This window comes from Papaver somniferum, chromosome 4 (genome assembly GCF_003573695.1).
Source record: "Papaver somniferum cultivar HN1 chromosome 4, ASM357369v1, whole genome shotgun sequence".
Classification (NCBI taxonomy): Eukaryota; Viridiplantae; Streptophyta; class Magnoliopsida; order Ranunculales; family Papaveraceae; genus Papaver; species Papaver somniferum.
The window spans coordinates 67,811,660-67,883,416 of record NC_039361.1 but is presented as its reverse complement, the minus strand read 5'-3'; the positions used below and the strand labels follow the sequence as shown (position 1 = coordinate 67,883,416).

The 71,757-nt window shown below is 37.9% G+C and overlaps 5 protein-coding genes and 2 long non-coding RNA genes across 7 annotated transcripts; 3 read left to right on the top strand and 4 right to left on the bottom strand.

The window, feature by feature from the left end:
• Positions 1-34,569: 34,569 nt before the first annotated feature.
• On the top strand, positions 34,570-36,691 carry LOC113273966. The gene is made up of 5 exons (XR_003322691.1): positions 34,570-34,837; positions 34,920-34,981; positions 35,510-35,860; positions 35,975-36,090; positions 36,348-36,691. It is a non-coding gene; the product is annotated as an uncharacterized LOC113273966 (long non-coding RNA).
• Positions 36,692-48,000: 11,309 nt separating this feature from the next.
• Positions 48,001-48,929, bottom strand: LOC113273965 (protein CHLORORESPIRATORY REDUCTION 7, chloroplastic-like). Its single transcript, XM_026523522.1, has 3 exons — positions 48,831-48,929; positions 48,559-48,692; positions 48,001-48,469 (listed from the first exon to the last, which is right to left on the bottom strand). Exons 1-3 carry the CDS (start codon positions 48,889-48,891, stop codon positions 48,197-48,199), a joined length of 468 nt encoding a protein of 155 aa, XP_026379307.1. The 5' UTR covers positions 48,892-48,929; the 3' UTR covers positions 48,001-48,196.
• A 1,538-nt stretch (positions 48,930-50,467) lies between these two features.
• LOC113275795 (probable serine/threonine-protein kinase DDB_G0278665) lies at positions 50,468-53,252 on the top strand. The gene is made up of 4 exons (XM_026525362.1): positions 50,468-50,559; positions 50,680-50,757; positions 51,588-52,440; positions 52,575-53,252. The coding sequence occupies exons 3-4, from the start codon at positions 51,632-51,634 to the stop codon at positions 52,786-52,788; spliced, it is 1,023 nt and encodes a 340-aa protein (XP_026381147.1). The 5' UTR covers positions 50,468-50,559; positions 50,680-50,757; positions 51,588-51,631; the 3' UTR covers positions 52,789-53,252.
• Positions 53,253-53,585: 333 nt separating this feature from the next.
• LOC113275794 (ninja-family protein AFP3-like) lies at positions 53,586-55,950 on the bottom strand. The gene is made up of 3 exons (XM_026525361.1): positions 55,838-55,950; positions 55,040-55,732; positions 53,586-54,324 (listed from the first exon to the last, which is right to left on the bottom strand). Exons 1-3 carry the CDS (start codon positions 55,875-55,877, stop codon positions 53,903-53,905), a joined length of 1,155 nt encoding a protein of 384 aa, XP_026381146.1. The 5' UTR covers positions 55,878-55,950; the 3' UTR covers positions 53,586-53,902.
• A 2,644-nt stretch (positions 55,951-58,594) lies between these two features.
• LOC113272656 lies at positions 58,595-60,121 on the bottom strand. Its single transcript, XM_026522464.1, has 4 exons — positions 59,403-60,121; positions 59,204-59,294; positions 58,926-59,121; positions 58,595-58,794 (listed from the first exon to the last, which is right to left on the bottom strand). The coding sequence occupies exons 1-4, from the start codon at positions 59,975-59,977 to the stop codon at positions 58,595-58,597; spliced, it is 1,062 nt and encodes a 353-aa protein (XP_026378249.1). The 5' UTR covers positions 59,978-60,121.
• LOC113272655 lies at positions 59,987-61,001 on the bottom strand. Its single transcript, XM_026522463.1, has 3 exons — positions 60,647-61,001; positions 60,069-60,387; positions 59,987-60,010 (listed from the first exon to the last, which is right to left on the bottom strand). The coding sequence occupies exons 1-3, from the start codon at positions 60,682-60,684 to the stop codon at positions 59,987-59,989; spliced, it is 381 nt and encodes a 126-aa protein (XP_026378248.1). The 5' UTR covers positions 60,685-61,001.
• Positions 61,002-65,025: 4,024 nt separating this feature from the next.
• On the top strand, positions 65,026-66,359 carry LOC113273963. The gene is made up of 3 exons (XR_003322690.1): positions 65,026-65,059; positions 65,806-65,902; positions 66,300-66,359. It is a non-coding gene; the product is annotated as an uncharacterized LOC113273963 (long non-coding RNA).
• The last annotated feature ends 5,398 nt before the right edge of the window (positions 66,360-71,757 follow it).

Below are 71,757 nucleotides of genomic sequence, written 5' to 3'. Positions count from 1 at the left end.
TGTTATTCTACATAGAATTCATGATGAAATGCGTGGCACCGAACGCTCAGCTAGTGGAGGCCTTTCAGGAAACATATTCATCATGGCTTCGTAAAATATGAATCATCACATGCCTGAAGCCATATCATAAACATGCAGTATCATGATTTTACGATTTCACCTATTTCCACCAAAGGACAAGTTTTGGTCAGGAGAATACAACACTCAAAAATCACTTGTTAGCTTTCCCATCTGTTAGCTTTCCACTTTATGATACAAGTCGTCAAACAACTACTCTTCCCGAATCAACTATTCTGGTCTCAACACTCTCTCTGCTTCCTTCCCTAGACCAACCCTTCTCCTTCACTTTGTGACCGAAGCAATTATGGAACAACCATTTCTTGGTTTAGGCCGGATTTGTACAGATTGATCTCTCGAATCAAAGTACTCCCTTGAGTACATTGTTTAGGGTTTAGACTCGTTTCTCACCCATACACTCGAAATTACCAAAATCAGCAGAAACTGTTTTCACCCTCAAACAATTTGCGACCACAGTGGGAGATTAATCTATCAGTCACAATATCAATTCCCGATTTCTGATTCCATCTTTTCAACCCATATATCGAGATGATGAAATCAGACTAGCCGTCGCCTCGTTACCAGACGACTCTGGAACGAGTTGGGACTTAGGAATGATTTGGTATTTTTCACAGTCACGCCGTCGCCGCCCACAAAAACTCAGATTTACATCGGGGAGATCCATTTTGTTGGGAGACTCTAAAAATCAAGTAAGTCTCGTGAGAGGAGTTGCATGTCCTACTACCTAGGATTTTCACATAGATAGTAGAAACCGACAGCCATGCTATCCCCATGTTTCATCCCATACTTTCTAATGACAACACAACATGCATAACTCAATGACTCTCTTGGGGTATTTATGCCACATATAGTCATAACCAAAAACAGCATTATTCTAAAAAAAAAAAACAATTCATTCAAAAAGAATAATCTAAAACCCTCATAGGTAACAATTATCTATCAACCTAAGAATCCAGAAAACCATACTATAAACTAGGTGCTCTGATCGCCTTTCAAAATAAAACGTAAATAAAGAAGTTCAAAAGACAGGAGTACAATCAAGAAAAAGCATCTAGTAATGGCTTGCTCTTCTTGGAGAAAACCTCCTTCGTGCTTTCGAGAGCCTCCCATTTCAGCTTCAGCTCCGTGGACAACCATTCGATTTCCGCCTCCTGCTGTGCGACCTCATCCGTGGAAGTTCCTTCAGCCGTCGTGGTCTGCAACTTTTCGATCTCATAGAAACTTTGAACAAACCAGGGAATGTTGAACTCGTGGTCTAAGCATACATCACGATGGAACTTCCATCTTGAGACCATGTCCTCAGAAACGGTATGGCCAGTCACTTTGCACATGTCGTCAATCGAAGATAAAGCTTCCTCCACACGCTTGACCAGCGCAAACCGACTAGTAACCTTTTTGGTTGTGGCGATGTGTTCATACCTTTCCCATATCTTGGTATATAACGTCTCGTATTTGGCTGGCACGCTGAAGCCGCCGATCAACACATGATCTAGATAAGGAACTAAGTATGGAGGAGCGAAAACGGCACCCGCAACCGAACCGGCAACTGGCAAGGGATTCCTAACTACAATGGCGCCAGCGGTCTCTTGAGCACTCTCCGCTATTTGATCCGCAACAGCATCTTCATCTTGATCGACCTCCATTTCCGGGACGTCAGGCGCAGCTGCCACGGTTGGAGACAAAGTTGTATCTCCACAGTTTTCCGCCTCGAGGCTATCTTCAGGAGCGGGTTCTCCCTGCGATATCGTGGTTTATACATTTTTCAAAAAAAAAACAAAAAGAGAAAGGAAGAAGAAAAACGCGTGGAAGACTCACTGATTCACTTTCAGACTGACTAGAAGAAGACTCAGCGCTGCTGTTGGAAGAGTTATTTTCATCATTACTAGATTCCGAGATTCCCTCCTTTTCGAGCTCTTCTTCACCGCAAGAAGGCTAGGCATTGTCACCCTCTGCCGCGAGAGTCGCCGTTCTATGAGGTTGAGCATTGCCACCCTCTGCTGCGAGAGCCACCATTTTCTGACTACATGCAAGCTGGGCAAAGGCGTTCACGCCCTGGTTAAGGAATAAGGAAAGATTTTCAGTAACGAAAGAACTGTGCAATCCGACTGAGCGGGCAAGAAAAAAATACATACCCGAACGTTGGAAGAACTGAAAGTCACAAGGGCCGTTGAATCTGATCGAAAACCACCTGCGCGATCTTTCGGCCTTCGCTCCTTGTTTTAGGGACTGTCCCTGTTAGGAGACTTCCGTTTGGGTGAGGAAGGATCCCTTAACAATGGATGTCTTGCTAAAGTTGCAGCAGAAGGCTTACCACGGGTATTCTTCACTATGCCACTCACGAATCCATGAATGGCAAGGAACTCGTCCTGCCATAATATGTTATACTTGGAAGTTGTTGTCGGATTTCGTGTCGAGAGCAAGAAGGGAAGACTTATACCCGGCGCAAGAGCACTAACATCAAGAGCAGATGGCAACAAGTTATCTGGAACGACCGACTGACGAGGAAGAGGGACCCCTTGGTCAAATCCCATATGTCGAGATGCCCTGTCAATGTTGTAAGAGACTTCCTGACAAGATCCTCGAAAGAAAGATGGTACATAACCAGGCATGCAACTTCGCATGAACACAACCTCGCCAATGCTCGTATTCTTTTCAGAAAGCATAGATGTATTCGGAACAGAGGAAAAAGTGTCTATTATAACTATGGATCCGTGCACCGGAGCCCATGGACGAAAGTTGATTGTGTAGGAGTTGTCAAGGAAGTCAACCAGGTTCAAGCCAGATCTTGGGCGCCTGTTCACCCAGCGAAGTATCCTAGAACCACCTCAAGACTCAGGAAGTAAAGCCAGCGGTTTGGGAGCGCACTTCTCGAAATGATCCTACAACCATGCTTGAAGAAAAGCAACATAGACGTACGATTCCACTTTCATGTAGCCGTTTGAAGCACGCATGTCCGCAACCAGATGATCCAAATGTGTGTACAGAGAACCGAGAAACAAGCCGCCAATGGGGAGAACAACAACTTTCGCTAATCTGATGGCAAATTAAATGAGACCCTGTCTTATTTCCTTCTTACCATAGCCGTCGTCAAAAATGTCCCTGGATAACCAAAGAACCAAGAATGTCGTGACATGAAACGTACTATTCTTTTGATCCGGCTCTGACTCATATGTGAACCATTGAGACACCCACCGGCTGTAGAAACTCCTCGTCTCGTTTTTATTCCGCAACGAGAGCAGCGTGCATTTTTTCTTCATCTTCAGATAAGGTGATATCAAGATTCCCTGTTATGGGAACGTTCAGCAAGACAGACACACTTTCCAAAGAGACAGTCATTTCACCCCACCTGCATATGGATGTGTGACTGTCTGGACACCATCGAGAGACGAAAGCAACTAAGCTCGGGATATCTTTCCTGATTTGAAGCGCCGCATAAGATGTGATAACGCCAATGATTTGCGCTTTGATCAAATTTTCTTTTACACAGTCCTGACTTATCATGAATTGCATCCACTTTTCGAAAGAACGCAACGGACTCTGACAGATTCTGAAGTCAATGGAAGAAGCAGGATACTCTTTCCTCTGAAGGAAAAATCGTATTACACAACTTGGTCGAACCGACTGGGTGTCTCCTTCACCCTCTGAACCGGTCAGAAGGACGGGCACAAACTTAGGATGATTTCTCCTATCTTTGGCGGAAATTGTGAAAAATTCATCATCCATGTTTGGCCTAGAGCTTCCAATATTTTTCAAAGCCGCGGCAGGGATTTTCTCAGGCGGCATCCTAACGAAACCTTCTTAAGATACTTATGCTTTCAACTACAACAAAGAAAGGGGTACGAAGAGAAGTTACTACAAAGTGCATGAAAACTACTTTATCAACAACGGAAAATGCATTTTGGACGCGAACCAATATGTTTTAAATTGCAAGTCATAAGCTCATAACCGAACAAATGGGGGACTGGCAAACCCTACGTTGCCGCGGAAAGCACGCCCTTTGCCAAAGTCGTACCTTGCAGCGGAAAGTACGCACCCGACCAAGAAATCACGCCCCCACCACGGAAACTATGCACACGGTCACCCCAAGGAAAATGAGGAAACCCTAAAAACTAGGTTTTCGTGGGAAATGAATTGGTGGCAGTCACCTGCCCGTGCATTCCTATTTTGCATAATAATTGAGGTGGCTAACATTACTGCGGTGTTCACGCTTGAAATATTTCTACAAGTTCATGGAAGATACACCTATGGCTAGGGTTTGTACCAGTACAAAAAAAAAGATTGAAAGAGAAACGATGGAATACATACCTGCAATATGCTTTCCCGCTTTATTGCTACCACTCTACAGCTAGCACAAGGACGTGAGAACAAATATACAAGATAAAAAGGAGAGAAAACCCCTTTTATAGGCGTGACACTTTTGGAATTTGAATAAGGAAAGGATTTCCTATTTGAGCTATGTATGGAAAAAGGCAATTGGGACCGTAAGAACAAGCTCCACGATGCCAACAATCTGCGCCACACCAAGCCAACGTCGCGCCATGCCAGCGCCCACACCATGCAGTGCCAGCACCCATGACACACCAAGCCAGTGCCCAAGCCCATGCCAACGCTCACGCCATGCCAAGCCCACGCCAACGCTCACGCCATGCCAAGATCCTGCCAACGCTCACGCCATGCCAGCGCCCACGCCGAGTTTACATTAACGGCCCTGTTCCAATCCAATACTACGCTGGCGGATCCATTCCGAGCCAATACAATGCCTGTGGCTCCATTCCAAGCCGCACAATACCTGCGGCTCCCATTCGAAGCCGACTAACGCTAGCGGCTTCGTTTTAAGCCACACCATGTCAACGGATTGCCAAGCCAATTCAGCAACGCCAACCACTCCCCGGCCTAGCTAGCAGCACCACGAGCAAAATCTACGCAAAGCCACCAACATAAGAATCACAAATTCTCCTTATCTCCCGAAAAAGGTTAGACGGATCTTCCTAACCATCTCTTCATGACTTGCCGTTTCGATTTTGTCCTTGTCTGTCACCATCTTATGCTTACCTTCCAACAAAGCCCTTGTTCCAAGCTAAGCAGGGGACATAATGTTGATGGTGGTTTTTAGCTTAGGGTTAAAATCGTAAAAACTTAGTCAAACAGTGACGTCACACTTGAGTAATAATGTCGCCACTAGCACATTTATTGAACCATTCAACATGTATGCGTAAAATTACTTAGGTACCTTTTTTATATATATGTCATGCTCCATGGCAGAGCCCTCGGTACTGACTGGCGTCATCTTTACACATGTCAGCAAGGCATGCTAGCCAAACATTCCAATGGCATGGCATTCCAGCCACATCTTCGCGCCAAAGGCAAACCGACCATGCCAGCCGCACCACCGTGCCAATGGCATGCTATGCCAGCCACATCTCCATGCCAAAGGCATGCCAACCGCATCATTGTGCCAATGGCATGCCATGCCATTCACATCTCCACGCCAAAGGCATGCCGACCATGCCAGCCGCACCACCGTGCCAATGGCATGCCATGTCATCCACATCTCCGCGCCAAAGGCATGCCAACCATGCCAGCCGCACCACCGTGCCAATGGCATGTCGTGTCAGCCACATCTTCGCGCCAAAGGCATGCCAACCATGCCAGCCGCACCATCGTGCCAATGGCATGCCATGCCATCCACACCTCCGCACCAAATCCATGTCGGCCATGCCTCCATGTTGTTGGTTGCCAAACGAAGGGTTGCAACAATCAACGGCCACCCTTCCTTCTGAGATGCAAATCTCAGCCGTCCAAGTTCGCCACCAAACGCGTGGCAACTTTTGGCCCAATGCCAATCCCTAATTTTGGACGCGCCTAAACTATGCCAAAACCCTAATTTTGGACGCGCCTAAAACTATGCCAAAATCCTAGCTTGGTCGCGCCTAAACCATGCCAAAGCCATGTCAGCCATGCCTCCATACCGCTGGCTGCCAAACGAAGGGTTGCAACAATCAACGACCACCCTTCCCTCTGAGATACAAATCTCAGACGTCCAATTTCGCAACCAAACGCTTGGAAACTTTTGGCCCAATGCCAAGCCCTAATTTTGGTCGCGCCTAAACTATACCAAAATCCTAATTTTTTCCGCGCCTAAAACTATGCCAAAAACTAGCTTGGTCGCGCCTAAACCGTGCCAAAGCCATGCCGGCCATGCCTTCATGCCGCTGGGTGCCAAAAGGAAGGTTGCAACAATCAACGGCTGTCCTTCCTCATGTGATGCAGATCTCAGCCATACAAACTTGCCACCAAACGACATGTGGCAATCTCTTGGATACGGTGCCAACTCTTGGCCATGGTGCCAAAGCTCTAATTTGTCCACGCCAAAGCCATGCCGGCCATGCCTTCATGCTGCTGGCTACCAAACGGAAAGTGACAACAATCAACGGTTATCCTTCTTCTTAAGATGCAGATCTCAATCGTACAAACTTTCCACCAAACGACTTGTGGAAATCTCTTGGCTACGGTGCAAACTCTTGGCCACGGTTCCAAAGCCCTAATTTTGCCACGCCAAAGCCATGCCGGCCATGCCTCCATTCCGCTGGCTTCCAAACGGAAGGTGGAAACAATCAACGGTTGTCCTTCCTCCTGAGATGCAGATCTTAGCCTAAAAACTTGCCACCAAACGATTTGTGGCAATCTCTTGGATACGGTGACAACTCTTGGCCACGGTGCCAAAGCCCTGATTTGGCCACTCCAAAGCCATGCCGTCCGTGCCTCCATGCCACTTGCTGCCAAACGGAAGGTTGCAACAATCAACGGCTATCCTTCCTCCTGAGGTGCAGATCTTAGCCGTACAAACTTGCCACCAAACGACTTGTGTCAACCTTTGGCTACGCTGCCAACTCTTTGGCCACGGCACATACTTAGCTATGTCAATTCTTTGGTCACAGCACCAAACCATAATTAGCCACGCCAAGAGCATGCGCAAGCCGTGATAGCACCGTGGCCACGCCACCGGCTACCAACGGAAGGTTACCACAATCAACGGCTAACCTTTCTTTCAAGATGCGAAATCTCGGCCGTCGAAAGTCACCACCGAACCAGCAAGAATCCCAATATTAACTTGCCAAACAATAGAAACATGCTACACGTTTTTCACGAAAACACTCGAGACATCAAAACATGTCACAAACTGGGGGATGCTCATCAGGGTATTGGTCTGGCGGTTTACAGCGTGCGGCGTACACGACGCCCGTTACAAGAAAGTGTCATAAGAATGAGGCGGTTAGTAAATACAGGAAGTAATGGTGAAACGTTTCCTTCATCATGGAAACATAAATTCCAGGTGTTACATGTTACCGCGTTCTTCCATTTACTCAACCGTTTCCACTTCTTACGAGATCAGGGTACGTTTTGTTGCGACTTGTATAAATAGGTTTCACCTATTTCCACCAAAGGACAAGTTTTGGTCAGGAGAATACAACACTCATAAATCACTTGTTAGCTTTCCCATCTGTTAGATTTCCACTTTCTGATACAAGTCGTCAAACAACTACTCTTCATGAATCAACTATTCTGGTCTCAACACTCTCTCTGCTTCCCTACCTAGACCAACCCTTCTCCTTCACTTTGTGACCGAAGCAAGTCTGGAACGGACATTTCTTGGTTTAGGCCGGATTTGTACAGATTGATCTCTCGAATCAAAGTATTCCCTTGCAGTACATTATTTAGGGTTTATACTCGTTTCTCACCCACACACTCGAAATTACCAAAATCAGCAGAAACTGTTTTCATCCTCAAACAAATACGAACCAAAGGAATTGTTCCAAGTGCGTTACTTATTACAAGTTGGAGGCGCAGGTATACAGACGAAACTAGGTGAACTATAGGTTTAGTTGCTTGGTCTCAACTATACGAAGTTGGTTTAGATTTTGTATAACAGCTTAATCCTGAGAGTATTCAATTCTGGACAAGTTCCCGAGGTTTTTCTGCATTTGAGGTTTCCTCGTTAACAAAATCTTGTTGTGTCTTTTACTTTTCTATTTCCGTAATAATAATTGTTTTATTATAATTAGAAGTAAAATACACAAACGTTAATTCATATTTACTTGATAGCAATCCTATTGTGTTTGGCTAAGTCCGGACCTTTTATCAAGTAAACATACTTCATTGTTGTATTGTCTCGATCTTGTATCCATACTCAATCACACAACTTATCTTGTTGTCGTATTGTCTCGATCTCGTATCCATAGACGATGACACGAAGTGTGAACCGATTAATTGTATTGTATCGACTTAGTCCACAGACAATCACTTTCAGAGAAAGGACTTATAGGTGTAAAAGTTTTAGATTGAGGTATATTTGGATACCCTCGTCTTTTCAATTGGTATCAGAGCAGGAAAATACGAAAAGATCTAACAATTTGTGTTTGGTGCGATTGATGGTATTTTTCAAAGATGTTGTAGTAGTAATAGGTTTGTTGAGACTTGTGAAAGCAAAATATTCTAGATTTAATTTTAAGACTAAAAATATAGCAAACTTAAATAAAAGTGATATGAAAAATATGGAGAAGACTGGGGCTATGGAATCCACTATTTACCAATATCAAAGTGATTTATATTCTCTAATTATAATCATGCAAATCATGCATTCAAATTGATTCTTAATATTGCAATAGTTGATTTTTTAGAAATAACAACTGTAGATCGAAAGTATGGGACATCAAAACCCTAGGTTATCATGCTCCATCAATTGAAATGACAGTTGTTTAACAAAAACCATTTTATAAATTTATTTATCTAGGCAAATAATCATATAATAATTGCATAAATTAGAGATTACCACTTTTCATTGGTGAAATAGATTCCTCCTTCGCCCCAGGGGATGGGTTTAGCTCATCATTGTGTAAACACGCTCAAAATATTTGTTCATTGCTTCAAAAATTGTTTACAAAGATGAAATGGAGAGAAAATGATGAAAATCGGGTGTTTGCAACGTTTTAATTATTGCAAAACGTTGTTACAGAGAACGGTAAAAGGAAACTGTCGTTGTTGTTGTAGCTTCTAAGACCCACGCCTCTGTGTCGTTAACACTGTTGATAAACGACTGTCTTGGTTAGTCTGTTCTTCGTGTTCTTCAGCTATGCAGAAGCAGAAATGGTAGCTCTTCAACTCGATTTTTCTCTGGACTGTGGTGCTCTAAACTCTCCCAAACTCTCCGTACCCGCCTCTACTCTACTGACCCTCAACGAATTATATAACCTCACTGCGCCCAAATCTCCCATCATAACTGCATATAATCTTCCATTACTCGGCTTTGAAGAAAAATATCTCGGGAATATTTTCTTCCCAGATTTGACTCCACATGTTGTTTTCTCGTGACATAAGACACCGAACACGTTGATTCATCATCCATAAGTGGTATAACATGGATCAGGCACAATAAAATCTCTCGATCACACACATAGAACTCAGAATGGACTAACTATAACCCGTTGCACTCTGTTTCCTTCTCTCGGTTTATCTAACCAAATTCAACTGAAGCAAAGGCCTTTACCAAGCCTGATAATCCCAATCAAGTCTTCCCATGCAGACCCAACCATTGAGTCTCTCTAAATCATCCCAAATCTCGAACCAGAAATTTGTTCTTCTGCTGGCCATTATTTCCTGCCAAAAATGTTCAAACCGTGGGGAAGAAAGGGTTTCCCCTATCCATAGTGGGGGTGCCGATAGCAGCTGCCTTTGGGGGTGTCTTGGGGTGTCCCTTATCCAAAATGAGGGTGCCTTATTTTTCTCCGGGGGTCCAAATAGCACTTTTTGAGCAACTTTTTCCACACAAGTGTATTTCTCCAAAAATGCCTACACAAACATAAAAACACCATAATAAGTACAAAATCAAGCACTAGCAATAGAGATACTTAGGATAATTCAGACACAAAAATGTGTCTATCAAATACCCCCAAACTTATTATTTGCTAGTCCTCAAGCAAAACTAATCTAGAAAATAAAATGACTACACTTAGCACGTGCAGCAAGCCGTTAAACCGCTAGGTGGCCCTGGCGGCGGAGTGTTGTCTCCGGAGGGTTTACCAGAGGTGTACCCAAAAAACCTTTACTCCAGACCCTAGCTATCTACGCAGAACCTTGGAAGGCACTAAAGAATCTCCTTGGTTGGCATACTCTCATTGACTACAGGAGGAAGTACCCTGATGCGAAATTCCAATTGTTGTACACGAGTTTGCACTCAGCATACTAAAATTCATATATAAGTGACAGAGCTCTACTCAGATAGTTTATGGACATCATAACCGGAGTCAACCAATCACATGGAAAGATTAAGAAGATGGATAAAGAGAAAAAATAGATGGTTTAAAGTGAATGGTGTTTCCCATATCTGTCTAAAGGCCTCTGCCAAGATGAACCTATCCTAATGGACTGAGATACCGGTCTGACTAATATCAACACAACTGGCATATACAAGGGGACCAGTGGTCGATAAACCTAACTCTAGGTCAACACAACTGGCATATACAAGGCACCAGTGGTCGACTTTATTGAATTTATTCTGGTTGGTCTGATGGTCTGGTCTCAATTTTTTTTTTTTTTTTGTATCTCAGTCACACTATATCACCTAGCAACGGTAACAACTTGAATCGTGTGCCCCACCAAATCACTTAAGAAATAAAAACAGAAGGGATTAGGATTCAACGATATACAGCGAAACTACCATGTTTTTTTTTAATTCTAACACATGAGCTCTGTGCTTTTATAAGTAGACTCTTTAGATGTTTCCATCTAATCAGATTGGTTCCTCAACTCCTACAACCAAGATGTTCCCATCCACTTAGATTGGTTAGTGCCAACCTTAATAAGCATAAATTTGTAGGCTCTGGAGTTTATTTATTGCAACGAAAATCTAACAAAAAGTTTCTTCCCCACCCCCAAACTTAAATCTAACATTGTCCTCAATGTTTCTAATGAAAGAGCAATACCAAAAAGTAAAGTAACATGAGGAATCAGTAAAGAGAGAAGTCGGAAAGATAGTATCTGTGTGAAGAGAGAAATCAAAAACTAATATACAACATACAATCGCCTCGATGGTCAATCAAGGGTAAACAGGGTCCTCCAGAGGGACCTCCTCAACATCACCTGTAGGAAAGGGCTCTAAAAAGGGTTTCAATATCTGACCGTTAACCTTCGAAGAACTACTACCATCCGGTGTCTCGATCTCAACAGCTCCATGAGGAAAGACAGTGCGAACAATAAAAAGGACTCGTCCACCGAGAACGTAACTTCCCAGGGAAAAGATGCAAGCGGGTATCATACAGAAGAACTTTTTGACCTGGAGAAAATGACTTTCTTAAAGTATTCTTATCATGCACAAGTTTAATTTTGTTTTTATACTCCTTAGCACTATCGTATGCATCTCTAAGAATTTCTTCCAACTCATTGAGCTAGAGTTTCATATGGGCTCCTGCCTTGTCGAGTGAAAAATTTAGTTGTTTAACATCCCAATATGCTCTATGTTCTAACTCAACAGGTAAGTGACATGCCTTGCCATACACAAGTCGATAAGGTGACATTCCAATGGGGATCTTAAACGCAGTACGGTAAGCACATAAGGCATCAGTAAGCCTAGACGACCAGTATTTCCGATTAGGATTAACTGTTTTCTCTAATATACGTTTCATCTCCCTATTGGAAACCTCTACTTTACCACTAGTATGTGGATGATATGGGGTAGATACCTTATGTGTAATGCCATATTTCTTCATCAAAAGCCTAAAAGTTCCATTACAAAAGTGCGACCCTCCATCACTAATTATAGCACGCGGTGTACCAAAATGTGTAAGTATATTATCTTTCAATAACTCAACCACAAACCTATGGTCATTGGTTTTACACGCAACCGCCTCAATCCACTTAGAGACATAGTATACAACGACAAGGATGTATAGGTTACCAAAAGAATTAGGAAACGGACCCATAAAGTCAGTACCCCACACATCAAAGACCTCAACAACTAAAATAGGGTTCAAGGGCATCATGTTCCTACAGGAAATGGTTCCTGATTTATGGCAACGCTCACAAGTAACACAGTGACTATGGGAGTCTTTAAACAACGAAGGCCAATAGAATCCACACTACAATATCTTAGCAGCAGTCTTCTTAGCACTAAAGTGACCCCCACAAGCATGATCATGACAAAAGGAAATAATATTGGACTGGTCATTCTCAGGTATACATCTCCTAATAATCTGGTATGGACAATACTTAAACAAATAAGGATCATCCCAAAAGAAGTGTTTCACCTCGGCTAAAAACCTAGACGATCTTGTTTACCCCAATGTTCGGGCATTCGACCAGTAACAAGATAGTTCACTATATTTGCATACCAAAGTAATTGGGTAACACAGAACAGTTGTTCATCAGGAAAACCATCCCTTATAGGAAGGGAATCATCAGGGAAATCAACAACTAGCCTAGAAAAGTGGTCTGCTACTACATTTTCGGCACCCTTTTTGTCTCTAATGTCTGGAGAAAACTCTTGCAACCAAAGGATCCACCTAATCAATCTAGGTTTCGTATCCTTTTTAGACAGAAGATATTTCAAAGAAGCATGATCAGTATATATCATGATATTAGAACCTAAGAGATAGGGTCTAAACTTGTCTAAGGCAAACACAATGGCTAACAGTTCCTTCCCGGTAGTGGTATAGTTCAACTGGGCATCATTCAGAGTTTTTCTAGCATAGTAAATCACATGAAGTAATTTGTTTTCTCGCTGACGTAGCACAACATTAATAGCATAATCTGAAGCATCACACATGATCTCAAAGGGTAGGTTCCAGTTGGGTGCCTGGACTATGGGGGCCGTAGTGAGTGAAGTCTTAAGCTTCTCAAAAGCCTCTAAACAAGCATCATCAAAGACAAACTTAACATATTTTGCAAGCAAATTGCAAAGAGGTCTAGAAATCAAGCTAAACTCCTTAATGAATCGACGTTAAAAACCTGCATGCCCTAAGAATGACCTAATATCTCTCACGGTTTTTGGGACCTGTAAAGTTTTAATAAGGTCAAATTTGGCTTTATCTACCTCTATACCCTTCGAAGATACGATATGCCCTAGAACAATTCTTGAACGAACCATGAAGTGACATTTCTCCCAATTAAGCACTAAATTATTTTCCTTACACCTAGTCAAAACTAATGACAAATGATGCAAGCACTCATCGAAAGACGAACCAAACACTGAAAAATCATCCATAAAGACCTCTAAGAATCGTTCTACCATGTCAAAAAATATGCTCAGCATACAACGCTGAAAGGTCGCAGGGGAATTACATAGCCCGAAAGGTATGCGTCTATACGCAAAGGTACCAAAGGGACGGGTAAAATTGGTTTTCTCTGGGTCTTCTGGGGCTATGACAACCTGATTATAACCGCAGTATCCATCTAAAAAGCAATAATGGATACGTCCAGCTAATCTCTCTAGCATTTGGTCGATGAAGGGAAGGGGAAAAAGGTCCTTCCTAGTGACCTTGTTCAATTTCCTATAGTCAATACAGACACGCCAACCCGTGGTCACCCGGGTTGGGATTAACTCATTGTTATCATTCTGGACTACAGTAATACCGGATTTATTGGGAACAACCTGAACGGGGATGACTCACTTACTGTCTGAAATGGGGTAGATAATTACTGCATCTAACAGCTTAAGAACCTCGGTTCGAACTACTTCTTTCATATTAGGGTTTAGTCGACGTTTCATCTCCCTAGAAGGTTTGGTGTCACTCTCTAAATAGATCCGATGCATACAAACAGTGGGACATATACGCTTAATGTCTGCTATGGTCCACCCTAAAGCTTCCTTGTTGTTCTGAAGGACGGTTACTAGCCTGCTTTCCTGATTACTATCCAAGTCGGATGCTACAATCACAGGTCGGGCGGTCCTAAAAACACACATTGCAGGGTATCTGGCAATGGTTTTAGGTCCAACTTAGGAGGCTCTTCTAACGAAGGAACTAGGGTAGACTTAGAAACTGGTAGTGTTTTGAACTTAGGTTTACATCCATTATTAGTGTCTAACAAAGGGGTTGAGTCTAACAAAGCATTCACCTCATTAATCACATTATCATCATCAAAATCAATCCCAAAGTGATCTAGGCATTTATCTAATGGATCTTCTAACAAAGTGTTTGGTAATGACTCTTCGACTAATGTTCCTATCATGTTCACCTCTTCTATGTTCGAGTCATCTAGTTCAGAGGGTACCTTACTAATATTAAAAATTTCCAGCTCAATAATCATATTACCAAAATACAAATTCATAATACCATTTCGACAGTTAATGATCACATTGGATGTAGCTAAAAATGGGCGACCTAAAATCACTGGTATTTGGTTCTCTGGGTCGGGGACAGGTTGGGTATCTAGAATAACAAAATCCACTGGATATATAAACTTGTCGACCTCTATAAGAACATCCTCGATTACACCACGAAGAATTTTAACGGACCTATCAGCTAACTGAAGTGTTATCTGGGTAGGTTTCATCTCACCAAGTCCTAGCTTAAGGTACACATGGTATGGAAGTAAGTTCACACTGGATCCTAAGTCAAGCAAAGATTTCTCAACACGATATTTACCTATTGTGCAAGAAATGGTAGGGGACCCTGGGTCTTTATAATTAGGAGTAGTGGTATTCTGAATAATGGAACTCACTTGACTACCTAGAAAGGATTTCTTCTGGGCACTAAGTTTTCGCTTTCGCTTACACATATCCTTAAGAAACTTGGCATAAGCGGGAATCTGCTTTATCGCATCTAACAATGGGAGGTTGATAGTAACCTTCTTAAAAACCTCCAATATATCATTAAAGGTGTACTCCCTCTTAGTTGGAACTAGGAGTTGTGGGAATGGGGCTCTAGGAACAAAGGCGGGCTCAATATGACCCTCATTTTTCTCTTTAGAGACTGTATCAGTCTCCTCAGTTTCTGGTTCAGAAGGGTGAACTACAGCATGTTCACTATCAGGCATGGAAACCTTGTTTTCTATCACTCTACCACTCCTAAGGGTTTTAATAACATTTACATGATCAGATGGTCTTTCACCTATTTCATTAATTCCTCTAGGATTGGGTTGAGTTTGACTAGGAAACTCACCTCTTTCTCTTAAAGACTTATTTATCTGACTAACCTGGGTTTTCAACTGGGAAATAGCCTGAGAGTTAACCTGACCTATTCTCTTATTTTCTTCAAAACCTTGAGCAACAGATTGCTGATACTGCACAGTGTTACGAGTTAACAAAGCAAGAGACTCTTCTAAACTCATAATCTTATTATCCGAAGGGTTCTGAAACTGTGCCTGAGCTGAAGGATTCTTAGTATAGCCAAAACCTGGGGGAACTTGAGAGTTACTAGACTGACCTTGATTCTGGCCCTTAGACCAAGAAAGGTTGGGATGGTTTCTCCACCCAGGGTTATAGGTTTCTGAATATGGGTCAAGCTTCTGACGGTTATCAAATCTAGTGTTGTTATAAAGAGCATTGGCTTGCTCCTCAACAGTATGGCTTTACCAAAACGGCCCTATTCTACCACTATTACCACTAGAATGACCTAATTCTAAGGCTTCTAACCTTTTGGCTATGGATGATATTTTAGCATCTGACTCATAAGATCCTTCTACCCTATTGACATTTCCTCTACTTAGAAGAATTGTTTTATGGGGTTCCCTACTATTTTCCCATTGTTGGGTCTTATCGGCGATTTCATTCAAAAATGTCATCGCCTCATCAACAGTTTTATTCTCAAACCCACCTGTGCATAAGGACTCAACCATGGTTGTTGTTGAATAATCTAAACCCTCGTAGAGGATCTGAACTAACCTAACCTTCGCTAAACCATGATGAGGACATTGAGATATTAAGTCACTGAACCTTTATAAATACCTATATAAAGATTCTCCCTCTTGTTGAGTAAAAGTTCAGATTTGTGTCCTAATAGACGATGTTTTGTGCCTTGGGAAAAACTTCTGTATAAAGGTAGATGTAAGTTGGTCATAGGTTTCAATTGACTCAGAATCCAAACTATACAGCCAATATTTGGCTTTATCTTTTAAGGAAAATGGGAATAACCTAAGTTTCAACGCATCATCACTAAGGTTTTTAATTTTCAGAGTACTACAAACTTCCTCAAATTCCCTAACATGAAAATAGGGGTTCTCATTCTCTTTTCCTAAAAAGATTGGGAGCATCTGTAAAGTCCCAGGTTTGAGTTCATAATTTGCCTCGGTTTCAGCTAACTCGATACAAGACGGACGAGAGGTCCTAGTTGGGTTTAATAAAGCTTTCAAAGTTGCCATTTCTAGCACTAACAAAGGACTAGGAGTACTTTCTTCACTAATTTTCAAGTTTTTAAAGCTGAAATTTCCAAAGACAGGGCTCTCAAAATAAGAGTCTTCGAGCTCCCCGCCTTCACAAGAAGAACTACAAGGTTTGTCGCTAATCAAACGACCTAGAATGTTTCTTTTCCAAGCCCGCTCTCAAATGACCTCGGGCATACACTAGAAAAAACAAAAAGAAAAAGAAAAGTCCTAAAAGGAAGGGAATTTCTATGCAAACACAAACAAGGATGACTCCACCACAGCAGACCTACTGATTTCTAGCAAACAAAAAGCATGATGGATCCACTTAGATTGTTTCTAGACCAGCTTCTAATCCTTCGAAAGGGAATTCGTTACAATTTAAGCAAACCCCTATGGAATCAGTCTGATTTAAAGTAAGTTGAATAGAGACGAGGGAATCTCAGTGGAGCTTTGATACCCAAGGCCTCACCGGCGTTACAAGGCGGCGTATTCAACTCACAGAAACCATCATGAACTTCAAAGTATGCTCAAAAGAGTAACCAATATTTTTCGAACGACTTTCCTATTAAGCTCGTTACCTTATAGGTTTCGTTCTAGTCAAAATTTTAGGCTTAGGTTCGCGTTTGGTTTTGTTTTCCTAAGGCGGGAAAGAAGAGAACAGTGATGAAATCCGAACCCTTATCTTGTATGGCCAATCCTTTCCCTTTATTAGGAAACTAAAGCAGCCGTTTTCAATTCCTCAGCATATATGCAAACGAAGGAATATAGTAAACCCGCTGATAGGGGATTCACGGGTGTTTAGATAAACTTACCTCCCGTTCCAGACGGGGGATGAACCGCTGAAGTCGACTCGTACCACGACTCCTATGTCATGTACGAACCCGAGAAGCCGAGGCGATATCGTAATCGCCGTCCTTCTCTGCAAACAGTTTATATTTAAACTACCCTTCCGTAGGGTTTTTAAAAAAAAAAGTCTCAAAGTCTACAGTCCATAGTCCAAACATATAGTGCAAAAGAAAATGAAAGTCTAAAAAAAAAAAAAACTCTAAAGAATAAAAACAAAATAAAATGTCTCTCTCTCTTTTCTTTTTTTTAATTAATTTTTCTTCTTCTTTTCTTTCGCTCCTTTCGCTTTGCTTTTACTCCAAATCTTTAAGTATTCACCAAAATCTTTGGCAAATTTTTCCTTCACTCCAAATTCCAAAATCTGTAAGGAAAAGACAAAAACGCAAAAACGTAAAGAAGAACAAATAAAAACCTAAAAAAAAAAAATCTAAAAACTCTAGCCTAAAGAAAAGTCTGCATCGGCGGCGCCAAAATTTGATGCTATTTTTCAATGATGTTGTAGTAGTAATAGGTTCGTTGAGACTTGTGAAAGCAAAAGATTCTAGATTTAATAATTTTAAGACTAAAAATATAGCAAACTTAAATAAAAGCGATATGAAAAATATGGAGAAGACTGGGGCTATGGAATCCACTATTTACCAATATCAAAGTGATTTATATTCTCTAATTATAATCATGCAAATCATGCATTCAAATTGATTCTTAATATTGCAATAGTTGATTTTTTAGAAATAACAACTGTAGATCGAAAGTATGGGACATCAAAACCCTAGGCTAGCATGCTCCATCAATTGAAATGACAATTGTTTAACAAAAACCATTTTATCAATTTATTTATCTAGGAAACTAATCATATAATAATTGCATAAATTAGATATTACCACTTTTCATTGCTGAAATAGATTCCTCCTTCGTCCCAGAGGATGGGTTTAGCTCATCATTGTGTAAACACGCTCAAAATATTTGTTCATTGCTTCAAAAATTGTTTACAAAGATGAAATGGAGAGAAAATGATGAAAATCGGGTGTTTGCAACGTTTATAATTATTGCAAAACGTTGTTACAGAGAATGATAAAAGGAAACTGTCGTTGTTGCTGTATCTTCTAAGACCCACGCCTCTGTGTCGTTAACACTGTTGATAAACGACTGTCTTGGTTTGTTCTTCGTGTTCTTCAGTTATGCAGAAGCAGAAATGGTAGCTCTGCAACTCGATTTTTCTCTGCACTGTGGTGTTTTAAACTCTCCCAAACTCTCCGTACCCGCCTCTACTGACCCTCAACGACTTATATAACCTCACTGCGCCCAAATCTCCCATCATAACTGCATATAATCTTCCATTACTCGGCTTTGAAGAAAAATATCTTGGGAATATTTTCTTCCCAGATTTAACTCCATATGCTGTTTTCTCGTGACATAAGACACCGAACACGTTGAGTCATCATCCAGAAGTGGTATAACATGGAGCGGGCACAATAAAATCTCTCGATCACACACATAGAAATCGGAATGGACTAACTATAACCCGTGGCACTCTGTTTCCTTCTCTCGGTTTATCTAACCAAATTCAACCGAACCAAAGGCCTTTACCAAGCCTGATAAGCCCAATCAAGTCTTCCCCTGCAGACCCAGCCATTGAGTCTCGCTAAATCATCCCAAATCTCGAACCAGAAATTTGTTCTTCTGATGGCCATTATTTCCCGCCAAAAATGTTCAAACCGTGGGGAAGAAATGGTTTCCCCCTATCCAGAGTAGGGGTGCCGATAGCAGCTTCCTTTGGGGGTGTCCTGGGGTACCCCTTATCCAAAATGAGGATGCCTTTAGTACTTTTCTCCGGGGGTCCAAATAGCACTTTTTGAGCTACTTTTTCCACACACGTGTATTTCTCCAAAAACACCTACACAAACATAAAAACACCATAATAAGTACAAAATCAAGCACTAGCAATAGAGATATTGAAGACAATTCAGACACAAAAATGTGTCTATCAGCGATCCAACCTATAAGAAATTGAATCTATGAATGATTCAGTTAACGTTATGCAAGAGTATGAATACTCAAAAGTTGAAGATGTTACGACTTCGTTAACTCATGATCCAGGAGTTGCGAAAACATCTGTGTCGTTCTCTGATGGAAAAGAAGATGCTGATAAAGAGTTGGTAAAACTCTTAAAGCCTATAAAATCTTTGTATACAAAAGTACTGATATTAAAGACAGAGTCAAATCTTCTTAAGAATGAGATTAGAGATAAAGATATTCAATTGAATCTTCTAGCCAAAGAGAATATGGATCTCATTGTCCAATTAGAAGCTCTTGGTAAATCTCTTACTCAAGATAAAGAGACACATCTTATGACTATGAATAATGATGATGTTGTGATTTCTTCTGATTTTGAGGAAACTAAAATTCCTTGCTTGACTTTTACAGACTGTGATAAAACTGGTTTAGTCACATCTGAAACAGATCAAGATGATGTTAGTTTGCCTAACTATATCAAGTCAGAAGAGGATGAGAAACCATCTTCTACATCTACTGATGATCAGACGAAATCTTATCCAAAGGAAACTTTGAACCGATTCTTAAGGAATACAACTTTCAGTCACTTGACAGGAAACTTATACTTCTTCAAAATACGGTGGTAAAGATATTGAAAGAAGTTTCTTGTCTTAAAAAACTGAAAGACCATTCCTCAGTAGAAAGACAGAATATACCACTACCCGATAAGATCAACTCAAAAGAATCAGAGGAAAGAGTTGATAATCGCTTCTGGAAAAAGGTTCCTCCTCGCCCGTATCGAAGCAGTTCTTATTTTGATGAAGAACGATTCCAGAAGAAAGGGAAAGAGAGAATCTCTGCCAAAGAAAACAATCAGGAATTCCCCATAATTGTTTCAGATAATCATGCTGATGTGCATCATAAGGAAATCCTTAGAATGAGAAAATCTTATGAAAATCTCATTGATAGAATTAAGAGAGATTTATCTATCCCTGGAAATTCTCACATCAATACATCTTCTCCACATGATCATATCTCGAGAGTTAGAAAAGATCATTATTCTGGGAGAAAATATTTTGGGCAGAAATTCCCAAGGAGAAACATGAACTATGGTTCTGATACTCGATGTAAGCTAGAAAAAGCTTACTCCAATACAACTTAGTTGTATCGAAATTGTGCACTCTCATCCTCTTCCGTGCTCTTAATTATGGATGAGAAAAGCACAATAAAATGAAGAGCACATCTTTTTTTTGTTTGTTTATCAAAAAAATAAAATCTATGACATTGTATGGATGACTGCGAATCCATGTCTATCTAAAAAGTGTTCATGTTTATCATGATCTTCCAAAAATAGGTTTTATTAACAATTTTCGAATTTTAATAAACCTTCCAGCGTGAGAAGTTCGGACAAAGGAAACAAAATATATTTTGTAATATTTTCGGAATTTCCTGATATTTTCGGTCCAAAAGTTGTCTCTTCTTAAAGAGAAACTATCTCTTGCTTGTATTCTGAAACCCTGATCAATCCCTATTTAAATAACCGACCATGCCTCCAGTAACTCGCATTGTCACAAAGGCTAATAAGGAAGAAGCTCAAAAGGTTAAGGATTGTTAAGGAATCAATACCAAAAGGAAGAAGAAAAACATATCAAAAATCATGTCTGATTATGATTCTGATAGTTCAGTTGGATCACAAGATGAGTCATGTCTGTTGGCTTATAATTTACAAGATCCAACCAAAACCAAGTGGGTTCGTTCTGATATTATGATTGACTATATCCAAGGTTTTGAAGAACTAATAACCAACCTCGTAATGAAGGTTCAAAATCAAGATTGGCTCAAAAATAAAATTGAGGAGACAAAAGATGATCTTGCTGATATGAAGGGTCAGGTTGAAAAACTTGAGAAACAAGAAGTGGTTGCAGACAAGTCTCTTGAGACATGCTTCAAAATTTTGAACACTGATGAAACCTCAGTGAACAACAAGAGCACCACTAGAGATTAAGTTATATGTTGTAATACTTAATCCCAGAAAAATAGACATCAGTTTTTGATTTCTTTCAATAATTATATAAGGTCTATTATGAATAAAACTATCTTATTTATGAATAAAATTAAAAATGCGCGGGTCTAACAACCACGCCTAACAATTCGTTTGGCAATCTTAGAGGACTTACTCCAATACACTTTCTAGAGAATTAACTAGACAGTCAGACTCAATCTAGAATAAAGTATATCAAAGAGTTTAATATCTCTAACTCTTTATTCAATCCGCAATCAGCAAAGAGAAATCTGCGAGCCCGATTGAATATAAGAGGAATTACTTGAACGGTACCAAAGACCAATGTTCAAGTGTCAATCAATGTAAATCAACAACCCAAGGTTGGATATTCAAATTGATTGATCTTAATGCACAACCTGTGATATTTCAATTATATAACAAAATATAATGCGGAAAAGAAATAACACAGACACCAGAATTTTGTTAACGAGGAAACTGCAAATGCAGAAAAACCCCGGGACCTAGTCCTGATTGAACACCACACTGTATTAAGCTGTTACAGACACTAGCCTACTACCAATTAACTTCGGACTGGACTGTAGTAGAACCCTAATCAATCTCACACTGATTCAAAGTACAGTTGCGCTCCTTACGTATCTGATCCCAGCAGGATACTACGCACTTGATTCCCTTAGCTGATCTCACCCACAACTAAGAGTTTCTACGACCCAAAATCGAGGACTTGATAAACAAATCTGTCTCACACAAAAAAGTCTATAGGATTGAATAAATCTGTCTCCCACAGAAATACCCAAGAGTTTTTGTTCCATCTTTTGATAAATCAAGGTGAACGGGAACCAATTGATAAATCGGACTTATATTCCCGAAGAACAACCTAGTATTATCAATTTCCTCATAATAAACTTAATCGACTAGCGAAATAAGTTATTGTGGAATCACAAACGATGAGATGAAGGTGTTTGTGATTACTTTTCTATCTTGCCTATCGGAGATATAAATCTCAATCCAATTTTACATTTGCACTCAGTCACGATTAAAATAACAAGATCAAATCACGCAACGACAAAGAGAATAGTTGGGTCTCGCTTCACAATCCCAATGAAGTCTTCAAGTTGTTAACCTACAGGGTCTCGAGAAGAAACCTAAGGTTAAAGGAGAATCAACTCTAGTTACGCAAAGAGTAGCACACAAGAGGTGTGGGGATTAGGTTTCCCATTTGTTAGAGTTCTCCTTTATATAGTTTTCAAATCTGGGTTTGCAATCCAAGTTACCTGGGTAACAAAGCATTTAATAATCACTGTTAGATGAAAAACCTGATTCAACCAAGCTAATATCTTTCAACCGTTAGATCGAACTTAGATTGTTACACACAAATGAAATGTACCCTCATTTAGGTTTATGTAACCGTACCCAAACGTGTACACCATGTTGGTTCACAAATAGTTAACCGAGGTTAGACATATGATTACTCTCATATCAACCTTATTCATTTTAACCATAACTAGTTCAAATGACTCAAATGAAAATAGTTAAAGAGTTGTTCAATTGCAATATTCTCATGGATTTATACAAGAACACAATTGAAGCAAAATCGGTTTAATTCACTCGAATCAATACATGAACATTATAGCCATGGTTTGCAAAGAATGCATTCATTATTGATAAATTTTTTAGGTTCATGTACAACCGATTTTAGAAAGTAACCACTTAAGTATGCGTACTTAAGTAACCGGATTTGGGTTTGGTTTAGTTTTCAAACTCGGCAGAAATTCACGGACGTGAACTTTCTAGCGGTATGCGTACGGATGTGTGTACTTTATGTAACCAGATGAGTTTGGTTTTGGTTTTCAAAATCAGAAGAAATTCACGGATGTGAAGTTCCGCTAGTATGCGTACGGGTACGAATACTTACCCAGTATCCTACAACCTTTTTGTGTACACACAAGTATGCATACTTTAGGCTCCCGGTTTTGGACTTATACACTAATGTGCGAACACACTATGCTTATATCCAAAGATGGTTACAAGATTCTAAACTATTTATTTCAATCATTAAAACATTCTTCTATAATGATAATAGCCGTTTTCACACGCTATTAGCATCAAAGCAATTTTCAAGATATTGAAATAATCATTATCGAAATATTCCAAGTCTTACACCAAATGATTGTATCACACAAACCATGTAAGATGTTACTCGGAAATTTTCTCATGATATAAGATGAACTTGGTCGAAGCGAAAGCTTACCAACACATATTTCGAGAAATATGTAAGCGAGATATACTCAGCTCGAAATCTCAAATGTGTATATAGAAAACTATATCGTAACATGACTTATGTCTCAATATAGGAGATAGAGTAGAAATAGACTTTCCAAGTGATAGATGAGTTTAAGTCTCCACATACCTTTTTTCGATGAAGTTCCACAAGCTCTCTTTAGTAGTTATTCGTCTTCAAGTGATAAGCGTCGTGAAGTCTAAGCTCAACTACACAAACTATGTCCTAGTCCGAGACATCTATAAATAGGCTAGAAATTAAGACTTATAGTTTTGATCACTAACATTGACAAACATGCTTGAGATAGAAACGCATGCGAGTTCCACCGAGCAGTGCTCTAACAAAAATTATTAGTTTATAATTTTTCTTGTGATAGTTTTCGTTTACATAGCCTGTGCTTGAATGCTTTATCTTATTCCTATGTATGTTTATGAGATGTTTTGATTTCGGTTTTCATGACCTTAATATTCGGTCTCATATGTGTGAACCCTTATGGTTTGGGTGACTTTTTGATTTTGTGGGATTGAGTTCTAGGCCATGTTGGTAGGCTTTATTAAAGGATCATGAGGGGTTCTGATTGAAACAATATGTGAAAAAGTCACAATATGTTAAATCGTTTGGCTTAGCATAAAAGCATATGTGTTTCTAGGTTTCAACTTTTGCATTGCATTAGTTAAAACCGGTTTTCAACCTTTCTCTGGTAAAGGTTGGTTGTTGTTGTTATTTTGTTCTTGCAAGAGGATGACAACATGATGATATCCGCCCTGGAAAGATATGAAGAAAAAGGTGAAGAGGATGCGGAACTTGAGGTGACGAATTTGTTAGTTAATCGTTTTCCTGTTTAAGAAAAGCCTGAATTTTATTGCATATATTTATTGCTTTTGATTAACAAAATTTCGGTACAATTGATGTTTATTCCATTATTTTTGTATGGATGTGTGTGTGATTCAATTGTTTCCGGTTAAGAAAAACTATTGTTATCTTTCTTTATTGTTTGGTATCAATTGTTTAGGCTTACGAAATTTCGGTGCAATTGCTGTACTTTGATGTCTATGTTGTTTAAATTGCTTCAGGTTGAGGTAAATAATTATGTAATTTTATTTATTTGGTTTGTATGAATTGTTTATGGATTAATAAAAGAAAATGTTTTCGGGATGAATTGTTTAGTCCAATTCGATTCCGGATGAGAGAAACTAAGTTAATTCTGATCTTAGGTAGACTTATCAAAGCGGGGGTTTCGGTTATTCAAGTCTAATCGAATGCCTTAACAAGAAATGCTAGTTAACTAATCTAGTACTTGTCTTGTTTAAAAGTGAAAGGTCTAAGTTATTGATAAGAATAACTAGATCCTGACGAGAAAAATAAAGTTAATTCTGATCTTTATTTTGGTCTTATCAAACAAGCGATTGTATTTGTGAAATCGTTTTACCAAAGGAACTAAGGTGATTAGTCGATTTTTGGTTTACTAAACTATTAGGGAAAATTTCTTCGGGAAATTGTTTCCTTGGTAACATATCAAAACAAAATTACTTTGTAGTTTCGGTTTTGATATTGGTTATCAAAAATGGTGTGTGGAACCCTCGTGCTTAACTCTTATAAGTTGCAAGTCTCTTTGTAATATTTGTAAGATCATTTCGGTTTGTTCTTTGTTTGCTCGTACCTTTGTCATTTTGTGACAAAAAGGGGGAGAAATATATGGAGTAAACAAGTGATATTGATATTGATTTGTATTTATTTGGTATCACTAAGGAAAAGACAGTGGTGCTTAAACGTTATATCTAACGAAAAGAGTAAAGCATAGACTAAAGGGGAGTAACATATCATATGATGATGAGAATAACAAAGACGTTTGGATTGAAAATCTACCTATCTTACCTTTAGGGGGAGTATTAGCATTGTTATTATAATGTCAACAGCTGCATTTATGAATTGAATGTATACAGGTTGTTGTGTTGTTGAATTTGGGAATCAAGCGTATGTGTAATAAATTCTTATAATTGTTTATCCATATGATGTAAGAGTTTTGTCACTAAAATTGACAAAGGGGAAGATTGTTAGACATAGCTCGGCTGAACCCACTAAGCGTTGGTATGTCAAGTTTGGTTGTCATATTTTAGTGAACTAAAACTCATTTAAAGAGTCGCTTGATTATTTACTAGAGTCAACTTCGTATAGGTTAGATTGAAAGTATTAGGATATGAGACATTACAAGTATTACGCGAAGACTTGAAGAATGTGAAGAAGTAAGGAGCTACAACGACGACATCATCCTTCCATTTGAGGTTAGTAATATTTGACTTGAATTGTTGCATTCCCTAACGTATCTTTCAAGTCGTGCATATAACTGCGAAGCTGTGAATGATTGTACTCTAGTTAGACGTAGTATTAAGGAATACAATACGAAGTATAACGCTTATCTTTTGAACTTCGTATACAAGACATCTACATAATCGTATGAACGCTATGTGATTATGTATAGGTATGGGTGAAGATTTCGTCCTAGGAAACAATATTTCACATTCGTTTAAAGGAAGTAAATTCATGAACTTGTTTTGTGAATCGAAAGGGAAATCGCTAGGCTTATTAATATTTTGAATTACCAATATGTGTGTTTAGTATAACCTCCCATGACTTGCTTATGTTCTTGGTAAAACTATTCACAAGGCCTCACTTTTGTATTGGTATGACTTTTATTAGTGAAATCGATCTTAAGTAATCACCTGAGATGGTATGATCGATTGTTGTAATTGGTATGACCAACTCTAGGCATTGGGGGACCGATCCTAGTAAGAGGTGCAACCGATCACAAAAGGGGAATTGATCCTTGTAAGAGGTGCAACAAGTTTTTAGTTATTGGGAACCATCCTATGAACATGTGCAACACATTTTTAGTTATTGGGAACCGATCCTATGGACATGTGCACCAAATACAAGTTAGATACCATATATATGTGGGAGCCGATCCTAGTACCTAGTCAACCAAGTTTTGGTAACTAGCGTGACTAATTCTAGTACCCACATGGAGGTAGAACCGAAACTTGTTTTGGTAGAACCGTGAAACCCATGATTTGTGATTTGATAATATAATCAATTACATAGTTCTTGGAAGTTAGATGAACCAATTCTAAACTTGTTTGGAAGTGTGGAAAATCGGTTCCAAGATTGTAAATATGAAAAAGGGTTTACAAAGTAAAGATGTCGACATACTTTGAACATGTACAGTAACTCTTATCTTTTATTGTTCAAAGATATTCCTTACTTATTAAAGGAGAATCCCGGATCGAAATAAATTGAGAATCTTTTAATTAAGGTTTTTAGTTTTATAAGCTTTTAATTTCCAGTAATTAAAATGCATATCTTTCGAAAGTAAAAATTGGTAATGTGCATTTACTAATTGGAGATTTTCTACTAAGATTTCGGTCATTAATTGGACAGGGCATTTCCAGGAATTATGAAAACCGATTTGGTGTTTATTGCATATCTTTGAGAATATTCGGTTTTGGAAATTCCTAGGTGTCCAAACTTCCTTGGTCTATAAATATTGAAGTTTGCATTTCGAACAAACTAATCCTTAGAGCCAGCAAAACTACCTAGTTGTGTTGTTACTGGTGGAGCCGCCTATTCGGAGAGGAAGGTAACCTAATTAGGCGAGATCCCTTACGGCCGCTCAGTTTAAAGACTTCTTTGGGATTGAGAAGCTCTATTAGTACTGTTGGTGGGAAACTAGATAATTTCAATTTACTATTAGTTTTCGATTGATTTGATTGACTAACGGTTGTTGAACTTTGATTGCACCTAGTTTGTTTATGCTTGAGAATCTTCTCTTTTGATATAAGATTCACTCAAACTAGATCGAAGTTTCGACGGGGATCTTTAGACTGTTTGTAGTTCTAAAAACGTGTTGTGATAATCCTTTGTTAACAGCCTCCGTTTTGTGTGTGATTGATCACAAGAGATTCAAGTTGATTGTGTGCAGATATTTATTGAAGATCTAAGAAGATTTGAAGACGAAGAAGATTTCTGATTTGGGTTCATAATCTTTGGTGTGCACAATACTTGTTTCGGATGGAAAAGGATCCAACTATAATCAGTTTATCTTTGTGATAGATTCGATTGATTAGTTGAGTATATCAGCATCAATAAAATTCTTTGTAATTAAAAGTATTGATCGCAAAATCTTGACAATTACTTTGGTAATTGTAATTGGATAGATCTAAGGACATGACAAAGGTTATTGGGATAAACGGAAGAGCCTTTTGTCAACTCATATCACTTGGTTGAAATGAGTTGTTACCGAACAGATTTTTTGTTCCTTTACTGTTTGGAATACGAACCAAAAGAATTGTTCCAAGTGCATGACTTATTACAAGTTGGAGGCACAGGGTTACAGATGGAAATATGTGAACTATAGGTTTAGTTGCTTGGTCTCAACTATACAAAGTTGGTTTAGATTTTCTATAACGGCTTAATCCTGAGAGTATTCAATTCTGGACAAGGTCCCGGAGTTTTTCTGCATTTGCGGTTTCCTCGTTAACAAAATCTTGATGTGTCTTTTACTTTTCTATTTCCGCAATTATAATTGTTTTATTATAATTAAAAGTAAAATACACAAACGTTAATTCATATTTACTTGATAGAAATCCTATTGTGTTTGGTTAAGTCCGAACCTGTTATAAAGTAAACATACTTCGTTGTTGTATTGTCTCGATCTTGTATCCATATTTAATCACACAAGTTATCTTGTTGTCGTATAGTATCGATCTCGTATCCATAGACGATCACACGAAGTGTGAACCGATTATTTGTATTGTCTCGACTCAGTTCATAGACAATCACTTTCGGAGAAAGGACTTATAGGTGGAAAATTTTTAGATTGAGGTATATTTGGGTACCCTCGTCTTTTCATTATTGATAAAAGATTAAATTTAAAACTTGGTATATGATAAACATTATCAAGTATTAAGTTAGGAGAAAAAGTTATTGTCCCAATATGAAGAATAAGAACTACCATCGGGTAGTTGAACGATAAAATTGGCAAGTGCATTGACGTACTTAGTAAAACAATTTAATAAATAATATATATGGTCTGTTGCACCGCTGTCATCAATCCAAGAAGAGATACGAGAAACATTACCAGTGAAGTTAGTGGTTTCTACATGATTTGAAGGACCATCCAAAAGTGAAAGGAGAGAGCATACGATTTTATTGCTCATGAGTGATTATTGGTGCGCAAACGTAAGTGGTACTTGGCGACTCATCCAAAGCCGAGCCACCGTCTTGAGAAACTACGAAGGTTGATTGATTATTCCTTGGACGTCGTCGTTTCTTATTAGGAGGGTGTTTGTGGGTGAAAACCGTTTATGCTGATTTTGGTAATTTTGGGTGTGTGGATGAGAAACAAGTCTAGACTCTAAACAATGCACTGCACGAGAGTACTTTTGATTCGAGAGATCAATCTATACAATCCTAGCCTAAACCAATAAATGGTCGTTCCAGGCTTGCTTCGGTCACAAAGTGAAGGAGAAGGTTGGTCTTAGGGAGGGAAGCGAAGAGATTGTTGAGACCAGAATCGTTGATTCTGAAGGTGTGGTTTTTTGTGACTTGTATCTGAAAGTAGAACTGGCTAGCAGAATGGAAAGCTACCAGGTGATTTCTAGATATTGTATTGTTGCCGACCCAAAAACCTCTTCTTTGGTGAAAATAGGTGAAGCCTATTTATACAAGTCATATTGAAACGTACCCTGGTCTCGTAGGAAGTGGAAACGATTGAGTGGTGGAAGAATAGAGTAACGTGTAACCGTCGGTCATTATGCTTCCATGATGAAGGAAGTGAATTCGTGTAACCGTCAGACATTATGCTTCCATGATTAAGGAAGTGAATTTGTTTACACCGTTACTTTTCACCATCACTAATTGTCCCGCTTCATGACACTTTCTTGTAACGGGCGCATTGCACGCTGCACGCTGTAAACCGCCAGACCAATACCCTGATGAGTATCCCGTGTTTAATGTCTCGAGTGTTTTCGTGGAAAACATGTAGCACTTTGATACGTGTGGCAAGTCAAAGTCAAGGGACTTACCGCAGGAAAATAGCATGTAATGCTATTAGGCTCGTTTTGGCTAGTCGCCTAAAACTTTCCACGGGTTTGTCAGTTCGGTGGCGAACTTCGATGGCTGAGATGGCATCTCATGAAGGAGGGTAGTCGTTGATTATGGCTACCTTGTGTTGTCGCCTGATAATGGCGTGGTGGCATTTTGGTGTACTCCAGTGACAATGTGGCATGGCCCGTGCATGCCAGTGGCACGGTGGTGCAAGTGGCTCTTGGCGTAGCCATGGCCACTAGATTTAGGAAGCTGGTCACCTGAAACTTTCCACAAGTCTGTCAGTTCGGTAGCGAACTTGGATGGATGAGATTGTAATTTAGGAGAGAGGGTGGCCGTTGATTATGGCCACATTCTGTTGGCACCTGTTAATGGCATAATGGAGTGGCCACGCCTGTGGAGTTGTGGCATGGACAAAGCTAGAATTTGGCTCCGTGGCAAAAATTAGGGCTTGGCGGCGTGGCCAAGGCTAGGATTTGGCGTCGTGGCCAAAATTAGGGCCTGGCGGCGTGGCCTAGGCTAGGATTTGGCGACGTGGCCAAAGTTAGGGCTTGGCGGCGTGACCAAGGCTAGCATTTGGCGCCGTGGCCAAAGTTATGGCTTGGCGGCGTGGTCAAGGCTAGGATTTGGCGTTGTGGCCAAAGTTTGGGCTTGGCGGCGTGGCCAAGTCTAGGATTTGGCGTCGTGGCCAAAGTTAGGGCTTGGCGGCGTGGCCGAAGCTAGGATTTGGCGTCGTGGCCAAAGTTAGGGCTTGGCGGCGTGGCCAAGGCTAGGATTTGGCGTCGTGGCCAAAGTTAGGGATTGGCGGCGTGACCAAGGCTAGGATTTGGCGTTGTGACCAAAATTAGAGCTTGGCGGCGTGGACAAGGCTAGGATTTGGCGTCGTGGCCAAAGTTATGTCTTGGCGGAGTGGCCAAGGCTAGGATTTGGCGGCATGGCCAAGGCTAGGATTTGGCGTTGTGGCGAAAGTTAAGGCTTGGCGGCGTTGCCAAGGCTTGGATTTTGCGTCGTGGCCAAGATTAGGGATTGGCGGCGTGGCCAAGGCTAGGATTTGGCGTCGTGGCCAAAATTAGGGCTTGGCAGCATGGCCAAGGCTAAAGTGTCTCGTGGCATGTTACTGCGGCAGAGTGGCATGTTGGCATGCCGATTAATATGTTGTTGTAGTTGGGCGCGTTTGGCTTTCCAGTTAGTATGGTGGTGCGGCAGGGCGCGTTTGGCCTTTAATGTATGGTGGCGAGTTTAGAGCGACTTGATTGGTTAAGAAAGGGGTCGGCCAAATATAATGCGTGGCCACATCTCTAGTGCTTGTGGCGCATTTTAAAGTGACCTGATTGGTCGGTAGGAAGGAGAGGGGTCGGCCAAGCATGGGCGTGGCTACACTTCTGGTGTGAGTGTGGCGGCTTCAGAGCGACCTAATTGGTCGATGGGAAATGGGGCCGGCAAGTATGGGCCCAGCCACAACTTATGTGCGTGTGGCGAGTTTAAAGCGACCTGATTGGTCGAGGGAAATAGGGCCAGTTTAGGATGGGGTGTGGCCAATGGCAAGTGGCGCCAGCTGGCCTAAGGCATGGCCACGCCTCCCTTTGTTGCTGCGGCTCCCTGTTTTCTGATTCTGGGCAAGGTTTTGCACCTACTGCGCAAGGTGCAAAAGTAAGGTCTGGTATTCTGCGCAAGGTCTGGTATACTGCGCAAGGTGCAAAAGTAATTGATTGAATTCTATGTGTTGACACAGAGTTCTTTAAGTTCATTGAAAGAGAGCAACATGCTTTCTGATTGAATACCTTATGCAAAGACCTTATCCTTGATATTTGGAAATTCGTGCTACTCTGCTGCGAGTGAACACAAATTTTCATGCCATATCAACATTAAGGGTTCATCCTGGGAACATAGCATAGAAAGCATTCAAAGAAACTTATATTAAGCGAATATAGGCAAGGCGCCGAAATTTACAGAACATCTGGGATGGTTGCTATATGCGCCAGTCTGGATAAATTTCATGTAAATATATTGAATGGATCAATAAATATTCCAGTGGAGAGGTTAACACTCATGGCTCTATTTCCTTACAAAGTGACGTCACATTAGATGCAAGGTTTTACAATTTTAACCCTAAGCTAAAAACCAACATCAACAGAGGGTGACAAACTTTTTTTTTGGGCGTTAGGACTATAATCTTGCTTCCCAACCTACAAGGCTACTGATTCAACTATAGTTATTGAAGATATATTAAGTTCCTATTTATTTTCCTCCTGGAAAACCAGGGAATAAATATTGCTAGTTAATGAGAATAGAACCATCAAGAGGCTCTGATTGCGGATAGCAGAGAAACGATCGTGAAGACCCTGTAGAAATTCCATCACACAATCTTGAAGCAACTTATTCACCAAAAAATTTCTATTGCCTCGACACATGGTTCAATGGGGGTTAGAGAACTAAGCTTATCCCATAATACTTTGAACTGAGTATAGTACTCGAAAACAGTAATACCATCTTGTTTTAAAGATATGATAACCTTTTTGAGATGAAATATGTTCGGAGCATTCTAATGAAAAAAAATTTCAAGCATCATCATTGTATAAAATACTAGCTTTAATCTCAGGTCTCACATAATTAAGCATCCAACTGCCAACTAAACCATTGCATCTTTCCCAAGAATATAAGTCATTAGATGATATTGACTTTTTAAATGAACCATCGATAAAACCAAACTTACCTTTTGCCCTTAAAGCCATGGTCAACCTTCGTATACAACTGGAGTAGTTATCACCGGAAAGCAAGGGTGTGATGAAACATTGGTAAAGAGTCTAACGGATAAATAACATAAGGTCCAGCCGAAAGATTGGGAGCAACAACATCATTTGTGTTGGTTTATGTTTGAATTAATATTGGACGAGTAGTGGGTAGTATCGGTGTTGGATGAATCGTTAGCCATTGAAGAAAATAAACAAAAAAACTGAATCCTAGAGTTTTATGAGAGAATTCTCTTTGTTACCATAAGAAAATCTCACAAACCCCTCTTGTTATTATATCCACAGATGTGATTTGGCACATGCCATTATATAGGTTTACAAATGTTATTTAGTACATGAATAAAGGAGAATAATATTACATAAGGAAAGAAAATAATCCTAAGACTTAACTACACAATCGTTGTTAAAGCACTTCTCGGTCGAACTCGCAAGTTTTTTTATCTCAATCTTGTTGTCAATGTTAGATGCACATAACTATATCTCGATTTCTAGTTTACTCAAGTCAAGCCTCAGACTAGGATTAGAGTTTGGTAGTTGAATATTAGACATCATTGAATAACCCTCGAAGATTGAAGACTGAAAATCAAACCAAGCTATTTGGAGAGCTTTATCAACAAAAATATATGTGAATACTGAACCGCTCTATTTACTCAAAGTATTACCATTCTATTTATATGAGACTATGTGGCATGACTTCGAGTAGATTTAGCATTGCAAAGAAGAAGTTTCGAGTCGATCCTGTCTTGTTAAACATCTGGAAATATGATTCAAGTAATGGATGTTCCTAGGTCCGCAACAATCTTAGTTCGAAACAATTTATTGTTCAAGAGCTATGTTTGTGGATCATTTGAAAATTTCCCACGCAATGATATTTATATTTATGGAGATTGGGAATGTTTCAAACATCAAAAAAAGAGTTTTTGTAACTACTAAAATATGGACTTAGGGTAAGTACGCATACCTAGCTCGTGTACCATGGATATTTGAATTTCCAGAATACAAGTAGGTAGCATACCCAGTATGCATACCATGGTGTTCAGAATTCGTAAATGGGGGGGGGGGGGTATCATACTCGGTACGCGTACCTCAAGAGGTTGAGATCGTGAAATAGGCTTAGGGTACACATATCTTGTATGCGTACCTTGACCATATGAATTCAAGAACTGGTTCGTAGGTACACGTACCCTCGCATACGTACCCAGTACGATTTTGTTAATGCTCACGAACTATATCATAAATACGTTTAGCATTGGTACAACTCTTGTGAATACCTCTAAGACATATTTGATCACTAAAACACCTTGTGTATGTGCATCATGATTTAAGTCTCAAGTATTTTAATGAACACGATTACGCTTATTAGTTCTTAAGGTATATTTTCCATGAACTATCATTATACATGGTTCCGGTACTGTGGACCATAGTGTATATTCTTCTATGGAATTTATATACAAACTTCTCACATGCTTACATGAACTCCTAACAAGAGTTTCATCTAAACATACAAAGTGTTTGCATGAATCTTAAATTATCTTTGCTTGAATTCTAAGCAACTCTAGTCTTGAAAGTCTATAAGTAGAGAGACTCAAATAACCAGGAAATTCAATCCCTGACACTTATGTGTCCTAGTTGGTTTTCAGAGTAGTCCTCTATGAACCTAGGTTTCCCCTGAGAAACATTATTAGGTTCACGACTTAAAGACTTCACTAATGATTCATGAAGCCAGGTCCGACTATCTTTATTTTGATAGTGCGTTTATCCTGATCTTGCTCTTTCTTTTATCAAGGTTTTAGTAATCTCTTTCACGGACGAGATAAATAGAAATTGCAAAGTTCTTTTTGTCTCAGATTTTATGATTCCTCAAGATAGAAATCTAAAACTCTTCGTTATTGATCAGTATAATATTTTTCTTGAGAGGTGGTTAATCACTAGTGGAAAACAAGATTTTTAAGTCTGTTTGTGTTTTATAAAAATGACTTCCATCGGGTTTCTTTATAATTGCCCAAGGTAGACGTTTTACTGAGAAATCAAAACTGAGTCCCTCTAGCAGACGTTATACTAAAAGGTAATTTAGTAAATAAAACGAGCTTCTATAAGGAGTACAATTAAGACTTCCGTAGAAACTAGTTTCCGTGGTCCTAGTTTTCCACGCCAGCGCACCACCCATATCTATCTGCTCTTATCTTTAACAAACCCTAAGAGAGTCCATCTTTGTTTTCATCTCTCACTATGTTGTTTCTCAGACAACAAATTTCACAAAACGAACAATCTACAAAGAACAAAAATCGTTCAATCTTAACTCTCCATCTGTGATCTCAGAAGAGAAAGACAAACCCTAGAAGGATAGAACCCACTGAACCAAATCAATCTACTCACCTAATAGATCTGTAATCGGGGCCTTCTTCTTTTTTGAAGGTTACTAATAAACGAATTTTCCGTTTCTGATATTTAGTTTATGATTGTCACCATCTAATTTTGAATTTTTTGGGTTTTGTAGTGAACAACATATTTTAAATTTTCGGGTGTTGAGGATAATTTTGATGCTATTACTTCTGTAAGGTATACAATCATTATTGCTTTTTCTGATTTTAATTTCTCAAATTAGGGTGTCTTTAATTTATCTTTTTTTCGCCTATTTAGACTTTAGAGTTTAGTTGTGTGGATCTGGGTATTTTTGATTGATTTTAAGTGTTCATTCGTTTAGTAGTTATTCGATTTTTGTACGGGTGTTCTGTTTACTCCTCTAAGTTATATGTTTTCTTGAATAGATTAAAGCTCTGCTTGTATGGGATCTCCTGTCATTTTCTTTGTATGTTATTGTTATTGTGTTGGTGTTTTTGTTGGGTTTGGTTGTGGATGTATGTTTATAATCTAGTGGTGGTAAATGTTATCATGTCCTGTTTGATGATTGTTGTTTATTTTTCTCAAGTTTTTCTCTTTCCCAAAAATATTTTAACTATCTGCATTTTGGACTTTGATTAGCCTGCATTCTTGTTGGTTAGAACGAACGAATGACTTAGATTTTCATTGATTTTGATTCCATATATGCTTCTAATTATTGGATCTCTATGTGATTCGTGTTTGCAGGGGACAATTGGTTATAAAAGGGGTTGGAAACATTTTACAAAGTACACATTTGGACCAAGACAATCCTGCACTCTACTTGCTTCATAAAAATTCAGAGAGGCGATTTTTAAGTTTATCTAACCTTCCATCCACCACCGTCACCACTTCATTCACATCATGTACACCTCTCGACCTGAGAACTTCTCCTTCCCTGTTTGTGAAAACACTCAAAAACTCACAGCTGAATTCAGTTGTCACCACCATAGAGTCCACCTTCACAGACCACCAACATCTCCACCAATCCATCACCAATTCCTTCACACCTTCACGAATAAAATTCCGTATACTTGAGGTCCCAATGTCAAATGGGTGGTATGTTATTTTCCTTAAGTTTGTTTAGAATCTTTTAAACTTACCAGAATTTTTGTTTTCTCATTTGTTTGTGGTTTGAAATTAGCTTATACAATGTTGAATGTTTATATCCAGGCCATCGAAATGTTTACCTCTATGAGGAAAATCGCTAAAGATAAGGGTGTTGATCATCTATAAAGAGACAAATGCCTCAACAGTTCGTCTGTCTACCACATATTTTGTTCCTCAAGGTGTTTTCTTACTACTTTTATTTACTTTACTAGCATTTCATTTATCTGTTATCATCAAATATTGCCATTAATGCATACGAACCCTTCCATAAAAACAAATAGTTTATTGAGGATGTTAAATAGTTTACAAGTCATTATTCGTGCTTCCAATCGATCAACTGTCTTTGAATTTTAGTGTATCCAGGATGTCTTGCTGATCAACTGTCTTTTAATTTTGCCGAGGAATAGACACTAAAACTCATTCTGGTTTCTTGCAGGTGCATCTCAAACCAAAAATATGACGTAATTGAGCATCCATTCGTCCAATGGATTTCAGAACCACAAGAAGGAAATGGGCTGGTGGGACTTGCTTTGACTTGGAGGATTAGTTCAACATTGCTCGAAAGGCATAAATGATGGGAAATATCGGTGAAGTCTTGCCTTCAAGTTAGTGTTGATGCTTTCTGTTTGTTGAGCTTCGAATAGGAATATAGGTTAAGCATTTTCAACTTAGTGTTGAAGTTTCAGGTTTGGAACTGAAGGTATTTTAGATAGTGTAAGTTGTAAACCGAATACACTTTTTTAATATAAAATTTTGGATCCAGAGTGATTTGTATAATAATTTTGCTTCTAAGTAATTTTTTTTTTTTGAATTTCTTTTTCATTTCTATCATATTAGATTTTAATTTAAGATTTTGTGATTGGTTTTAGTTTGATATTCAGCTGAATCGGCTATGGATTCAGCTGAATCATTTATTTTTTTTTATGAAATATGATCCAGCAATACGGCTGCTTCTATCAGCCATTTCAGTGGACTGTTGATAGCAGTCCTAATATAATAAGTTTAAGGAGTCTCAAGCACAGTCATTTCAAGAAATAAGACTACAATTTTATGGCTGGTTTAGCTGTTTTAAGTGTCTTTCTGGCAGACTTATTTTTTTGATTTTCCACTAGTGAATAATCCAGGCTTCTCAGATAACTGAGTGTAAGTGTCTCGGATTTGTGAGCTTTTCTAGCTTTATCTATATACAAACATATTTACAAGCCTTGATATGTCGATCTAAAGGGAAATCAAATAGGATTATCTGTTAGAGGCAGTTTGGTATCAAAAGTTTTCACTTATACTGAAGTAACTCTTAGACTATAAAGGACGTCGGCTAAGGGAATCAGTCGTGTAGATCCTTGCGATGTTTCAAAAGATGTAAGGAGCACGACTGCAACTGAATTGCTTGGGCGGTGAGTTTCGTCTCAACTACATTCCAGGTCGAAGTCTGATATTAGGATAGTGTCTATAGTGGCTTAATACAGTCCGGTGTTCAAATCTGAACGAGGTCCGGGGATTTTTCTGCAGTTGCAGTTTTCCTCGTTAACAAACTTCCGGTGTCTTGTGTTTTTCCTTTTCCACATTATATTTTTTATCTTTATAATATATGAATAACACAAGTAGTATGTAATCAATATTAGTAAACAAGTTCATTTTAATTGTGATCAATTACGAGACTCGTTCTTGTATATATCTTGAAAAACAGATAACAAGTATCATATTTGGCAGAATTCGGATTCAATTATTTGGATACGACTAAATTGATCTTGGATATTGTTTTTTAGATTGTCAAAGTACTCTTGTATAAAATAAGGTTCACGGACTTTATTGTCTTGACTTTTTGATTGGGAAGAGAAAGAGATATAAACTCTAAATACATATTGTCAAGGATATTTAAGTAGGTCTAGTTGATATTGTATTAGGTTTTGTCCATATAGTTTTTCGAATAAAAAAATTAGTGGCGTGCTTGGTACCCTCTCCTTTTCAATCGTATTTTTATATGCTTACCAAATATAAAAGAATATCATAGACAACAGAAATATTATTCCTATATGTCGATGATCTTCCAATATATTGATTTAGCTGTCAATATCCGATTGTATATTATATCGATTCTTCACATATTGTACAGCTAGGTAGTACAACTATATGATTTTATCTAGGTAGTATAATTGTATGACTAGAATTGTCCCCGCATGTATTAACTTCAAAATGAGGATTTTTCAAGACAGTAAAATAATTTTGTGCTTCATGATGCTGATATTCAAGAGGGTATTAACTAATGGTCAATTAGTATTATAACAAAGGTATAATATATAATGAGTGACTATAGGTGCGGCTGAAAGAGCAGCAAAACAAATTTGTCTGAATGTTGACAAATTTTTCTTTAGTTATCATGTAGATAATTTTTAGAAATATGTATAATGATAGAAATATGTTATCATGATAGAATATGTATATCATAAACTTTGATAATGTTGCTCCTTGTGAATGTTTCTGTATAGTTTTGTAACAGAAAACCAAAACCTACATTAGTTGATTCGGGGATCCAAGAGGCATCACAATTAATTTTTAAAATATTCAACCGTTGTAATGATTGTTTGGGAAGATCAACTAGATTTTTTTCTAAATTATGATGCCAATACTGAATATGTCTAGCAATCTGTTGAGCTACTTGTTATGGAGAAATACTTTTATTTTCAAAAACTCTTCGGCATATTTTCCTTAAGAATATGTCAGCATTCGGTAAAAGCTAATGCGCATTCGGTAAAAGCTAATGCTCAAGAGATACTAGTTTCATTTTTTTTTCTCCATTCATTGTAATGTACTAGAAAAGAGTTATCAGAATTTGCCCAACCTTTCAGTATTGGCATCATAATAAAAGGATGGGTTGGAAAGATTCTCTCCCAACCAAGAAAAATGGTTTTGCAAAAATATATTCTATCCAGTCTGCCCATTTATACTATGGGATGTTTTGTATTTGCCTAAAAATATAACGTCTACGATCAATGTCATTCAGCGATATTTCTGGTGGGGTAAACATACGAATTCGAAATTTGTATACCTAAAATCATTTGATTTCCAGTCCAAGCAATGACATTTCGGAGGCCTGGGATTTAAATAAGCTGATAAAGTAAATCAAGCTATGATTAGTAGAATAGTTTGGAGACTGGTTAGTAACCCAGATAACTTGTGTACTAAAACCTTGAAATAAAAGTGCTTTAGAACAACAAGGGTTTTGCACTCTGAGAAAATGGATAAATCATCCTGGACTTGGAGATGTATTTTGCAAGACATACAATACATATAACAGTATAGCACAAGGGAGGTTGGAGATGGTAAATCAATTCATATTTGGGATGATAATTGGATTCCTGGTAGGGAAAAAGTTTTGGCAGAAACTTCTTCTTAAACTAATCATGATTAACACTTGTCTCTGAGTTGATAGACTCAGATACAAAAAAGTAGAATACAACTATTTTACATTCCATATTTAGTGATTCTAAAATTACAAAAATATTACTCCCTCCATTCCTAATTAATAGGCTGGTTTTATTTTTAGAGAAAATTAAGAAAAATTAAGAGAACTAATCATTGAAAGTGGTCCTCATGACACTTGTCAATAGAAGAAGTAAAGTGAAATGGTCCCCATGACACTTGTCGGAAAAAGAAGTAAAGTGAAATGGTCCACATGACACTTGTCATCAAGAGAAGTTAAGAGAAAAGTGGTCCCAGAAAACTAAAATAACATTTAACTTTCCTAATTAGGAAATCAGCCTATTTTTTTGAAACATCTATTTATAAAAACCAGCCTATTATTTAGGAACGGAGGAAGTAAATATAATATACATGAAGAACTAGTTAAAAATGATAGATTAAGATGGTCCTTAACCAAAAATGTAAACTTTACGGTTAGCTCTTTTTATTCGAAGCTTCAAAACTCATCAGCTCCTATCTCTGCAGAATCAAAGAAATTCTGAAAATATCTATGGAGTATGAACACATCTCAAAGGATCAAACATATTGTTTGGAAAGAAACCTGTTTTGAGGCATACTAGATTTTTTTGAGGCATACTAAATAATGCCAAAATAGGGTCACTAAATAAAAAACAACGTCACCCCTTATCAATCCTTTTTGATAATGGCATAACTACCCTTACATAATTAGTGTTAATGATTATGATTAGATTTGATTAATCAGGAATTTTAAGGATTGATTAAAAATTAAATTGTTAGTGTTAAATTAGTAGAGAAATCAAATTTATGTGAGAGAGTTGGAATTTTTGAGAGGAAGAAGAAGAAGTGAAAAAAACTTGGGTTTTGAGATTTTAGTGATTAGAAGTGACCAAAATGTGTGACTCAAATCAGAGGTAGACTTCTATACGAGGTTTAATGTCCTTCTTATAAGTTGAATCTATCAAAACGTTGAATTTTTAAAACCCAGATCTACTGACCAGATGAACAGTTCGGCTGATAACTTGTCAGCCGAACTTCCCTCTGTAATTCACAAATTTAGGTTCGGATGATTCAAACAAAATCGTTGTTAGCCGAACCTAGGTGTATTTTCATAAAACAGAGGTTCGGCTGACAAAAATTCACTCTGTAACTGACGAATTTAGGTTCGGTTGATTCGAAGAAAATCTAGCAAAATCGCATTAGCCGAATATAGTGTTTCTCTAAATCATATACTAGGTTCGGCTCAAAATTGATATTCCAAGATCATCCGAACTGATCTTCTGAAAACCCTAATTTCATCTTTGAAATCATATTCTAGATCAAACAAAATAAAATCAATCAAAAACAAGATGGGTTTGTTACAAATGCATTCTAAAATACATCTAAGAGCAATTGAGATTTGGATTTCGCACTCCAACATCGCTCACTTCGATTTGTGTTTCCTTTGATTGATTGATTGATTGCTTGATTGAATTGGAATCCAAGATGTTTAAGTTTAAAGGTTATTTTGATTTTTGATTTTAGGTTTTTGAGGATAAAAACACTCTAGTAATTAGATTGTTCAAGGATATATAGGTAATTACATTACCTTTAGACACCCCTTATAAAACCATCCTAGATGGGATGATAAATAAGTATGCCTCAAAAAAATTCAGTATGCCTCAAAACAGGTTTCTTTGGAAATGCCTCTCCACTCGCAAGAATCACGATGCCATCGCAGCTCAGTAGGCCCAAGCCCAATATTAACCACTTAGATTATCCAGTACACGTGTAAGAACTCAGTTGTGAATCCTAATTCGACCGTTATAAACTCTTCCACCCAAACGGTCATATTATCCCGAAAGATTTCATAATATAAACACTAACTAACCAAACAGGTTTTTGCTCAAAACCATCAACCCCCTCTCTTTTTCTCTCCTCCTCAAAGCAGTTTATTGAATTCAATTCAAGCAGTTTCAATCAATCGAACTCATTCTTCACATCTAATTCATGGATACATCTCCCCAGACCCCTAAAGAAATTTCCAATGAAACACCACCTCAAACTATGAATGTTGATCTTAGACTTCCCAAAGCATTCAAGTCTTTCAAGTGTCCTGAAAGGTACACTAGATCTTTCTCTGTTTCAAATTTTTGTTAATTAAAATTACCTGAATTTTTTTGATCTTGATATTTTTTGTTTTGTTTTGTTTTGTTTTGTTTTTGCAGGTATATGAGTCCAACTGATAAATTGATGTCCCCTGTTTCCAAAGGACTTCTAGCTAGAAGCAAAAAACCTGGTTCTTTAATACCACCTTCTTCCAATCCACCTAAGGTAATTTCCTGAAACTCCCTAGAAAACAGTCATTTAAGGTGTTTGGGATATTGTCTGACTTAGGTTTTATGGCCAGATACTTGATAAGTGTTTTTAGGATGTTGGTGTGTCTCAAGTCTATATGTGGATGCATACATGGAAGAGGGGTTTGGTGAATAGTAGTTTCTATAATTTGGATATATACTAATGTATGTATATGATTTCTGGACCTAGTTTGTGTTGTATTCGGATTTATGTTTTTCTAGTGAAGCAAGATTGTAACGGGATTTCGAGACAAGCTCTCAGTTATGTGTACCCTTTGGAAGTAAATGTTGGAGTCTTGCAACAATAGAAGAAACGTCAGATGTATCAAACAATAAATATAAAGAACCGTATCAAACAACTCTACCACGAACAAATTGATGAGGGCAGAATCACAGGTTCAACAAGCTGTCCTTAACACATTAATTCGCGGGTATACTCTAAAGTAATGCTAAACCCTAACGTGCGAAGATGTGTCCAGGATAAGACTGCCCGATATAACTTGTATTAGCACAATACAAGTTACCCACTCTTAAACTCAGCAACGGGGATGGAAGTAAAACTCCGCTTGAAAATAAAAGCAAGAAGATGAAGAAAAGCAGACCTAGAGATGGTCGCTGCTTGTGTGTTTTGAAAAGAGATTTTCGAGTTGTATTTATAGGAAAATTAACTTGCAAATCAAGTTAGGTTTAGGTTTTTTCTTATAAAACGAGTTTTGTTTCTTGTAAAACAATTAAACACAAAAAAGGAATTTTTTCCATAAATAAAACTCTTAAATAAATTATTTATCAAGTTAAAAACTTGCAAAAAATAATTTCAAGTAGACACGGACTTGGTGCTTGGTACACACGCATGGGCATGGGTCGAAACATGTATTTTTCGCCCCACCTGCTCCACCCACATTGTTTTACAACATATCCATGAGAACATGGTAATATAGTGGAGCACCTCTTTAGTTTTCCACAATGTGGGACTAAAGGTTCCATTTCATTCACTCAAAAATGAGTGAGTATCCTTAGACCCTTAGGTCATGAGATCAAACCACACCAAGACCAAAAAATCATTTATTAAATAACTCATTTTCTCCAACAATCCGCCACATGAATGAAATCTCGGTAAAAAACGAAAAATCAGAGTACGGAAAATACCATTTAGGCAAAGGTGTCCATGAGGTCTTGAACCTTGCTTATAGAGAAGTTACCGGAACTACTAGCTAGACAGTGAACTATGTCTTGAACTTCTAGCGTTTGGTGTAATTATAATAACATCCATGCATGATATCCTCCAAGTGTTGCTAAGTTTGTGTCGTTTTGTCCATTTTGGCCCTGGACATATCCTGTTTCTCAAAATGCTTTAGAGAATCGGCTCCATTCTCATTGGAAGGGACCCACTTCCTCATTCAGATAGGTGAGTTCCATCAAGAGTGTTTACTGCTACACCCCATTTCAATCTTAAACTGAAACTATATAACTCATTAAGACTTAATTAAAAGTCATCCTCCACATGCAGTCACACTATCACATCAACACTATAGGGAAGGGACAGAGAATGAAATTCTCTGATAGTGTTTAACTTTACCCACCATAAATTAATTGTCTCATTCGAAACCTTGTTATTGGAATCTCCAGTCAGCAAGGTTGAGTATCCTTCATGGCAAATTTAATTATTTGAGCCTAAGCCCCATCCCCTTCGATGATTTACTAACTATATCCTTGGCAAACCTTTCGTCAAAGGGTCCGCGATATTCTCCTTGGACCTTGTCCAATCTATGGAAATAACGCCTGTGGAGATTAGTAATTTCAAAGAATCATGTCTTATACGCATATGTATAGAATTTCCATTGTAGAAGCTATTCTTAGCTCTACCTATTGCAGATTTGCTGTCACAATGTATAGATATAGCTGGCACAGGCCTATGCCAGAGAGGAATATCTTCTAAAAAGTTTCTTAGCCATTCGGCCTCCTCTCCTGCTTTATCTAACGCAATAAACTCCGACTCCATAGTTGAGCGAGCTATACATGTCTGTTTGGAACTCTTCCAAGATACAGACGCACCTGCTAGAGTGAATACATATCCACTCGTAGTCTTAGACTCCTCTGAGTCTGCTATCCAGTTCGCATCGCAAAATCCCTCAAGGACGGCCGGATACCCTTCGTAATTCAAACAAAAGGTCATTGTGTACTTCAAGTACTTTAGCACTCTATTATACCTGCTTAACCTACTCACAGCATAAGCAATGTCTGGTCTCGTACAATTCATCAAATACATCAGACTTCCTATGACTCTCGAGTATTCAAGTTGGTTAACACCTACACCCTTATTCTTCATGAGTTTGCAAGAAGAATCATATGGAGTGCAAACAGGTTTACAGTCAAACTGATTATATTTCTTAAGTATGGATTCAACATAATGAGACTGACTCAGACTATAGCCATTAGAAGTTTTTCTAATCTTCATCCCTAATATGACATCATCGGGACTAAGTATTTCATGTCAAAGTTCTCATTCAAAATTTTCTTAGTGGTATTAATAACATCCATGTTTGTACCTAGTATAAGCATATCATCAACATACAAGCATACAACCACACAGGCATCCTTGACAAGTTTAGTATAAACACACTTATCAGATTCATTAATTCTAAAGCCACTAGAAATCATCACATGATCAAACTTCTCATGCGACTATTTAGGTGCTTGTTTTAATTCATACAAAGATTTCTTCAGTTTACAAACCTTCTTCTCACAACCTTTAACTACAAAGCCTTCAGGTTGTTCCGTATAAATTTGTTCATCTAATTCACCATTCAAAAACGCTGTCTTTACATCCATTTGATGTATTTGTAGGTTATGGCACAGAAGCTATAGCAATTAACATCCTAATGGAGCTAATTCTACTTACTGGTGAATATGTATCAAAGAAGTATATACCTTCTATCTGTTTATAGACTTTCGCTACGAACCTAGCCTTGTAGTTTTCAATAGTTCCATTTATATTACGTTTTCTCTTGAAAATCCATTTACAACCTATGGCCTTAGACCCTGGAAGTAAATCTACAAGTTAAAAAGTATCGTTTTCTCGAACGGAATCCATTTCACTAATTGAAGCTTCTTTCCACCACGGAGCTTCAGGACAAGTCATGGCTTCTTTATAAGTCTGAGGATCAGACTCGGCTAGGTATGTAATGCAACCAGGATAGGTTTTCTTAGTTTTAACCCTTTTACCTCTTCTAGGTTCTATTTCTGGTTCATCTTCCTCTAAAGGTAATGACTGACTGGATGATGGAAATTCTAGGGGATCATTTAAACATCTCTTTCGAGAATCACATTTCATAGGAAAAACATTCTCAAAGAACTCAGCATCCCTAGACTCCATGATAGTATTCAACCCTATGTCAGAAATTTCAGAACTCACAACCATAAACCTATGAGCACTAGAATGCTCAGGATACCCTATAAAAACACAATCAACGGTTTTGGTTCCTATCTTACTTGTCTTAGGAGGAGGGATGGCCACCTTTTCCAGGCACCCCCACACTTTGAAGTAATCATAAGATGGTTGTTTACCTTTCCATAACTCATATGGAGTTTTATCTGATCCTTTAAAGGGTACTCTGTTCAGGATGTAATTGGATGAGAGGATAGCCTCCCCCCACAAATTCGAAGGTAATCGTGAAATAATCAACATGGCATTCATCATATCCTTAAGGGTACGGTTCTTACGTTCAGCTACACCATTGGATTTAGGTGAATAAGGGGATGTAGTTTCATGTATTATGCCATGTTCTTCACAGAAATATCCAATAGGAATTAGATACTCACCACCACGGTCAGACCTAAAAGTTTTAATGGTAGCATTCAATTGGTTTTCAACTTCACGTTTATATATCTTAAAGGCTTCTAAGGCATCGTCCTTCCCTCTAAGAAAATAAACCTGACAGTACCTCGTACAATCATCTATAAAAGTGAAAAACCATTTCTTACCACCTCTAGTTTGAACTGACTTCATGTCAACTACGTCTGAATGAATCAATTCTAAGGGTTTAGTGTTTCTCTGGACATTCTTCCTGAATGATTTCATAGCATGCTTATATTCTACACAAATCTCACACTTATGACTTTTATCTAAAGTGAATTTGGGTATGCAGCCTACGCTAGCCAGTTTATGCATTGATTTGTAATTTACATGACCAAGTCTACCATGCCAAACATTCGATGACACACACATGTAAGCAGAAGAATCATTCAATTTCACTTCAGAACAGGTTACATTAAGTTTGTAAAGACCCCCAGTCTTATAACCCTTACCCACATAATCATTGCCCTTAGTTACTATAAGTTTTCCAGACTCAACTGAAACTTTAAAACCCTTATCATCTAAAACAGAACAAGAAACAAGATTTTTGCAGATGTCTGGAACATGAAGAACTCCGTTCAATGTGAGAGTCTTGCCAGATGTGAGCTTCAGACCGACCTTTCCTTTTCCTGCAACCTCTGATGAAGATGAGTTACCCATGAAGAGTTTGTCGCCTTCCCCTACCCTCTGGTAGGAGGTGAACTGGTCTCTGTTCCCACAAACATGCTTGGTATCTCCAGAGTCTACCCACCAGTCCATCACATTGGTCATCAAATTAACTTCAGACACTACAGCAGAAAACTCATCCTTGTTCTTTTCAACCAAGTTAGCACTATCCTTCTTGTCCTTACGATGTCTACAGTGAACTGCCATATGGCCAGTAACTCCACACGCATAACAAGCACCCTTAATTTTAGTAATGCTAGACTCTGGTTTTCGAAACATACCTTTCTTGGGAGGACCACGCTTAGAGTTACGATTGTTACTCTCACCTTTTCCAGCTTTGGAAGATCTATGTTCAGTCATATGAGATTTATTACTCATGTCCCTTGCAGAAGACACGTTCTTATCTTTGGAGCACAGCAACTCTTCCACTTGAATCTTCTTCCCTAATTCAACCATGTTGATCTCGCCAGTTTCATGTCTTAGATTTTTCTTGTACTCAGACCACGAACTTGGTAACTTCTCAATTACCGCAGATACTTGAAACGTCTCATCAATGACCATACCTTCAGCAAGAATCTCATTAATAATCTGTTGAAATTCGAGGAATTGATCAACAACAGGCTTATCATTCGTCGTCTTGAAGTCCATAATCTTCGCCACCAGAAATTTCTTGCTCCCTGCAGTCTCTGCTTGATACTTTGCTTCTAACGCAGTCCACAAATCATAAGCACTGAAATTTTCTTTAGCATTGTAAAAATCATACATCGTATCTTCCAAACCATTCATGATATGATTTTTCGCCAGAAAATTACACCGCTTGTTATACTCTATCACCTCCTCAGTTAAAGCTTCAGCATTCACCAATTCATCATGTGGAACAAGTACATAATCCAGTTCATGATGGCTTAGATAAAACAACATCTTGGATTGCCATCTCTTGAAATCCTTTCCATTAAACTTAAATAGAAGAAATGTGTTAAGATTGTTGGAGTCTTGCAACAATAGAAGAAACGTCAGATGTATCAACCAATAAATATAAAGAACCGTATCAAACAACTTTACCACGAACAAATTGATGAGGGCAGAATCACAGGTTCAACAAGCTGTCCTTAACACATTAGTTCGCGGGTATACTCTAAAGTAATGCTAAACCCAAACGTGCGAAGATGTGTCCAGGATAAGACTGCCCGATATAACTTGTATTAGCACAATACAAGTTACCCACTCTTAAACTCGGCAACAGGGATGGAAGTAAAACGCCGCACGAAAATAAAAGCAAGAAGATGAAGAAAAGTAGACCTAGAGATGGTCGCTGCTTGTGTGTTTTGAAAAGATATTTTCGAGTTGTATTTATAGGAAAATTAACTTGCAAATCAAGTTAGGTTTAGGTTTTTTCTTATAAAACGAGTTTTGTTTCTTGTAAAACAATTAAACACAAAAAAGGAATTTTTTCCATAAATAAAACTCTTAAATAAATTATTTATCAAGTTAAAAACTTGCAAAAAATAATTTCAAGTAGACACGGACTTGGTGCTTTGTACTCGCGCATGGGCATGGGTCGAAATAAGTATTTTTCACCCCACCCGCATTGTTTTACAACATATCCATGAGAACATGGTAATATAGTGGAGCACATCTTTAGTTTTCCACAATGTGGGACTAAAGGTTCCATTTCATTCACTCAAAAATGAGTGAGTATCCTTAGACCCTTAGGTCATGAGATCAAACCACACCAAGACCAAAAAATCATTTATTAAATAACTTATTTTCTCCAACAGTAAATGAATCGAGATAGGTGTTCTTTAGTTCAACTGTTTCATATTTTTCTTACAAATTTAGTACATTTTTCGATTTGTTCTGCTAAACCTACAACTATAAATTCTGCCTATGCCCATTTTGATAAGCTAAAAAAACAAAATGCATGAGTAGGCTAGGCTTTAAATTCCTAGCACTTAGTATTCACGCTGCAGAGTAATTCACTTGAAAGCAGCATCACTCCAATCGAACTTGATACCATTGAACTGAACCAACTTCACCATCAAGCTCAAGTTCACATACGGACTTTACTAGGTGTGAAACAGCATCATCTAGAGTTTTGAACTTTGCAAGGTCACGAGGCAAAGAGTTCCCAGTCCAGTTTTCCAGCCAACCTTTTAACCTAATTTTCAACTCGTCTTCAGAGACAAACTCCTCGTCCTTGCCAGGTTCAATTAAAACATAAGTTTCAGATTGTAAATATGCCCTTCTCCGCCTACCTGCGCAGACCTAAACAGGACAAAAGTAACCGAGGCAACTAAGAATACATGTTGTCTCTTTACAAGAACATAAGTTGTAGTTGAAAACATAAGTTTTACCTGATGTTTGCTCCACCTTGATGTTTTCTTTAGCAGTCCATTATGAAATTCCGAGTACATATTGCTTCCAGGCCTACTAGCTAGGCTTGTCCGAGAAAACCAGGGTCGAGTGAAATGTCTTGATGATTCATTGACTGCAAAAGCAAAAGAAATTATATTCTTTAGCAAAAATCCGTGTACATAATTCAAGCATTTCTCCAATGTGAACTCTTTTGTTTTAAAGATTTAACAAAATCTTAAACTTATACGAAACTAAGTTAAGAGATACTTACAGTTAGCGGAGTGAAGTTGTACTCCATTGTTGAATAACTGCTTCTTCAAAACTCCCTCCATTTCAGTCTAGCAGATATGAAATGAAAATTAGAACAAACAAAATTCTATGGAGATAACAAGATAAAACTGCACCTCTCGTAAAAACTTTATTTGTTTACCCTTAATGCTCAACAATTTTACAGAAGTGGTCCTGGTCCTATCCAATGTTAGAGAGATACTAAAGAGTTTAAATATCTTTCTAACAAAAGAGTTTGGCATTGTCATATTTCTCACCATTTGGAGGCGACTTTAGTTTTGCTGGTTCATGGTGCTGTACTGCTGTTAGTAATTTTGTAAGAGAACTTTCTTGCGCCTTGTTTTTTTGTTTTTTTCTTTTTTTGAATATTAGCAGTGACTTTGCAATATTTACCACCCTCTTGCACCTTGTTACTTAGTCGATTTCCATGTGATTCGGGATGTTCTCCTTTATAAAGAAAGAAAATCGGAAATGTTGCTTTTATCACCTCATTTTTTATTTTATTTTTGCTAGCCACTTTTATCACCTCATTTGATTCAGTCGCTTAGAGCAACTGAAGTGGTGCGATCAAAACCAAAGATCAAAAAAAAGACCAAAATTTGGGTTTAGTCCGTGGTGTGACGCAACGGTACATGATTAAAATTTCGTCAGGCGGACTTTAAAAGTCCGCCCCATTAAAATTCCATCAGGCGGACTTTAAAAGTCCGCCCCATCCTTTGTAAATTTTAACAAAGTCCGCCTCATTAAAATTCCATGGGGCGGACTTTAAAAGTCCGCCCCATTCTTTGCAAATTTTAACAGGCGGACTTTAAAAGTCCGCCTCATTCCTTTTTTTTTTTATTTAATTAAAATTTCATCGGGCGTAATTTAAATCTCCGCCCGTTAACAAGCGTACTTTAAATTTACGCCCAGCATCAAGCGTACTTTAAATTTACGCCCGACTATATTAGAATTTGGGATTTGGTCGCGACCATATTTGGTCTGGAATTTGATCTTTGGTCCAAATTTGATCTTTACTCCGTCCCACTGTGTTAGGATCTCATCCCATAAATTTGGTTATACTCGCCCACTGTGGATGCTCTTAGTGGGCACATAAACACTGATAGCTGATACCGAACAAACGAAGTGTACTTACTCTATTACTCTACGTGTTTAGATTGACGACATTCCTGCTCCTTTCCTGTAAAGGTAACAAGTCAAACTTGTTAGCACCAACTTCTTTACCGATAAAAGAAAACACAAGTCAATGAGTACTTGTTAGGGAAAAAAAAACTCACCAGAAGAAGGTATAATAATGAACATAACATTTGCTTTGCAACTTGGATGCATGAATATACGTTTTGGACCTTTTGGTCTTCTGATGTTTTTTTTTTCTCTTTTTTTTTTGTCTATTGGATCGACAATTTTGACATGGACATTTGTGAAGCCCAGTCCATTAAATCTCCTCAGAAATCTGTTAAGGGTACTTACTACCTTTGAAGGTAGTTGAGGAATGGCGCGAACAAAAACAAAAAGTTAGTTACTTTGGTAGAGACAAAAATGCCTAGAATGTCTCTTGTCCATTCTGAATCCAACTCACAAAAAACTCTAATTTTATATTCCTGGATAGACACTGATACACAAAACAGGAGGACCAAAATCGAGTTTTGATCCCACCTCGAAATTCCATCATCTCATCCTTTCTGTGAAGAACTGTAAAAAATCTAATTCAGGTAATATTCAATGTTTATCCAATAACCTCCATTTTTCTGCTGTAATATTTATAGTTGGAAGACATCTTGGTATCATTTTTTGTTTTGATTAAAAATGGTGGCTTCTATTCATTTTTGAAGGAGAAAGGGGTTTCATTTCTGATGCTGCTTTTATAGCTGATTGAATTGACATTGAAGCATTGCAACTCCATTAACCTGGTAGATATCTTTCACTTTCTGAATATTTTATACATTTTTGTATGTTAATTTCTTCTTTAATTTTGTAAGTATGTCTTTCATGAATTTATGAGAGGTAGATAACTATTAGGTGAATTGACATTCATAAGCCATAGGGTCATTATAACGCCATTAATGGAGCGGTACTCGGAGCAATGTATTTGTATTATGCCCCTTTGCCTAATTAGATATAGTTGAGTTGGGTCAGACTACCCAGCCTTAAACGTTACATATTGCCAGAGATGCTACGTCTCATAATGAATTTAAGATTTTCTACAAGTTGTTGATTTATCCTGTAACTTTTCAGTTGCCAGGGTTTAGTTATTAACATGAATATCAACCCATAATAAACATAATACGATATAGATGAACGAGAAAGAAGAATATCTGAACAAGGCTTGTGGCTTGTGTTTCTTGAAAGAACTTGTAAGTAGAACTTCAAGCAATCAGTATGGCATCCTGTATGATCCAGTTACCGGAACATTGAAATGTTAGGTGAACATACATTATTTGTGATCATCCTGAGGTTAATGTATTGAGCTTCTAGCCGAGCTTCTATCACATTAGCCATGTATAGAAAATATAGACTGCAATTTGTCACATAAAGAAACATTTACGGTTTCCATTTCAAGCATGAATCTTCTTTCATTAACATGTCAGATGTCACTGAAGAATGTATGCTTATTTTAAGTTTCGTGGTACTGTCCTTTTATGCAACTATCAAGTATCCTGAATTTCTGAGTTAGAACGCGAGTTTGCATTTGCCTACCTTGTGAAGCTTCTTACAATTGCATTTTCTTTTCTTTTTGCAGCGTTTTCTAAAGAATCTATATGTGGATATAGTAGGTTTTGAACCATGAATTCAGATAATCTAACTTCAGTTACGGAATCTGATCAACAACAAAATGTCAGTAAAAAGCATACCCCGATAGCAACTCCCGTAGGATCTCCTTCTGCAACATCTACTTTGTCCTCTGCCTCTTCCTCTTCTTCATCATCTTCGTCTCCTTTGGACTCTCCAGTTAAAGGAAGCAAAAAACATCCCATTTCACTCTTTCCGGCTGATGAAGATTCTTTGCAGCAGCATAATGTCGATTCTTTAGACCATCCAGAACTTCTTATTGATGTTCCTTCCAGCACTTCAGATCCTACTGTAATGATTAGTGAGGCGTCACCAAACCAGTCACCTCCAATACAAGTGATGGAACGAGAAGAAGTTCCACCAGATCCATATAGGATTCCATCTACTGTATTCGCAAGGAGTCCATCGGCAACACCAGTCGAATGGAGTGTGCAATCCAACGAATCATTGTTCAGCATCCATATGGGAAATAATAGTTTCTCCGCTGACCAAATTTTTCTGATGGGAAGGTCTGGAGAATTAGGCATGCCAGGGGATTACAACAACTTCCTCGATCTCAAGAAGGACCCCTCTAGCAATCCTAATAGCCCATCTCCAGCTTCTACTCCTGGGAATAAGGTCGGGGAAAGCTTAAATGCGGAAGATGCAGCAGCATCGGCTACCATGAACGAAGTGTCAAGGGTGTCAGAGGACGATCAAAATACAGAGAAAACACCTCCTGTAGATTCAGCTCGTCATTCCTCCAGCATTTCTTATCGTTCTGACGAGAGTGGAGCCAGCGTAGTTTCCTTTGCATTTCCAATGTAAGTTTTGATCATTTACACACACATATATACTTAAAATAGGTAACATCCCAAGTTACAAAACATTTGTTCTAACACCATGTATACCTTCATAAACCCGAATAGCCTACTGACATTTCTTGTTTTATATGCAGATTGACGTCTGCAGAAGGAGGGAGGGCTCCATCCACGAAGGTAGAGACGGAACATCCATTGCATCAGGTTAAAGAAAAGTCGAATGAGCAGCAGGAGGAGCAGGAACAAGGGTCACAACAGCCGCAACCCAACACGCCAACCACACCAAATGCCACAGGGGCTAATGATCGGAAATGGTTTTCATGCTTCTCTTGTTGCTCATTTTGTTCTTGAGAGTATTTGTCCACCCAGGAGGTTACACGAATACTCCTCGCAACTCTCCCGATATTAACATACGCCTGCATCTCAATCTTCACAGAAGAAAATCATCATGATTGTACGAGGTGCGGAGCACATACTCCAAATGAAGTGCCACAATTTCATACTCATGAAAAGTATCACACCGCCACATGGATTGAGTTCAGATACAGTTTGCATCTCACATGTTTGGCATGACTTAGTTGTAGATGAACCTGGTTGGAGGTTTAGTGCCAAGAAAGGGGTTTAAAACTCAAAAAACCACAACAAAAATACACACAAGACAAAAGGACCACTCAATAGGAAAGAAAAGGGTGTCCATGAATGTAATCTATGTGTGTACTGAAAGGAATATGAGCTGAAATTTGTATGTGCAGTTTAGTTTTTACACTGTTTAGCTTGAAACAGTACTTAGAAAATATATTATTTAAACTTCAATCTTTCCTTACTACCTAAGAACAACTTCTTAATCCTAAATGAAAGGAAAATGATAAATTAAAAAAAATAAGTAATACAAAAAGAAGAAACATTTAGAGAATATGCAATGCTCACTTTCCCCACCACACCATTTGTGTGTCTCCTCAACTTGTAATTGTTTAGGATTTCATAACCTAACTTCCAAATTACTTAAGAAACTAAAATCCCCCTTTCTAAAAGATATTGGAGATGATAATGAAGTATTTTCCAAGATAAGCACACCAATATAGATTTTTGTTTTGACCTAATTTATTCAAAAAATAAGAAATATTATTTATTATACATTCTCTTAAAAGTACCCAAATGCTTTTTGAAATTTTCAATTTGCATCCACAAAAAAAGAAAAGGAAAAAGACTAAAATTGTTAAGAGGTTGATTGGTGAAGTTAATTCTTGTTTTCTCAATCATATTTCAACTATAACCATCATCTCTAATAATTGTTTCCTATTAATTCGTATTTCACTGTACACACTCAAAGCCTAATATAACCAAAAAAAACGAAGGAAGAAATCAAAACTAGCCTCTAAAGCTACTCTTCACCCAATCTTAACTAAAGTAAAACTTGTTTCTTTTTTCACTCTTCAATTCTTGAAGAGAAATGTGAAACACAATCTTAAAAGGAAGGGGTTTGACTGACTGTAATATGCCTCAGGGGATGTGTCACGTCGATGCCTCCAGCATGCTTTACGAACTCTGCTGGAGTGAGAAAACTACCATGGCACACACAAACTATTCTTACTTCCTCGCCCTTCCGATACTTGTACAGGAATCCTTCTATACGTTTCCCATTAGGTCCATTTCCTGTTGTAGACACACAAGGCATTTCCTCCATCATTTTCATTCCCATTTCTCTGGAACCAGTTTCAGTTGCCTTCGGAGGGCTATAAGACGGACTTTCCATCTTGACATCAGTTCCAGTCCTCTGTTTTTCTGAAGGTGCGGTTGGTGGAGGAGGTATAATGGGCTTTTGCTCGATGCCTTCTTGGTATGATTGAGAATTCATTGGGCTTCTTGTTTCAAAGCTGCTCTTCAATCCTATGATGCAGAATTTCATAAACAGTGAGAAGGAAAATCTAAAAAATAAATAATAATAATTGTTTGTGTTCTTATTTTGTGACCACATAAAGCTCCCAATTGCAACCTAGTTGTGCACATGTACATATCACGACCACTGTCTCTCCCAAAGATGTAACACCCATTAATAAAGCAACCAACCAGATGTAACACCCATTGATAAAGCAACAAACCATTCAACTTTCAACACCAATTCAGGTATACTTTTTATATAACTGTAACTGTAACTGTAACAAGACTTCAGAATCTAATTTTGTTGGTATATTTGGTTAAAAAAAAGAACAAGAAAATTTTTACTCCCATGCGGAAATATACCCATCAAATCGTTTTCAGGCAAATTCCAGCCAGCCTCTTCTAACATATCTGAAATGGCAGCTTGACTCATGAGACTCGTCGTAATTTCAACAGTTACTGAATCTAAGTTGATTAGTTTTTGTTTTCTAGAGATCTACTCTACTATACGAACATTTTCAACCTAATACAAAAACAAACACTCTTCTCATGTATCCCAAGATATCACAATAACTAGATTACTATACTTCACAAGCAACAACCAATTATATCCCGAAAGCAAATATCAAAACTAAAAGTTGAAGCAACGTCAACAAACACACAACAAATTCTAATCTCTACATTTAATTTAATTTAATAAGAGATTAGTTTAAATAATAGATACCTGGAACAGGTCGACCATGGATTTCATCAGAACCACCCGATGAACTACTAGCTTGAGAATTCATAGAAACGGAAACCGGTGATGGTGGTAATGGAGGAACACCATTGATATCAATACTCCTACCAAGAGCAGGATTAGAACCCCAATTTGGACCCCTAAAAGATATAGGCATTGATGAAGAAGAAGAAAACAACCCATTCTTTAGCTTATTATTGTCTTGTTGCTGCTGCTGCATCTTCTCTTGTTGAGAATCTTTATTATTATTATTATTAACCCTAGTACAATTCCTTTGTTTCTCTGATCTCTTTCTTTTGGCTTCTAATCTTCTCAAAGATTGTAACTCTTTTCTTTTCCTTCTTTCTTCTTCTGTTGCCACTACTACAGGCAATGAACATGTTCTTATCAAAGATGCCGCTGATGAAGAATTATTCCCTTCTTCTTCATCTTTAAAAAGATTACTTAATCCTGATACTGATATTGACGATGACCTCATCAATCTCTTTTTCTCACTTGGGTTTACACCAAAACAACCTCCTAATGATAAATTTAATTCAATTTCTTCATCATCTGTTTCCTCAGTTTTCGCTGCAAATTCCGTTGGGAAATGGTTTCCCGCCATAAATATCTGTAACAAATCTTTTGGATATTCATTATCAATATCTGCCGAATTCTCATTATTTCTTTCACCCATTACTACCAGAACACAAGGAACAAAAAAAAAGAATGAAAATATGATCAATACGATTACACAAAACCCATGCGTTTAGTATTATAAGGAAGTATCCATTGACATAATACCTGAGGAGCGAGTCTGGAAGAAAAGAGAAGACGAAGCCATTGATTGAGGGAAGGAAAAAAAGAGACACCGAGACGAAGAAGAAGAAAGAAATACAGTAGAAAAAACGAGAACTTGAAAAAAAAAAAAAAATCTTTTAACAAAACTAAAAGACGAAAATACCCACATGGAAGGGAAAACAACACGTGTCAATCAGGTGTTATTGAGGGTCGACACGTAGTTAATGTTGTCCAGATTTAGCGGCGTCGCCAAACAAGCGTCTCCATCGATAACTCAAGAGGAGAGATAGAAAAAGAAGATGTTGTGAGATTCGGTTGTCGTGAATACACGTGTCGGTTCATGACTGTGGTGACGTTTATTTTCGACACGTGTCATGTCTTGGTAGTGAATACGGATGTGTTACTCAGATGTCGCCATCGGTTGATGGTTTCTCTCTCATATTATTGTTTACCACGTGTCGGACAACCTCGAATTTCGAGTTGTTGTTTTATTTTAGGATATGAAAGAGAGAAAAGAATGCGACTCTTCGAATTAATAAGGAACAACCAAATGTATCCACTATCCTTACGGACTTCATAAGATACACTGTAGTCTTTGTATGTGAGGAATCGGGCCGGGGATACTCCCAACCAAACCACGAATCCCACAAATCTTTTTACTTTTGTCTTTCTTCTCCTCCTAATGTAAATATCGTCATTGTTGCTGACGGACGTGTTAGAATTGGGCTCTTTTTTACTCGCACAAGGATGATATAGTTGGTCGCGAGTGTGGTGACATCTTATAATCTTTAGTTTGAACTTTATTATATACCTAAATGAAGAAAAAACACGTTTTAATCTCATAGTTTTTAAATTTTTCTGATTTATTTATTTTTGATAAACTCTGAAATGTTGGATATGGGCATAAAGGGTACGTACTCCACAGGAGATAATAAGGTTTTCTGGATCCCCAGTGAAGTCAGTCGCGCGCACTACACTTCGGTCGTTGTTGAAAGCAATAAGAAATTTTGACATGATAGCATTTCTGTAACCAGAAACATGAATTATGTAACTCATGCTTGGTGTTTGGAGACACCTTGAGAAAGCAAGAAGTTAATGCGTTGAAACATGCAACTCTTGGTGAATACAATAATATATACGTATGTATGTATAAACACTATACGGTCAACCGTACGGTGGTACACATTCAAGTTCGGGATGAAGTGTGGAGTAGAAAGACACCTCAATCTCTTGAAATACCATCCAGCGTCCGGACACATGAAAGGAAAAAGAAATTCTCAATCATTTTCGCAAATCTTTTCAATTGAACTCCAACACATGTCAAGAAAGATCTCATCGGTTGTGGAATCTAGCCTTTTATCATCATCAATCTAGAAAGAGTTGTTAAACAAATTTCATGATAAGAAAAAAATAACAATAATAATATCAAACCATCCACTTGTTCAAACGTGTCGAGTAAACAAACAATATAAAAACAGATCTTGACTTTAGTCAACGTGAGTCCTCCTAGTTTGACCAGAACATTCCAAGTTGTGATCTTGATGCGACTCTTGGGCTAAACATATTAAGACACATGCCAACACAAGGCGTGAGAGAAATATATTATATCCCAAAAAGGACCCCCACGCTTTTTCTTTCCCAACCAAAGGGCCCCACCCAAAGAAACAAGTTGGTTAAGGTCCTTTTTGTCTAATTTTCTTTGGGCTTTTTAATAAAGTAACCACCTTTTTGAACCATATTTAAGAAACTGGCCGTTTTTTTGAATCTTTATATAAACTGGCCGATATTGACATTTTCCATCCCGTTTTTTTCAAAAAACGAATTTAGATAGTTAACTGGCTACGTGGCAGTTAACCTGCTAGGTAAAAGACGACTTAACCCTCGTCTGAGTTCGTAACCAAACCAGTATCGAGTCAACTCGGTGACTCATTGCAACGGTCGGATTTGTAACGGTTGGATTTGTAACGGTCAGATTCAGCTTCATTCATATAAATTAGGCCCTGCAGAGAAAAACCATAGTATTTGTCATACTCAACAGATCAAAAAAATAAAAATAAATAAGACATGAGCCAAAATGAAGTAAACTCTCCAGGCAGCAGTAGCAGCAGCAAGGTAAGATTAAGATTAAAACAACCCCTAATTTCATGTTCTATCTGTGCACAGGGAATTCATGATCCAAAGGTATGTCCTTGGATTTATTCCAGGTGCAAATATATACCATGTAATGGTATAAGGCAACTATTGTGTTCAAAAGCAAAAGAAACAAACGAAAAAATGTTTTTGAAGTGTTCAATTCCAACCTGTCAGTACTTTGAATGGTTTGACGATGCCATCGATCCTGTCAAATGCAAGATGGTGAAATTACCAGTAGAGAATGGTTGTTACGCTTGCGGAGAATCTGGTCATTGCTTCAAAAACTGCCCACTGCAAAATCAAACCTGCAACAAAGATCACTGCAAATCAAAAATGGAGATGAAATTTTGCAAGAATGAACACAACAAGAACATAGCATACCTCACTTGTACAAATTGTGACGGTTTTAAATGGGTCTCAGATGAAGTCTTCATTGCTGCAAAAAACAGAATTATGCATTCAAGTTTACAACTTAATGCTATATGTAAGGAACTCAACAATCTGAAAATGTAACCTGCAAATGTACTAATAAACAACCATCCACTTTTGATTCAGCATTAATTCAAGTCTAAAAAAGAAAAAAATATTGTCTTCTTAAACACAAAAAATCAGAAAACGGATCTCAAATCATTTCTTCTTAGCATTTCCATTTCCCCTTCCCTTTCCTTGTTTTATATTCTGAGATACAGATCCAATGCCAAAGAAGTTCTGATAAAGGTTATTTATTGTAGAGGGTGGAGTAGAAGATGGTGCTATAGATGGCAGACTCATAGGTGTTGTGGAAGCTGGAGTAGAAGATGGTGTTGCCAAAGGCTGACTGCCAGGCCCTGTAAAACATTCACCAACAAATGATGCCGTTCTCTTCTTGTTTGACTTAGCTGCACCCCTAACTCCGGTGGTCTGACTTGGCTCTATGTTGCTGAAGGTGAAGCTTTGTGCATCACATTCAGTCCTTTGCCTTTTGCAGTTGGATTAGATCCCACTTCACCACCAGCACATGTTCTTTTGTTGTGGTTAGTAACATTTCCACATTTCCCACACCTCCTTTTTGTCTTCTCAACACGAGGTTCATCATAACTTCTTACCCTCTTGCTCTTGGGTCTTCCTGGTTTCCTACTGTGAGGAGGGTTCAAGATCTTCTTGTTCATGTTTGGCTACAAGAACAAATGCACTTATATTAATGTAGTTGAGAATATAAATAGGGCATATAGTTACAAATTTAAGAAGAAAAAGTACCTGGACCCATTCACTTTTATCATCTAGTGGTGCAAAAGTTGGTGCATATGTGGCCTTATAGTTCTCCACTGAATAGTAATCACTGCAGTACCTGCTCAAGCAGAGTATGTAAAGGTTAGTGCTAGATACATTTAAGGCCTAGAAATTGCATAAATAAGTTCTGAGACAAGGTACAGATTTAAAAAAAGAGAAATCTTACTTTCTCCATTGTGGCCTTATGCTATGCAATGCACTCACTGCATGCATACAGGGGAACCCCCTCAACTGCCACTGCAAACAAGAGCAAGTCTTGGCAAGTATGTTCACTGTGAACACAGAATTCTTTGGACTAGTCACCATATATAACTCTCCAGCCACACAAGGGTCAACACCATAGTCAGTCACAAATTCCAACATTTTCTTAATCAATGTAACAGCAGTAGGAACCAAATTACCATCTACCCATGATGCAGATTCAGTCCTCCTATTGTACCATGTACCCATCACTAAGTTAGCATACATTATTCCTATCATTATAATTGGTTTATTTCTCATCTTGTTGATCATATTGTTAAAAGACTCTGAAAAATTGTTGTTCATCTGACCCATACTCAATGTCTTCATCACTGTCATATACTGGAGGAGCTTCTGGATTCTCAATTGGGTGACATTCATCTTCTTTGGTGTTTTCCAGCTGAATATTGTCCACATCTTCAACAAACTTAACTTCATTTGTAGCTTTTGACTGACTGCAACCACTGCTACTAGCCTGAGAATGTTTGGATATGGGCACATCCATGAAACTCAGCTTTCTTGATGCACCTTCAACTGATTTATCCACACTATTTAGCCTTGGGGATCTTCTAGGGGTGGTTCCCTTACTAACTGTCTTCTTCTTTGGTGTAGTCTTTGGAGTCCCAAACACTGTGTCTTTCATCCCCATCCATAAACATATACATCCATCCTCATTTACAAAAGAATCCTCCCAAAAATTATCAAAATCATCATTGTTTAACAATGGCAGTGGCAGACATTCTTCCTTAAACCAATATAAATTAAACTTCTCTTTAACATCCATAGACAAACCCTTATACACCATATACTTAAGTGTCATCAAGTCTGTTTCATCTCTATGGCAATCAGGAAATACCAAAGTCTCATTCTTTGGCTCCGCATATACACTGATATTCCTAAATTTGAACTGACTGCAACACAAATGAAACAAAATCAGATATAAACCTATGAAAACCCAATGAAAACCTAATTAAGCAATATTACTTAAAATCAAACACCCAATCACGAAAATTAAACCCCAATTAAACAATAAAAATTTGGTTTCAAATAAACCCTAATTACAAAGGAAAAAAAACAGAAACCCTAAAAATCAATCGATCAATTAAATTAATTAACTATCAATACAATGATTTTCATCATATATTAAGTCACGGGTTTCGTTAATCTTACCTTGATTCAGACTGTTTCAATCCCGGTTTGTACCTCATCTTCACTGTATCACCACTATCTCTGAATCCCTAAATATGTATAACTTTTCTTCCAAATACACTCTGGTCTTTCTGCTAACATCTATGTCTTCAGCAAAAACAACTTCAATAACACCAGCTTCAAACAGCTTCAATACCTAACCCTAGTTTCAGAACGAGGGAGAAGAGAACGAGGGAGAAAGAGAACGAGGGAGAAAGAGAAATTGTGGTGAGAGACCACACGGGTCTTTAAATGGGCAAGGGCACAGTCGTAAATTCTCCTACCGAGTTTGACTTATTCAACGCAGCTGACCGATCTGGTGGGCCCAGGTGTCAACTCTAACAGAAAGGCCAGTTTCTAAAAGAATTTAAAAGTTTGGCCGGTTTATTAATTATATGGTTTGAAGCAGGACACTTTATTAATTTGCCCATTTTCTTTTGCAAGTTGCATAGAATTGAAACCGCGTGTCGGGTCCCGAACACGTGTCAAGACTAGAGTGTGTTAGCAGATCAGCATCATCAAGTTGCTCATAAAGAAGGCGACGTGTCAGCTTTTATTACCTTTAAAAATGACATCACCAGCTGTCTCCATGCACCAATTAATTAATTCGGAATTTTGTGAAACAAAAATATATTTTTAAGAGAAAGGAGATCTTTGAATAAGAAGATCTGATAAGACACGTGAACACGTCAGTGATGTTGACGTGGATACTTTTTTTTTAAGTACTACAGTATCAGAATTATTGAAGACACGTGTCGGATACTTGGAATAGTATTGGTGGTTGGGATGCTTCATTCTGAACAACTGCTTATTTCGTTCAAAGTTGGGATACCGTACTAGTTACTGCTGTCTACTGAAACGTGTCGGATTTTATGAATTTTTGGGTCAATGGATATAACGGTTTGATACTTGGAAAGGTGGACGTGTTCGTCAGAGCTAATAACTTCAAATGTTTGCAGCTACTTTTGGAAGGGAAAGTTGAAGAAATGGATCTGATCTGAACTGAAGTGTCACTCTTTGATTGAATCAAAATAGTTTGGGGTAGGCAGGCGCGCTGGTGGGCAGGCGCGCTGGTGGGCAGATCCTGATCGGAGCTCATCCTTGTGAATGCGATGGGTAGATATATATGGAGCAGGCTTCTCTATTATTCGGTTCGAGGGATGACAACCCACATGTATAGCTCATCAAGCTAACGACTTCCAAATATAGTCTAGTAACGAAAGCGATAACCAATCTGGAAATAAGCATAAATATTGTTTAGAACTGTAAATTCTTGAAAGGTAGGGTCCGTTGACATGATTATAATGACATAATTTTGACATTTTAGCGTCATTTTCTCTACCAAATTCAACGGGCAATGAATTTGAGGCTAGTTTTTTGATGACATGTTCTTCTTATAAGTCTCTACACTCCCACCAAAAATGAGAGAATTCCGAGATGTATAAGACCACCATCTACCATTTTGAATATCAACCGTTGAAAATTAATGGCTGAAATTAAAATTTGTGGATGATGGTCTTATACATCTCGGAATTCTCTCATTTTTGATGGGAATATAGAATTTTACACGAGGAACATGTCGCCAGAATATTAGCTTTAAATTCATTGCCGGTTGGGTTTGATATAAAAAGTGATAACTATGTCAACGGATTATATCATTATAACCATGTCAACCGAGAGTGGGGAACAACAGAAACACACAGGATGTGAAAAGCATGTGATACAAGAAAAAAACAGTTTGCAAGTGCATGAATCAGTGAACTACTTTCTTCAGTGTATTCCAGAATATAAAAAGTACAACACAAAATATACTTAAATGTGAGCAACTTATTTTCTTCCTGGCTAAGGTTTATTTCCAAATCCTTATTGCTACAGGCCTACATTACAATAATTCCGCCACTGGCTAAATTAAACTGCACGGCTACGATAAGTCCTGAACCTGATACGTGCTGGTACATCCTAGCAATAAAACCGATCAGCAATGATGTGATGAGTGGGCTTAATGGTTTATGGGCCTGCACATAAGCAGTTGGGTTGCATCCAAACAAAAGTGAAAACTACTATTAGACCCATTTTTCAATTTTTTCCACTGAGAAACTCACCGTCAAAAAAGTACAAGGGCGTACCCATTTTTGGGGAAATAATTATCGTGAGACCCATATTTTCTTAAATTAAGTTTTTTCGGAGATTTATTTTTCTACCGTATTCTTCCTTCCGTGAGAGACATTAGATATTTGATATCTGCAATTGAGAGATTGAGATCTTTCATCGTAAACCTAGATATTAGGTTATGTAAAATATCATAGAATCTCATATCACAAGTTCTACATCAAAATCTAGGGTTTATCCCTTTAGGGGGAAACCACCATTATTCATCTTCTTTGTAACATGAGTAGTTAAATCCTTTGTTGATTAAGGATGAATTCAATGTTCTAAGCGTGAAGCTTTATTAATAATACAAACCTATTGAGAGTTTTAATCATCATCGTTTGTTTTCACTATATCTAGGGTTTATGATTGATTTCTAGATTGTTCAAGTGTACAATTGGATTAATCTATTGATTATTCTATTGCTAGTAAAGGGTTAGGATATCCGTGTAATTGTTGAATAACCCTTACACAAGTAGAGAACATGAGACCTCTCAGACAGATTCTGTGGAGAAATCCTGTGTGAAGACAACACTAGTAAGTGGACCTTGCGCTAAAAGTCTAACTGCTAGGATCAACCTAAGTTCACATAACTTAAGGCTTCTGATTGGGTTACACCTTGAGTGCGCTACTACTTGTAGGTTCAGTTGGATAAAACTTGATATGCGAGCACTTCGGTATCAAGTTTTACAAGGAGCTTTGGGGATAACACTGCTCTGGCTGTTATTCTACGGTTGGTGATGAATAATTCTTACGAGCGATAGATAAGTATTCTAATCCTGTTAACGCTTGGTAACGGCGTAGGATTCCTTGATCATCCCTTTCTTCTTATTGTCTTTATTTATCTCACAACCAAAACCCCCTTTTTGTTATTTACTTTATTTTGCTATTTCAAATAACCTATGAATTACACATCTCTTTGTGGGAACGATCTCTTACTACAGCTATATTACCAGTTAATTAGTGAGAAATATATTTGTTAATTTATTGAGCCTACGACAGCCCATAAAGGTAACCCATATCTAAATGAAGGTATATTTCATTTGTGTGTAACAAGCTAAGACCATCTAACGGTGGAGATTGATTGCTTTATTTTTAAGAAGACTTAGCTTGAATCTTAAATCAGGATTTCATTTAACGGTGAATATTGAAGCTTTGTTACTATGATATCTTAACTTTGATGAAAGCAACCACAATTTGAAAGACTATATAAGGGAAAACTCTAGTAACAGGAAAACCTAATCCCCACACTTCTGTGTGTTTCTAGTTGTGTACTAGAGTCGATTCTCCATTAACCTAGGTTTTTCCAAAACCATTATAGGTTAACGACTCGAAGACTTCATTGGGATTCGTGAACCCAGATCCGACTATTTTCTCTATAGTTGTGTATTCTGATCTTACTTGTTCTATCGTATTGAGTTTTATATTCTCTAAGATTTACTCGAGATTTATCTCCGATAGGTAAGATATAAAAAGTAATCACAACAGTTCTTCGTCTCAGACTCTTGTGATTCTTCAATAACTTTTTTTTGTTAATCAGTTGGGTTATTGTGAGGTGACTAATATTTCTAGGCTACTCTTCGGGAGTATAAGACTAAGGGTGCACAGGAACCGAGCCGGACCGACGGACCGAACCGGAACCGATGGAACCGTACCTGATTTTGGACCGAACCGAGGTACAAGGTACAAGTACCGGTCCCAAAAATAGGAACCGAGCTCTGGGGGTACATGTACACGGTCCAACACATGAACCGTCCCGTACCGGACCGAAGTCCCGAATAATTCTGACCGTTAGATTTAGGGGATAAGGGATCTGTCTCATCCATTGGATTAATAGGGGGTATATAAGCTCACTGTGAGAAGGAGAATAAATTCTTAGGGTTTCAGTTCCCCTAATTTTTTCTCGCCTCTTCTCAGTACTTCTCTCTGAGAAGGAGAAGAAATTCTCCCCTTCTTCTGATCTTCATCTTCTCTGTTAACCTTCAATCAAACGATTAAAAGTTCAAACCGTATTACTTCGTCTGTCTCTTCGTTTTTAATTCCGGTGTGAAGAAAATTAGAAGAACAATTCCGGTGGTAAGTAATTTTTAATTTTTTGATTTAAATTTTTGTATGCATGTCTGTGAATCTGTGATTGAGATTAACGGATTTTTGTTTTCTCTAGCGAGTAGCGGCTTAAAGGATTTTCTTCATCTCCCACCAAACCTTCATAACGAGTAGCGGCTTAAAGGATTCACTGCAATCACCGTAAGATCTTTTTCTTCTTCATATGGATGTTGTTTCTTTTACACTTCTGAAACTAAATCTAGGCTTTTAGTGTTCTGTCACATTTTTGGATGATTTTTTTTGCTTTTAGATCTTTGATTCATGAGCAGTAGTTTAGCCGTGAAGATGGAAATGCTATTTTAAAGCTAGGGTTACCTAAAAATTTCTGTAATAGACTAATAGTTGTTTTTTAGTTTTGTGAATGCTGATAAAATGTTAACATGGGTGTTGAATTTGACTCTGAGTATTTAGTTTACCATTCTTTTGATTGAGTTAGTTTAAAGGCTATTGATGAATGTTTTTGAACAGTTATTATGAATCATACTTGAAATAGAAAGCTAAATTGTTCACTTCCAGAGGTATTTGTATGGATTTTCACAAGTAATTAGATAACCAGTTCACAGAACCTTGTGTAGCCCACTCTTACCTCTGTAAGTATTCTTGCCTTTTGTTTCCGTGTCTCTATTTTGGGTTTGTTGAATTCCTGGCTAATTGTGTTTCATTAGCTTTTAATTTTAATTCTGGGAAATCGAAGTAGAACGGGCATTTTATCATACAATTTCAATGCATCTTTTTATAACTTTGAGCTTAACCACCAAATTTAGTGTTCTTATACGAGTTTTTAATTGACTGTATAAGATTGGGTCAGTCATTGTTAAGAGTGGCAATTTATAAGCAATGAGTTGCCAGATTTTGCTGATCATAAGCTACATTACCCCACTCTACAGGCCAAAGATTGAGACCAATTGAGAGCAATTGCCTGACAAGTAAAATCAAGGTACATTATCAAAGGCAGGAGCCGCAGGACTGCATCAATTGCACAAGGTAGAAAAATCCTGAACTTTACAATTTCATAACAGTAGAACATTTTTATCTTCTTCTATAGAATGGGAATCATTGTCTAAAGAATTTTATGGAACGCATTGTACATAGCCTCTTTATGATTACTGAACTTTATGTTCTTTCTTAACTGCATGTCACACAACTACTAGAAGCACATGTTAAACAGATTTCACAAATTACTAAACTTTAAATGTTCACATGTACTAGTTCACAGTAAATGATTGAAGCACTATAAATGATTGTCCACTGTTTACTAGATTACATGTTTTCTTCTTCTTATTCATGTACTAGTCCACTTTAAGGATTGAAGATAGTTAAATTTCATGTACTAGTTCACTGTTCACATGTATTATGTCTTATTCACTGAGATCAAATACAGGAAGTGCCAACTTTGTCAGTGATGGAAATATGGCGTCATTTCACTCGGAGAAATGTTGAAGAACCCTCTTGCAATTATTGTGGAAGGACTTATAGGGCTAACATGTCCAGAAATGGAACTTCTGCCTTGTGGAATGCTTAGAAGTTGCAATAATGCTTAGAAGTTGTAACTTATGCAGTTATGCAGTTATGCTTATGCTTAATGAAATTATGCTTAGAAGTTAGAACTTATGCAGTTATGCACTTATGCTTATGCAGTTATGCTCAGAACAATGTTTTTAATATTTATGAACTTTTATATGTATGAAGTATGATACAATGTCGTTATTTCCTTTGAGGTCTTCATTTTATGCAGTTATGCTTTATGCATTTATGCTTCAGTTGAGTTCTTATTTCATTTCTTGTTTCATTTCATTTCATTTCTTGCAATTACTGTGGAAGGACTTATAGGGCTAACATGTCCAGAAATGGAACTTCTGCCTTGTGGAATGCTTAGAAGTTGTAACTTATGCAGTTATGCAGTTATGCTTATGCTTAAAGAAATTATGCTTAGAACTTATGCAGTTATGCACTTATGCTTATGCACTTATGCTTAGAATAATTTTTTTAATATTCATGAACTTTTATATGTATGATACAATGTCTTTATTTCCTTTAAGGTCTTCATTTTGTGCAGTTATGCTTTATGCATTTATGCTTCAGTTGAGTTCTTATTTCATTTCTTGTTTCATTTCATTTCATTTCTTGTTTCATTTCTTGTTTCATTTCAGTCATAAGCTGGCATGGATGCATCAAGTCAAGCTCATGAAACAGCTACTCCTACACCTACAACTGCTACACCTACCACTGCCACAGATACAGTTGTTGGATCCTCAATGCAACCAACAAATGAAGCAGCACAGCCAGAGACAGCAGCAGTAGATGTAGAAGCTACTTCTACTCAAACGGGTGGTAGTAAGATAACTTCTAACGTTTGGAATTATTTCAAGAGGTTAAATGTTCAAGATGCTGCATGCAATTACTGCAAGAAGGTGATAAAGGCTCATACTGGAAAGAATGGTACAAGTGGAATGTGGAAGCACTTCAACAGATGCAAGCAGAATCCTAACAAGCCAAAGCCAAAAGGACAACAAACTCTGACATTAAATCCTGCAGCACTGGGTGAGGATGAAGGTCAGTTAGTCTGTACTAATTTCAGTCAGGATAAATGTAAAATGGCAGTTGTTGAATTTATTATAATTGATGAGATGTCATTTAGAGCAGTTGAGGGTGAAGGTTTTAGGAGAATGATGCATGTCTTAGAGCCTAGATTTGTTGTGCCAAGTAGAATGACTATTTATAGATGTTTATTAGACATGTATGTATTAGAGAAAGAAAAGTTGAAAAATTACTTCAAGTCAACCAAGCAGAGGGTTAGTTTGACAACAGACACATGGACTTCACCAAACAATTTCAACTACATCTGTGTAACAGTTCACTTTATTGATCAGCAGTGGAAGTATCAAAAGAGAATTATTATGTTTTGTGAGGTTAGTGGTCACAAAGGAATTGACATTGGTGAGATGTTAGAGAAGTGTTTGTCAGATTGGGAGCTTAAAGATGTGTTTACTGTCACTTTGGATAATGTGAGTGCCAACAAGGTAGCAATGGATTATTTGAAGACTAGTATTGTTTCAAAGACAGGGGCAGAAGAGAGAGCTAAGTACTTGCATGTAAGTATATGTATATGAATATGAGTCATATGACTTATTTATTTATTTTACTTTCTACTTATTTATTAAAATATCTAATACTTGTTTGAATTCACCTTTTCAGGTAAGGTGTGCAGCTCATGTACTTGCACTTGTGGTAAAAGATGCTGTGAGGGTCTACAACAAATCAATTGAAAGAATCAGGTCAGTTGTCAAGTATATAAAAGGTTCTCCATCTAGGTTAGCTAAGCTTAAGCGTTGTGCAAAATTAGTTGGAATAGAGTCTAAGGTAACATTGATATTAGATGTTAAGACTAGGTGGAACAGCACATTCTTGATGCTACAGGCTGCAGAAGTGTTTGAAAAAGCATTTATTAGGTTAGAAAGGTATGACAAGGAATATCGGCAGTTGTTTTATTACCCAAAACAGAGTGAGAAATATCTACCTGATGCTAATGATTTTGATATTGATGTTAATGTTGGTGAAGAAGAAGAAGAATTTAGTGAAGAAGAACAAGAAGAAGTTGAGGTGACAGGGAAGAAGAAGGCACAAAAGAAGAAGAAGAAGGTAGTAGTGAGGAAACCTGCTCCGTGTGAAGAGGACTGGATCTTTGCCAGAGGCCTTGTCAAATGTTTGAAAGTATTCTTTGATGCCACTGTTGCATTTTCAGCCTCGACTAAGGTAACAACAAACACTTTCTTATGGCAATTAGTTATCATATATGAGCAACTAGTTGAGTTTAGAGATAATGTAGATGAAGATCCTTTTATTGCTACTATGGCTGGAAAAATGTTTAAGAAGTATAACAAATATTGGGGTGATTATGCAAAGATGAACCCTACAATCTTTTTTGCCATGTTGTTAGATCCTAGAGAGAAAGAAAAAGGACTACAATTTGCTCTTGATCTCTTGTATGGGAAGAGTTCTTCTAAGGTTGAATCTGTTATGAAGCTTGTTAAGTTGGATTTTAAGATTCTATTTGAAGAATATAAGGATGTTTATTCAGTTCATGAGGAGTCAAGTAGTTCTATCCAGGGACAAGCCAAAGCAGTGGTAAGTAAACCAGTGACAGGGCCAAGTCGTATGAAAGAGTTGATGTCAAGGAGTAAGAGGTTCAAGAAAGGCCCAAATGATGATGAGGGAAAAACAGAGTTGGATAAATATTACATTGACGAGTATGAACAAGGTGAAGGAGAAGATGATGAGGAGGAGTTTGACTTATTGGGTTGGTGGAAGACCAACAGTACAAAGTATAAGATACTTGGACATATGGCTAAGGACATATTAGCCATTCCTGTGTCTTCTGTTGCCTCTGAGTCTGCTTGTAGCACAGGAAAGTGAGTCTTAAGTCCTTGTAGAAGCTCTTTATCTACAAGGACAGTTGAGGCATTGCTTTGCACACAAATCTGGCTAAGGAAGCCAATACAACTTGATCTTCTATCTGATTACATACCAGATGATGATGTTGAAATTGAAGAAGGTAACATATTACATTATTACTTGTGTTTGGCAGTAATAGATAGTCTAATGGTTACTAACTGCTATTATTATTTTTTTGCAGCGTTACTTGGTCCTATCAACAATGATGACACCACAAGTGTTGCTGACATGGATTAGAAGATCAATATTCAAGGCTACTGCAGCACTGCTAGACTGCTAGTTGTTCTTTTATCAGATTTTCTCATTTTCAAGACTTAGTGTGTGTCTGTGACTACTGCTACTTCTTTTTTAAGATTTTCAAGACATTGTTTGTTTGGTTTGCTATTAATATTGCTACTTATTAGTTGTTGCTTTGAGATATTGAAAATAGGTAAAAAAGTAAAAAACAGGGCAGTAGGTTTCTGTTTTTTTTTTCCCTGAAATGGAACCGGAACCGAGGTACCCGGTACCGGGACCGGTCCATTTTTTTGGTACCGAAGGGTGTAAGGTACAGGTACTCGGTCTCGGCAAGAACCGAGCCGAACCGTACCGTGTGCACCCTTATATAAGACCGAATTATTAGTTGTTTCCTGCTCACCTTGATTTTATCAGACGACGGAACACAACCGAATAAAGAATGGACATATCTATGGGAGACAAATTTGTTTATAAGTCTTCGACTTAGGTTCGAAGCAACTCTTAGTTGTGGGTGAGATCAGCTAAGGGAATCAAGTGCGAATCCGGCGTGGTTCTAGAGGCATAAGGAACGCGACTGTACCTTGATCGGTGTGATACTTGGTTAGGGCTCAACTACATTCCAATCCGAAGTTAACTTGTAGTAGGCTAGCGTATGTAGCGGCTTAATACAGTATGGTGTTCAAATCTGGACTAGGTCCGGGGTTTTTCTGCATTTGCGGTTTCCTCGTTAACAAAATTTATGGTGTCTGTGTTATTTCTTTCCGCATTATATTTTTATATAATTGAAATATCATAGGTTGTGCGTTGTTCAATCACTTGATAAATCCGACCTTGTTTGTTGGATCGAACTTGATTGACGGGCATTGGTCTTTGGCCTATAGTTGAATTGATTCAGCAAAAGTTGGCAGCATGGAAGGGGATATTGCTTTCATTTCAGGATAGGTCGATTCTGGTAAAATCTGTTCTTTGCAATGTTCCCATTGTCAGTCTACAAATGGCCTTTTTCTGTGATTAAAGTGTGTGAAAAGTTAATTAGAAACTTTTTGTGGACTGGTGATGGTGAGTTAAGAAAGCTTAAGAAAATTTCTTGGAAAAGAGTGTGCACACCATATGAGGAAGGTGGTCTTGGCATCAAAAGATTGAAAATAATTAACAAATCCTTATTAATGAAGATGATGTGGAAAATCTTAAACTCAGATGAAGAATGGGCGCTATTTATCTCTGCAAAGTTTAAAGACATAAATGGGCAATGGACCTGTAATTGGAAACAGTCTTCAGTATGGAAGGGCTTAAAATGGCATGGAACACTTTAAAGGAATATATTAGATGGAAAGTTGGAAATGGCTCAAAGATTACTGTATGGTTTGATACTTGGTTAGGTGGAAATTCAATAATTGAAGAAACTGGGTTCACAGACTATGTGAAAAATCACATTGGAATGAAAGTACAGAATTTGATCCTAGAAGGAAATTGGTGTGTTCCAACTGAATTAAAACAAATCATTTCAGTGAACTCTTTTACAGTAATAAGGGGTGGAATTGATCAGAGAGTGTGGACTGCAAGTAAAGATGGAAATTTCTACACTGATATTGCAGTTGAGATAATAAGGCATAAAGAAGTAAGGGAATTTTGATAAAATGACCCAGTTTTGAATTAGGGTAAAAAAAAGTGCCCCCGTTTTTTTGCACTTTTCTAAACTGCCCCGTTTTTTTCAAATAACACTTTCCATCCAGTTAAATGCAAGGTGGAAGTTATCTCACCTTTTTAAAAGTCATATTTACCCCTGAACTATGACCTGAATCCTAACCCTAAACTATGAACCCTGAACCATGCACCTTGAACCCTAAACCCCTAACCTTGAACTATGAACGCTAAACCCCTAACCCTGAACCCTGAACCCTAACTCTGAACCATGAACCCTGAACCTTGAACTATGAACCCTAAACCCCTAATCCTGAACCCTGAATCCATGAACCGAGCTCGACTAACCTGAAAAAATGAAATAGAAGATAGACGTGACAAGTAAAGGGTAAATAAGTAAAAATTTAGATGGAAAACTTAACAGTGGGGGCAGTTTTGAAAAGTTGAAAAAAACAGGGGCAACTTATTAAACCGGAAATTGAGAGTGGGGCAGTTTATCAAAATTCCCA

Bases quoted from the DNA above. Each gene is read 5' to 3' on its own strand.
- LOC113273965 (XM_026523522.1), bottom strand. From the start codon at position 48,891: ATGGAGGGAGTTTTGAAGAAGCAGTTATTCAACAATGGAGTACAACTT. The intron at 48,693-48,830 runs GTAAGTATCTCT...TTGCTTTTGCAG, and splicing joins ACAACTTCACTCCGCTAACT to TCAATGAATCATCAAGACAT. The intron at 48,470-48,558 runs GTAAAACTTATG...TGTCCTGTTTAG, and splicing joins CAAGGTGGAGCAAACATCAG to GTCTGCGCAGGTAGGCGGAG.
- LOC113275794 (XM_026525361.1), bottom strand. From the start codon at position 55,877: ATGGCTTCGTCTTCTCTTTTCTTCCAGACTCGCTCCTCAG. The intron at 55,733-55,837 runs GTATTATGTCAA...GTGTTCTGGTAG, and splicing joins CTTCCAGACTCGCTCCTCAG to TAATGGGTGAAAGAAATAAT. The intron at 54,325-55,039 runs GTATCTATTATT...TCTGCATCATAG, and splicing joins CCATGGTCGACCTGTTCCAG to GATTGAAGAGCAGCTTTGAA.
- LOC113272655 (XM_026522463.1), bottom strand. From the start codon at position 60,684: ATGAGGTACAAACCGGGATTGAAACAGTCTGAATCAAG. The intron at 60,388-60,646 runs GTAAGATTAACG...TTTGTGTTGCAG, and splicing joins TTGAAACAGTCTGAATCAAG to TCAGTTCAAATTTAGGAATA. The intron at 60,011-60,068 runs GTTAGTAAGGGA...TGGATAAATCAG, and splicing joins CTACACCAAAGAAGAAGACA to TTGAAGGTGCATCAAGAAAG.
- LOC113275795 (XM_026525362.1), top strand. From the start codon at position 51,632: ATGAATTCAGATAATCTAACTTCAGTTACGGAATCTGATCAACAACAA. The intron at 52,441-52,574 runs GTAAGTTTTGAT...TTTTATATGCAG, and splicing joins GTTTCCTTTGCATTTCCAAT to ATTGACGTCTGCAGAAGGAG.
- LOC113272656 (XM_026522464.1), bottom strand. From the start codon at position 59,977: ATGTGCCCATATCCAAACATTCTCAGGCTAGTAGCAGTGGTTGCAGTC. The intron at 59,295-59,402 runs GTAAGATTTCTC...CTGCTTGAGCAG, and splicing joins ATAAGGCCACAATGGAGAAA to GTACTGCAGTGATTACTATT. The intron at 58,795-58,925 runs GCAAAGGACTGA...AATGTTTTACAG, and splicing joins ATCTAATCCAACTGCAAAAG to GGCCTGGCAGTCAGCCTTTG.